The sequence below is a fragment of the Vigna radiata genome, unplaced genomic scaffold (assembly GCF_000741045.1).
Source record: "Vigna radiata var. radiata cultivar VC1973A unplaced genomic scaffold, Vradiata_ver6 scaffold_7, whole genome shotgun sequence".
Lineage (NCBI taxonomy): Eukaryota > Viridiplantae > Streptophyta > Magnoliopsida > Fabales > Fabaceae > Vigna > Vigna radiata.
In genome coordinates this window covers 3,913,578-3,985,666 of record NW_014543262.1, presented here as the reverse complement: position 1 = coordinate 3,985,666, position 72,089 = coordinate 3,913,578, and the positions used below count along the sequence as shown (strand labels likewise).

The window sequence follows — 72,089 nt, the reverse complement described above, 5'->3', positions numbered from 1 at the left end:
GTTACACAGGAGTAGAGAATATTGCAAATATTCAATGCATGATAAAGATGTAAGAGGATGGGAAAAACTTGGGCTTATTAGTGTTTATGTTATAAACTTTTGAAACAATGTAATTGGATTTATTTTATTTCATTATTTACTTTAATTAGTTTCAAAACAAGGTAATTGATAATGTTTTAGGAACGATTATGATTTTGTTTTAATTCCTCATGTTTTAAATAATGAAGTTTTTAAAAAAACTATTTTTCACGCCATAAGGATTTTAGAATATTTCGATTTTAAATTATGATTTGTGACACCCTGAATTGAAGCTTACAATTCAAAAAAATTGAAACAAAAAAAATATAAAAAAAATGGATTATAATTTAGATAACATATAAACCTCTTAAAAAAAAATTAAAACTTCACTATTATTTGTTTTTAGAAAACTCATCCAAATCCTTTCAAATCATATTAATTTGTGGAAATTTTTTATAATCTCCACAAAATAACATTTACTAAATATATTTTTTTAGTGTTTATTATGTTTTATTTTATTCATTAACTATAATAAAATTTTTGTGTTATATAATTATATGAAGTACTTTTTTTGTCAAATTATTAAAGTGTGAAGTTACTTTTCTATTGGAAATACGGTGAGGCTATGAAAATACTATTAGTATTTAATTTTTTTAATAATTTCTCAAAAAAATATAAATCACTTCAATTATAATTTTACAATTATAAAAAATAGACCATTTCTTTCTATGTGTTTGGTTCTCACTGCCTGGCTAATAAGTATGTCTATATAAGGACCAACATTTGGTGAAGGAATGCATAAGTAAGGAATCCATTGTTAAGCACACTAGCTATCTGCACGCCCACCATGGTTGTCCAACGCTTCCTCCTTGTCACATTCCCTTCACAAGGCCACATAAACCCTACTCTTCAGTTCACCAAGCATCTCATTTCCATCGGCACACATATCACTCTTGTAGTTACTCTCCACCTCTATCGTCGCATCACCAAAAAACTCAACATCCTCGGCCTCTCCATCCTACCCTTCTCCAATGGCTTTAACGATGGCTTTTTCCTCGTCAACAACACCGCCACTGATTACCACCTCTAATTGTCCGAGCTCAAGTGTCGTACCTCAAATTTCGTGTCCAGTCTTATAGTGTCCATCGTTGCGGAGGGAAACCCTTTCACGCACGTAGTTTATAAACCTAAGGTTTTTCTCTGTTAGAGATCCTTGAGCTTAAGTATTGTGTTTCATCCTAATGTATTTTCAGATTCTTATTTCATTTAATGTTAATTGGTAAACTTCGAAACATGAGAGCATTTAGATGTATAGGCGATTTTGTCTTAACAGGTGGTACTCAGTTCTAGTTAGAGTAACCGATGTTACTAGGATTGACTAGGTGATACCAGGAGTGGTGCAAATACTCAGTTGTAATCTTGTTGAAAATTATAGTAAAACATTCTCAGAGGTCTTAGAGGAGAACTGGACATAGTTCCATGGAATGAACCAGTGTAAAATAACTGTGTGTTTATTACTTTTGTATTGCTAAACATTTTTCCTACAAACCCTGCAATTGCTTATTTTATCAATTATTTATTAGAGCTCTTCTCACCAAAAGGTATTCTTATTAAGAACTATACTTTAAAACACTGCGTCAAATTTAACCAGATGATTGAAAAACATTTATTTTGGAAGTTACAGTTTGAACAAAACTTTCTAACTCGAGTGTTTAACAACTTTTATAAACCATACAATCTTTAACAAGGTTGGTAAAGTATCTTTTTGGCGAAAAGATTTCCTTCAACACTATTCAACTCCTCTTTTATTGTTTTTTAGGTATTTTACTATTTTTTTATGTGTATATAGCAAGAAATATATTGATTATTTTCTCTCTCTATGTATATATATAAGGCAACACGTACAAACTTGATACTGAAACGAAAAACATTACTTTTTATATCAATTCTAATCTTAACCGAGTAAACTTTTATACTAGTTTCTACAATAATTGGTATAAAAAGTAAGACTTTTTAAGTCTTAATTGATATAAAATAAAAATAATTAATGAATTAAGTTTTTTTATTTAATTAAAAAATATTAATTAATCAATTAAAAGTTTAAGGAATATTTATATGGTACGATATGTTTTAAATATTTTTTATAAGTATACATACAAACAAATTTTAAAATAAAAATTAAAAAAAAATAAAAAAAAGTAGCAGACCAGCCCGTGAATTATGCTATGGTTAGACGGTTTGTAATTTATGGTGTAATATTTTGCGACGTATGAGCTCAGCAAATCTAACTGAGCCATTTTTTCATCATGATAATGGACGTCGTAATGTTCTAACATAACATAGGATTAGGTTAAACAAAAAAAATAGATGTATGGTGCTGAGGATACAGTGTTATGTTTACCCTCTCTTTTACTGCCATCTCTATTTATAAGAAAAATCTACCACTTTCATCATAATGATGACATGCTTTGCAAACGGCCCTCGTTAAAAGGTGTTTTTCCTAAAAGGTAAGCGTGGTGCATTGGAGACCTGTCTTCTTACATAGCATCGTCTTTGGTTTTTTTTTTTTTTTAATTTAATTTTGAAAAGAGATTGAATCCGTGGCTGCAACATAAGCACAAGATTAGAATAATTTCGTGGAAAAACTTTACAAAGTGGTCCGGTAATGGTAATGGATAGGATAATGATATTTTAACAACTCTTTTTTAATAACTATTTAACATATTAATCTGTTTAAATTTATTCTAAAAAAATATTTAAAACGTACAATATACATTCTCAAAAGTATACATTGTCATAAGAAAAAGAAAATTGTTAAAAACACCTTTTTCTATATTTGGGTAGTTCTCACTGCCTAAGGAGGTCTATATAAGGACCAACATGTGGTGAAGGAATCCATTGTTAATTAAGCACACTAGTTATCTCCACTCCCACCATGGTTGTCCAACGCTTTCTCCTCGTCACATTTCCTTCACAAGGCCATATAAACCCTGCTCTTCAATTTGCCAAGCGTCTTATTTCCATGGGAACATATGTAACTCTAGTCATTACTCTCCACATCTATCGTCGCATCACCAAAAAAATCAACATTCCTGGCCTCTCTGTCCTCCCCTTCTCTGATGGCTTTGACGATGGCTTCTTTCTCGTCAGCAACACTGCCATTGATTACCACCTCTACCTGTCTGAGCTCAAGTGTCGTACCTCAGATTTCGTGTCCAATCTCATAGTATCTACCACTGCCGAGGGAAACCCTTTCACGCACGTAGTTTATACTCTCCTCGTTCCCTGGGTGGCTGACGTGGCAAGAAGCTTTAACATTCCCACTTCGTTGCTATGGATCGAAACGGCCACAGTCCTGAACATTCTCTACTATTATTTTCACGGCTACGCTGATTACATCAATGAAGAAACCATGACTGAAGCTTCCTGTTCAATAAAGCTTCCAGGGTTACCGTTTTCGCTTTCCCAACAAGATATACCTTCTTTTTTGTTGCTNTGGAAACCAACCATGTTGTCTTTTACTTTCACAGCNTTTCAGGAACAAATTTTGCAGCTTGACCGAGAAAAAAACCCNACGGTGCTGGTGAATACGTTTGAAGAATTGGAATCTANGGCGCTGAGGGCCGTTGATGGGATGAACATAATCCCCATAGGGCCATTGATTCCTTCTGCTTTCTTAGATGGGAGAGACCCTAGTGATGCTTGCTTCGGTGGAGATATATTCCCTATGTCAAACGATTATGTTAGGTGGCTTGATTCGAAGGAAGAGAAGTCAGTGGTTTACGTGTCCTTTGGGAGCTATCTAGTGCTAAACAAACGACAAATGGAGGAAATTGCGCGAGCGTTATTTGATTGTGGACGTCCATTCTTGTGGGTCATNCGAGAAAAGGAGAATNAGGAGGAGGTATTAGAATTGGGAATGGAATTGGAAAAGAAAGGGAAGATAGTGACGTGGTGCTCTCAAGTAGAGGTTNTGTCACATGGTTCTGTGGGTTGTTTTCTGACGCACTGTGGGTGGAATTCGACCATGGAAAGCCTTGTTTCTGGGGTTCCAATGGTGGCGTTTNCGNTGTGGACAGATCAGATGACTAATGCAAAGCTTGTAGAAGATGTGTGGAAGATTGGGGTGCGGGTAGACCATGATGTGAATGAAGATGGGATAGTGGAAGGGAAGAAGATTAAGAGATGTTTGGATGTGGTTATGGGAAGTGGAGACAAAGCATGTGAGTTGAGAAAAAACTTACATAAATGGATGGGTTTGGCTAGGGATGCTGCCATGGAAGGTGGCTCTTCAGAAAACAACCTCAAAACTTTTGTTAATCATGTCGGAGATCAATTTATGCATACTTAGATCACTCAAAACTAATTGTGTCTTGTAATACATTATGNAAGAATTAAGTTTGGAAGATCAAATTATCAATATATGAATAAAACCCTAGAAAAATATCATTTACTTTACCACCTTTTAATCATAAAATTTTGGCTCTAAGTTATACATTTATTAAATAAGTTTAATATTTATCGAGTTTCAATTTTATTAATCTAATAAGTTTAAGTTGTTTTTTTATATTAATTATCTTTAAAATAATTTAAAAGTGTTACATTTTAAAATCTTCTCATTTTTTACCGATTTTTTTTTCTTCTTTCATCTTTCATCTCTCACTATCTTTCCTTATGTTTACAAAACAAATTAAAATTCTAGATTATCAAGCGTAACTAAGAAAACAAATTTAAAATTTTAAAGTTTGTCATTTTTTTTTTAATTATGGTGAGAATCTTAGTTTTTAAATTGCATAAATAGAATTATTTTTTTATGCCCTATTTTATATTTTAGAAACTGTGCAAAATGGATATTTTTGTGAGAGGTGGAGGGAAGTGATGAGAGAGGGATAGAAAGACCAAATGAACTCTATTTACTATTAGTAAAATATAAAGACTAAAATTAATCATAAACTTAAAATTTTATATTTAATTAGTAAAAATAAATATGAAAAAAAATTGAAATAAAAGAATAATATTCTTGTGGTTAAATAGAAATATAAAAAAAGCATAAAAATCTAAAACCTTAAATGAAATAATATTTATTGAAAATTATACGTGAACTAAAAATAAAACTAATTTAGAATAAAATTATACGCAAACTTTACTAGTGATTATGTGAAATTAAATTAAAAATAAAGCATCTTACATTAGTGTGGAGGATAGAATGGAACAGAATAAAATCCAAAGTTTTAAAAAGACGTAGTTGATTTTTCAATTTATTTATTCTCTGTTCTTTCAAGAAAAATAAACATGTTTAACATACCATTCTACAAAAAGTGAACTTTGTACTGTAATGGTATAACTTTGATACAACTTGTCGTCTGTCATTGTTCTTTTCTTTTTCTTTTTCTTTTTTTAAAGCACAACACTTTTATTCAATCAAATTTGTTACCAAAAGTAAGTTTTTCTTATGCTATTTTCTTTAGTAATTTAGAAAATTTAATGATTGCATGACTCAAGAAAGTTTAAAAAGAATCATTATATATGGTCATTAGTATGTTTAGATAATTGATATAATTTGTAAGTATCTTATTAAAGTTAGAACTTTTGGTACAAAGTTGAGTTAAGATATTTATTTTGGTAAAAAAAGCTAACTTATGTTTATAACTTGCTTTTTTGGCATAATGAACTATTTTTTAGAAGAATTATGATTTCTTAAAATTTATTATATATTGATAGGATGTGATTAAATGAGTTAATGAGTTGTTGAATGTTGAGTATCAAAGTTGAACTTAAATTTGTGATGATTGTTTGATCCTGTGAACTATTGAATTTGACTTTAACATATCATTTTAATTTAGTCATTTTGTTTTATTTGAAGGCATTTTTAAACTCTGTAGTATTTTATATCATAAAAAAGAAATAGAATGACCTAAATAAACAAACTAATAATCTAATATCTTAGTTCAATTTCTAATAATTTTCTAAACTCGTTAGGCGAGCCAATCAACCACTTAGTGATAACAGGATTTTGAGATTTTATAGAACTCCAGTGACTTTTGTAATACCCTAATTTTGATATGTCACGGTATAAAAAATTTTCGACACGCATAAAACATTGATTTAAAATCTTCAAACTTTATTCGATAATAATTGCGGAAGCAAAACATAACTATAAACATCGTTTGAAAATTTTAGAATATCTCCTTTACATAAAAGTACCAAATCTAAAAACTCTTAAACAATATAAATGATCGACCCGATATAAAAATTCTCAACTCTCGTCATCTACTTTGATTCAGTCTTATCTGCAATGTCATTTACCTCCCTTAGAAATACGATCATCGTAGGTAGAAACCATAACATGCAAGGATGAGTAACCAGAAATATCATAACATATAATATTCAATAATTATTTAAACACATAATAATATATTCATAAATGTATTTCATCACAGCATTAAAATCATAGTCATACCATTCATGATCCAAACTTGTTTCCTTCTACTGTGTCGTCATAACCTGTTTCGCAAAACAATACGATTTGAGTCGTCTTTCATTGCAATTTTTGACCTATCTCCTCGACTTCTCAAGGACTAACGAGTAAAAACTTTGGATAGGCGCACCTATCGAGCACTATACTCAACACGAGCCGAAGTCTTTTGGGCGAGACACCTCCCCACGCAGAGGGAAGTGACACTCGAATCACTATCTCTAAACGAGAGTCCAACACATTCTTAACGTAGCACAGTACGAAAAGTTCATCCATGACCGACCACAGTATAAGGAATTAACATAGTTTCGTATTCACATCACTAATTCATACATATTTTCAATAACATGCATTGCTCACCCATCATAAGGCTTATAATACAATATAATTACATTCCACCTTTAATCTTAATAATAGATATTAATTCATCAATAACATGCATTGTTCACCAATCGCAAAGTTTATAGCACCATGCTCATTACTATAACACATCATCCTAAAGGTTTCCTAAGGTTTTTCTATGTTGTGGATCCTTGAGCCTAAGTCTTGTATTTCATCTTAATGTATTTTAAGATTCTTATTTCATTTAATGTTATTAGGTTAAACTAAAAAACATGAGAGCATTTAGACGTATAGGCGATTTTGTCTTAACAGGTGATATTAGGTTCTAGTTAGAGTAATGGGTATCACTAGGATTGACTAGGTGATACCAGGAGTGGTACAAATACTTAGTTGTAATCTTGTTGAAGATTATAGTGAACCTTCTCATAGGTCTTAGAAAAGAACTAGACATAATTCCATGGAGTGAACCAGTGTAAAGTAACTGTGTTTATTACTTTTGTAATACTAAACTTCCCTCCCCCCCACACACCCACACAAACACACACGCACACACGCACACACTACTTTTTATATCGGTTTTAACCTTAATCGATATAACACATTACTTTTTATATCAGTTTTAACTTTAATCGATATAGAAAGTAACTTTATGAATGTCTATTTATAAGAAAAATCTACCACTTTCATCGTAATGACGTGCTTTGCAAACGGCCCTCGTTAAAAGGTAAGCGTGGTGCATTGTAGACGTGTCTTCTCATAAAGCATGGTCTTTGGTTTTTTCTTTTTTTTTTTTAATTGAATTTTGGAAAGAGATTGAATCCGTGGCTGCAACATAAGCACAAGATTAGAATAATTTGAGTGGAGAAACTTTACAAAGTGGGCCCAGTTGGTGATAATTGATAATAGATTCACTCTTCTTCATATGGCGTTTTCCATATCTTTAAACAAATCTAACACCACATGGAAAATTGACTTGACATATATCGTGCGGTTGAAATTGGGATGGATTTTTCACGTGAATTAAGAGAGAAACATGCTTTTCATCCAAAAGTGGGATATCAATCCTTCGATCTGTGGAATTTATTCACTATGTGTGGCTCATTAATGTCTGTATAATACTTGTTTATCAACTTTTGTTTAATTTTGAGTAATATTTTTATAACCTTCACACAGAATAAATTTAAAAATACGTAGCTGGTTTTTCAATTTATTTATTCTCTGTTTCTTTCAAGAAAAATAAACATGTTTATCATACTACTCTACCAAAGGTGAACTTTGTACGACTTGTCGTATGTCATTGTTCTTCTATGTTTTTTTAATTTCTCCCTAAAACATTATATATTTTAGGAAGATGACTTATAATTTTATTTGCAAAACGTTGTTACTGGAGTGCACAACTTTAGTTTAAATAAATTTTTCAATAATTTGTTTGATAAAATAGGTGATAATATGTTGAATATGTTAAAAATTATTAAATGAATAATTTATTATTTTTTAATTCACATTATCAATAACAGAAAATTATAAAATAAATAAATTATTAATTTAAATAATTTTTTAATACATTCAATATATTATCAACTATTTCATTAAATAATTCAAATAAATTATTTAAAAATTTATTACATAATTTTACTTAATATTTTTAAAAGATCATTTAAAAAAATAGTTTAAAGAGTAAAAATATTTTTTATAAATGTCATTCCATTATTATATAATTAAAAGGTGAAACTATAAATAGAAAAGTCACTTATTCGAGTTTTATTTTATAAAATCTATCAACTCTTTAAAAAAAATTATTTTTTTTCTATATTGTTTAGATTTCTAATCCCATCTTTTGCCTCTTTTAAAATAAAAGGTTATTCTAGGTGTTATAATTGGTTTAAAGCACAACAATTTTATTCAATCAAATTTGTTACAAAAGTAAGTTTAAAAAAAATTATATGAATATGGTGTTTTAATGATTACATAACTTAAGAAAGTTTAAAAAGAATCATTATATATGGTTATCAGTATGTTGTGAGATCATTGATATGATTTGTAAGTATCCAATACTAGTTGAAGCTTTTAGAACAAAGTTGAGTTAAAATATTTATTTTGATAAAAGAAGCTAACTTATTTTTATAATTAGTTTTTTGGCATAATGAACTGAATTTTTTAGAAGAATTACGATTTCTTAAAATTTATTATATATTGATAGAATGTGATTGCACGAGTTATATGTTGAGTATCAAAGTTGTACTCAAATTTTGTGATGATTGTTTGGTTGTGTGAGTTATGGAATTTGATTTTAATATATCATTTTAATTTAGTCATTTTGTTTTATTTGAAGGAATTTTTGAACTTGGTATCATAAGAAAGAAATAGAGTGACCTAGATAAATAAAATGACAATCTAATATCTTAGCTCAATTTCTAATAATTGTTCAAATTCGTTGGGCAAACTAATCAACCACATGGTGATAACATGATTTTGAGATTTTACAGAATTCTAGTAGCTTTCGTAACACCTCAATTTTGAGATGTCACAATATAAACAAAATTTCAGCACGTAGTCATAAAACATTGATTTAAAATCTTCAAACTTTATTCGATAATAATTGTGGAAACAAAACATAACTATAAACATCGTCTAAAAATCTTAGAATATATCCTTTACATAAAAATACTAAATCTGAAAACTCTTAAACAATATAAATGATTGACCCCGATATAAAAGATTCCAACTCTCGGCATCTACTTCGATCCAGTCTTATCTGCAATGTCATCTACTCTCGTAGAAGTATGATCATCGTAGGTGGAAACCAGAACCACAACATGACAAGGGTGAACAACCAAAAATATCATAACATACGATATTCAATAATTATTTAAACACATAATAATATATTCATAAGCGTATTTCATTACAACATAACAATCATAGGTGCACCTACCAAGCACTATACTCAACACGAGCCAAAGTCTTTTGGGCGAAACATCCACCTTCCTACGCAGAGGGAAGTGGCACTCGAATCACTATCTCTAAACGATAGTCCAACACATTCTTAATGTATCGCAGTATGAAAAGTTCATCCATGACCAGCCACAGTACAAGGAAATAACATAGTTTCATATTCACATCATCAATCCATACATATTCTCAATAACATGCATTGCTCACTCATCATAAGGTTTATAACACAATCTAATTACATTCCACCTTTAATCTCAATAATAGATATTAACTCATCAATAACATGCATTGTTCACCACTCACAAAGTTTATAGCATCATTCCCATTACTATAACACATCATCCTAAAGGTTTTCCTATGATTTTTCTATGTTGGGTATCCTTGAGCCTAAGTCTTGTGTTTCATCCTAATGTATTTTCGTATTCTTATTTCATTTGATGTTATTTGGTTAAACTTCAAAACATGAGAACATTTTGATGTATAAACGATTTTGTCATAATAGGTGATACTTGTTTCTAGTTAAAGTAACGGGTGTTACTGGGATTGACTAGGTGATATCGGGAGTGGTGCAATACTTGTTTGTAATCTTGTTGAAGATTATAGTGGAACCTTCTAACAGATCTTAGAGGAGAATTGGACATAGTTCCATGGAGTGAACCAGTGTAAAATTACTGTGTGTTTATTACTTTTGTATTGCTAAACATTTTTCCTACAAACCCTGCAATTGCTTATTTTCTCAACCGTTTATCAGAGCTCTTGTCACTAAACGATATTCTTATTAAGAGCTATCCTTTTTAAAACACTGCGTCAAATTTAACTAGATGATTGAAAAAAATTTATTTCGGAAGTTGCAGTTGGAACAAAACTTTCTAACTCAAGTGTTTAACAACTTTTATAAACCATACAATCTTTAACAAGGTTGTTAAACACTACTAGAAATGCGCTAAATACCGAAGGCTCAGTACCGACGGCTTTTTTTCCTTCGGTAAATTTGATTTACCGAAGGCCTTACCGAAGGGCACATGAGATGGTCATTACCGAGGGCTTATACCCTTCGGTAAATGGAACTGACTTTACCGAAGGCCTTTAACCGTCGGTATAGGCCTTAATGAAATCAGATTTAGGATTTCCCTCTCCGTTCTGCCAAATTGTTTTCATCAAGCATTCCCCTAATTCTTCCTCTCTCACTTCAGAACCCCAATTTCTTCAATCGCATCTTCAAACACACGTTGAGAACCCTAATTTCTTCAACTGTCGACGTCAGGATAGTGTCGGTGAGGAGGTTGCTGTCGCGAGGGGGTCGTTCGAGGGTGTCTGTTGACGAGGTTGCTGTCGCGGCGTGACGACGGTGTTGTGGTGGTGCGTTGACGGTGTTGTGGCGGCGTGACCAGTGCTTCCACTATCGCAAGGTGAGGCCAGTGTACTGGGTGTGTGACAAGGTAATGTCCTTTTGTGTTCTGTGTGAATGAACTGTGTGCAAATGTATAATGAAAACCACTAATTCACTTCCATTCCAAAAAACATAAGGTTAGGTTGAGAAGGAATTGGAATTGCAGCAGCAAAGGGAGGAATAAAGTGTTGGGAGAAGACGTCACCGAGCAAGGAAGGCAAAATCCAAGGTATGTGCTTTGTCATTTTATTTTGCTGCAAAGGCTACATTGAATTTGCATGATGTGATGTGCTCTTTCGTTTTATTTTGATTCTTGTTTGTTGAATTTGACGTTGTTGTAAAATGATGTGAATGTCATTTTGAGTTTGAGGTTGCATGATGGACTTGGCCAATTTCACTAGTCTTAACATGTTTGGTCCTCTAGGTAGAGGTTTCAAGGTGGGTCATGAGTTTGTGAAACCTTGGATCATATGGTCTTTCGGTTTAGGCAGTAGGCATCATTCTTCATAGGACACAACTGTTTGGATGGGAAGGGAGAGGCAACAAAGGGAAAATAAGATCATCAAAATTCTAAATGGTACATTGGCAGTTAAGACGCTTTTTGGATAACTTTGACAAGTGCTTCTCTCCAATCAAACAAATTGGACAAGTCCCTGATTTGAACAATTTTTGAGTGATATCTTTGAGTCAAATCCCTAGTTTGCAACCTGTTTGAATTTATGAATCAAAATTTGGATGGTTGAGTTGTCGTATGCCTATGTGTTATTGTACCAAAGTGTCTTAGGAATATACCCTACTATGCACTTTTATATGCTCTGCATAATTTGTGTATTGCATATTCCCACGTAGATTAAGGAAAAGCAGCTTCAATGGAAATTACCGTTACGGGTTATCTTTTTTGAGTCTTTGCTGCGTTTCTTCAATGGAAATTTGTAGACTTGATTTTTCTGAAAATGTCACTAGATTTCCTTTTCACTTTATTATAAAGAACTATAATAAAGTGAAAAGGAAATTTTGAGTTTAACCATAAACTTTATTAGTGAAGGAAGGAGAAGACAATGATGGATTTTTATGCCACCCTCCAAATATCAGTACCATCATTAACTGTTTGCCAATACATTTTGGTTTTAGTTTTCATTTTGCTCATTACAAGTAAGATTTTTCATTTTTTTCCCTTTTCTTTGTTTCCTTTTGAAGGGAGAACATGGCCAGAGGTTAAGGAACCTTGCAATATTTTCCCTTTTCTTGGTTTATAGTGTAGCAGAATTTAGAATTTAGAATTGAGTATTGAGAATTAATTGGAAGGAAAATGCAGAATTTCTCTCGGCCAAGGCTATTTTTGGTTAGGTGCAGCCTCACAAACTCTATTCTGAACTGTTTTATGGTGTTGGCTCTCCTCTAGAAACTTTCTTTTAGGTTCAAAACACTGAATATGTCATTCACTTTGATATGGAGCTGGCCTCTCAAATTTTAGCTATAGGAGTTGCTAATTTTTCACTCTTTTTCTCACTACAGAATGGTGTTTCTAGAAGCTATTTTCTCTTGCTGTAAAGGCTCTTAGATAAAAAAAACTATACAAGTTTCCACCCCTCAAGATGCTACCACTAGCATGAGCCATCATAAAAACAGATTCAGTTTTCAACACTACACCAAAAAACTTGGCATGATTTAGTGGTTTGAAACTCAACTTTGCACAGAAGTGGCTTAAACTCAAAATGAATCACTTTAGCAACTTTAATTAGTGATTTTAAACGTGTTCAAACTCAGAAATGTGATGGTTTAAGACAGATTGGTACTCAAATTCACCTTGTCACTTCCTAATTTAACTCAAAATGTGATGGTTTAAGACACAACTCTACACTTAGGCCAAGATAATACTAATTGAAATCTGCTAGCANCTTTTAAACACAATTTAAAACTTGTTCAAGCTATGAAATAGCTCAGAAACAACAGAAATCAAAATCAGATCTTGTTATGGCCAATTTATGCAGAAAAATACCCCATCAATCCACCAAAATCAAGTTAGATTGATTCAAAAGTTATAGCAACAATGAAAATGGCTCAAGGAAGTCTTAATACACTAGATGAAGCTGGAAATTATCAACTAGAATGAATTAAATTCAGATTAGACATCCCTTCTTTTTTGTAGTAAAACAACTGCATGTGGAAGCATGCCAGGAAGGAAATCATATTAACCTAAAATCAGTAGAAATATGTCTACCCTACATTCTGAAACTGGACTGCACCAAAAAGTATGAAGAAAACCACAATTTGACACAAAAATTAGCACCAAATCAGCTGAAAACTGCACAAGAAATGGTCACTGGACAGCACTTAAATTCTTCAACTCTGCACCAAAAAATTGACCCAAGATTGGTGGTTTTAAAAGTGAATTCATGCACAAGTGATTCTGACTCTTTGATAATACTTTCAGCATCTTTAATTCACTAAATTAAACTTGTTTGAACACTTAAAAAGTTCAAAAACAGTGGCTGAAAATAGTGTTGTGCAGTAGCAAAAAAGGGACGTTAAATTGGTGGTTTGACATCCAATTTCGCATGTAACTGTTTTAAACTCTCAATTAACAATTCAAGCAACTTTAAATGATGATTTTAAGTGTGTTAAAACTTTAAAATGAAGTCTAATCTGCTGGTAACTCAAAATCATCATTCCACTTCCATTTTTAACCAAAAAATGATGGTTTAAAAGGCTAATGTGCATATAGGTTCATTTTTGACCAAATGAACAGTGCTAGCAACTTTCAAACATCAATTAAAGCTTTCTCAAGCTATGAAACAACAAAGAAACAACATATTTTCGAAAATCACCACTGCTGTAACGTTTTATGCAGAAAATTTGCACCAAATCACAACCCATTTTAGTTTTTCATGGATTCAAAAGTTGGACAGCAAGAAATTGACTTAGAGAAGTGTAAATACATGGATCTAAGCCAGAATTAAGAAGCTTAGCTTGACCAAACTCAAAATAGACCAAATCAAGGATGATAGCACAGTGAAAAGCTAGATTAAAATTTGAAACAGAGTAAAGCTAGTGTTTATGCACAACCAAGCTATGCAAATTGCATTTCCTTGCTTGTAATGGTCTGCTACACTTTCAGCCACTTCCAATAACATCAAAAAAAATTTTTCAAAGCAGTAGAATAAATTAAAATTAGCTGGAAACAAATTTAAGAAATCAAAACAGAAAAATAAATTCTGCAGCAGTATTTGGCATAATTAAGAGCAGAGTGACGGCTTTTGTGTTTTAGCTTGTATTACCAGGCTAGATCAAGTCCTCACTACCTTAATTGGTATACATACATCTTATCCAACACTTCAAGCTCAAGAAAATTGAATTAAAACAGCAGATAGGAATGGCAAAACCGAGACAAACTAAAACTGCAACAACAAAGTGCACATGACTTAAAACAATTCTGGAATTGAAGAATCAAAGGTCATATTCTGTTTTGTTGTGATTTTGTGATGTTTGGAAGTTTAAAGAAGTCTTAATTGATGTATTAAAAGTGTTAGAACCATTGATGTGAAGTTACAAAGACTTGTATGCAAATTAGTAGTTCAAACCATGATATCTGAGCTATTTTTCGAACTTCCAAAATGAATCTGAGTTATAGTTCTATTTTGTGCCTAATTAGAGTTCAAACAAGTGTATTTTGATGAATTAAAATGGTTGAAATCAAGTGCAAAGTATCAGAATGGATTAGGTACAAAATCACTTAAAAAACCATATATTTTGAGTCAATTTTGGGAAGTAGAAAGGTGAATTTGGGTAGCAGTTTGGTTTTGAGTTACATATCTATTTTAACATGTTTCAATTCACGAAACAAAGTTGTTAAAGTGGTTAATAATGATAATTAAACTTGTTTGAGTATATGTTGTATGTTGATGTATATATTGTATGATCCTGTATATTGTATGTCCATTTATTAGGCTACAACTTGATTAAGTTAAGTATTCATTTAAAGTCCTATGGTACTACACACCATCTCAATGGAATGAGAAAGGTAAAAGTACCTTAAACACTTAGAAAAATATGTGGAAGTACTCTACAAAAGAGAACTTCAGTAATAATAAGTTCTCTCCCCCAAATTTAATACACAACCCCTTAAGATGTCTACGACATTTCAATACTAAGGACTTCTCTTTGCATGCCCTTATTGTATGCCTAGACAGTAGTGTTCAAATTTCTTCCATGTTTGACTTAAGTAGTAATAGGTTTATTACTTATGTGACATGGAGTGTTGTTGATTTCGCTAAGTTTACCTTTGTTTGGCTTGTCATAGAACATGGCTCATCTTCTCAACCATCGTGCATGGATGTACAATCGTTGTCATAGTGGAAGGAGAGGTTTGAAGGAAACTTTTGTCATCGGAGTTGAAGAGTTTGTGGAGACGGCTCGACGATGTCAATATTATGCAATTGATGGAGGGATTCGATGCCCATGCATCAAGTTCGAATGTATAAGGATTTTGAAATATCAAGACGTTAAAGTTCACCTATACCAAAAAGGGTTCATGCCTAATTACACGGTTTGGACATTTCATGGTGAAGAAATTCCTTCGACCTCCAATAGAGTTGAAAATCGGTTTGCATCAGGTTCGAATATTGTTCTACATACATCTGAGATAGATCAATTTGCCTATATGCAAGAGATGGTCGACAATGCTCTTCGTCGACATGACGAACAAGAAGCAAACGATAGTCTTGATGAAGAGTCTCCAAATGAAACCACTTAGAGGTTTTACAAATTACTGACAGAGGCAAATCTACCTGTATTTGAAGGTTCATCTGAGTCAAAATTGTCAGTGTCCATTAGACTCTTGGCTGGTAAATCTAATTGGAACGTTCCCAATCAAGCAGTGGATCACTATACAAAATTGATTTTAGATTTTACACCACCAAACAATTTTATTCCAAAGAATTGTTATCAAGCCAGACGATGTGTTTCAATGTTGGGATTGGAAGCCAAGAAGATTAATTGTTGTGTTAATGGATGTATGTTATTCTATGACAATGACAGTGGCAAAAATGATGCATTGTTGGTTGAATGCAAGTTCTGTGGCTCTCCTCGATATCATACGATGCATGCAGGACAAAGGCAAAAAAAACCACTTCCCTTAAAGTCAATGTTCTACTTGCCCACTATTCCAAGATTACAAAGAATGTTTACTTCAATGCAAACATCACAACACATGACATGGCATGATGGTAACAAAACTAAAGGAGTTTTGCATCATCCTTATGATGGTGAAGCTTGGAAGCACTTTAATCGTAAACATCCGTCCTTTGCTAGTGAACCGCNTAACGTGAGACTTGGTTTATGCTCTGATGGGTTTACCCCATACATTCAGGCGTCTGCATCACCATATTCATGTTGGCCGGTGATAGTTACCCCATACAATCTACCTCCTGAGATGTGTATGACAAAGCCTTACATGTTTTTAATGTGTATAATACCAGGTCCATCTAATCCCAAATCAGCGATTGATGTTTATTTGGAGCCTCTGATTGATGATTTGAAGAAGCTATGGAATGGAGTTTGGACGTATGATGTTTCAAGAAAGCAAAATTTCCTTATGAGGGCAGCTTTGATGTGGACTATTAATGACTTTCCAGCGTATGGCATGTTATATGGTTGGAGAACGCATGGTCGATTAGCTTGTCCACATTGCATGGAACATACGAAGTCATTCCAATTGAGTTATGGTCGGAAAAGTAGTTGGTTTGACTGTCATCAACGGTTCTTGCCTATTGATCACCCCTTTAGAAGAAACAAAAAGGCATTTCGCAAAGGGCAAGTTGAAACGGATATGCCCCCGCCGAAGTTGACCGGATCACACGTTTGGAGAAGAGTTAAAGACTATCCAAAAGTCACTGAATCTGGACAGCATAGGATAGATGGGTTTGGGGAATGGCATAATTGGACTAAAAGAAGCATATTTTGGGATCTTCCCTATTGGAAAGACAACTTGCTAAGACATAACGTGGATGTCATGCACATAGAAAAAAACTTCTTTGACAACGTCTTGAACACANTTATGAATGTTGTTGGTAAGACAAAAGATAATGACAAAGCAAGAAAAGATTTACCTCTGATATGTGCACGAAAAGACTTAGAGTTGAAGGAGCAAGCTAACAGTCGATTCTTCAAACCAAAAGCAAACTACGCCATCTCGAAAGATGAGGCAAGAATAGTGTGTGGATGGCTCAAAGAGCTTAGAATGCCAGATGGATATTCTTCTAACTTGTCCATATGTGCCAATGTTCAAAAGGTATTATTCAAGGCTTGAAGAGTCATGACTGTCATGTATTCATGGAGACTTTCATCCCTCTTGCGTTTAGTTGTTTGCCACAGCACGTGTTACATCCACGGATAAAATTTAGTAACTTCTTTAAAAATTTGTGTTGCATGACACTAGAGGAAAATTGCCTAAGAAAGATGGATGAAAATATCCCAATTATTCTCTACAAATTAGAAAGAATATTCCCTCCTGCATTCTTTGATTCAATGGAGCATCTTCCAATCCATCTTGCATATGAAGCTTGGCTTGGGGGACCTGTGCAATACAGGTGGATGTATCCCTTTGAAAGGTTTATGGGAGAATCCAAACGTTCNNTTAANAATAAAGCTAGAGTAGAAGGCNCAATTTGTGCAGCTTACTTACACAGAGAGACAACATATTTTTGTTCACATTATTTCAAAAACTTCATGTTGTCCCCCACTAATGTCAGAATCGAAATGCAATGGCAAGCTGAACCTCGTCAAGGTTCAATATCAGTTTTTCGACAATCAAGCCGTCATGCGGGAAAAGAATTCACTCATTGGTTAACGGATGCTGAATTCAACTCTGCTCATGTCCATGTCTTAATCAATTGCAGTGAAGTTAAACCGTACCTTGAGTATGTAATCTTCCAACTCTTACATTTGCAATGGTTAAATTGTTATACACTAATTCATTTCATTTGTACCAGCTCATTTCTTGTGGTTGAGCAAGTCGCAGAAGGAAATGTTTCTGCTAGAATACACTCAGAGTTTCCCCAATGGTTTAGAAATCAGGTCCGTACTTTTTCCTATGTTTTGAGCAAGGTTAATTTGGTATCTTTGTAGGTTTTTAATGAGGCATTAACTCCCTTCCCCTACTCCTGTAGTACACCCTCCCCCTACTCATACAATACACCCTCCTCCTCCTACCCCTACAGTACACCCTCCTCCTCCCACTCCTGCAGTACACCCTCCCCCTACTCATACAGTACACCCTTCCCCTACTCATACAGTACACCCTCCCCCTACTCATATTGTACACCCTTCTCCTCCTACCCCTGCAGAAGAGCCTCTTCCTCCCCCTGACCCTACTTCTATACCTTCCTCATCTTCTAGACCGCCTTCTGAGACTGCCACACCATTTACTGATCCAGATTCAGATAGTGATGGTGATGATGTTGACCCGCTCCTCCATGATCGACCATGGATTGAGCCATATGGAAAAGGGTAAGACTTTAATCCCTTTTTTAAATTTGATTGATGTTTTAAACATTGTCTTATTTGAAATAACTTTTATTTCTATATATGAAGGTTTATTCCATCCAGGGTTGCTTCCCAGGCCATCACACGATCAATTAAGCAACAATATTTGACTCCATGGCCTACTTGGGGAGCAATACCTATAGACGACAGAAAGCCATTCTGGGAGCATTTTAAGGTGAACAACACTTTAAACTAATTATCATTCATATCTTACCATGTCTTAATCAATGTTTGTTTTGTTCATCAATACAGAAGAAGGCGCAGTGGAAAGCTGAACATGAAAGTCAAATACATAGAAATTTTCACATGAAAGCATCTCATCGGCTCTCAGAGATGTTTAGGGATGCCCGAATTGCAGGGGAGCGCCCTTACTGGATGGGCGAAATCATTTGGAACTCTTTGCTTGCACATTGGAATTCAGTAGAGTTTCGCAAGAAGAGTGCTACAAACCAGAGGAACAGAGCGAGTGAAAAGGGTGGTGCCTTGCATACTAGCGGGTCGATCGCAATTCACGAGCATGCCATTCGTATGGTAAACTTTCTTTAATTTTCTGTTTCTTTCATATATAACTTATGTATTTTTTATTTCATATACACTAATAAGTCTAAATTATGTTACAGGCACAAGCTCTTGGACGGGCCGTCCATGTTGACGAGGTCTTTGCACAGACCCATGTTCAGAAGGGCACTAATGAATTCGTTGATGAAAGATCTCGCAAGACTCATGTAAATAGCACTCCTAGTATTAGTAATCTACATGATTATGTTATCGTATCATTCCCTGACATTGTTTTTAATGTTTCAACAGGAAGAATTTTCTACGAGACTTTCACAGGTTAGATCCGAACATGGGTCAACTCCTACACCGGATGATGCGAGTAATGCAGATGACGACATTCGTAGGACACAGTGTTGGGTCGATGTCGTTGGTGGGAAGAAAAAGGGACGAGTCTACGGTGCAGGACAACTTGCTGCAAACTATACAGCATCGAGAGGAGGTACACTAAAGCACCAACCTTCTTCTTCTTCCACCCCTTCTGCTGACGAGGCCATCCAGTGCTTAACACAGCTACTAGAGCAACGTGACCAGGAAAACCGTGCATTGAGAGAAGAATACACTGACTTGAGAGACGAGTTTTCAAGCTTNAAGTCCCTGGTCATGAGAGCGCTGCCTCAAACTTCAGACACCTTCCACTGTCCCTCTGACTCAGCCACGACCCTCCCTGTCACCCGCCGTCCCTCATTAGCCCAGATCAGTCCAGCCCACACCAGTCCAGCCCACACCAGTCCAACAATCTACAGATGAGAAGGACGATGAAGATATGTCTGTACAATTTTAGTTTCATTTTGTTATTGATCATAGTGATGTTAGTACATTTAGATGTTAGTATATTATGATATTGGTACATTTATTTTTTCTTAGAATTGGATGATATTACTATTATGATATTGTTAGAACATATTGGATGTCAATACATTATGATGATAATGTTAGTACTTTATGATTTTTCATCCATGAACGGAAGATTTTGGAATGGACAATATATGGGCAGGTTTGTTTGTGGATTGAAACTGTTATGCAGGTCTGTGTATGTTGTGAACATTACATTGCAGGTACTTGTGGTTGAACAGGAAAAATAAATACAACTCATTTTTCTCTGCACCAAACCGAAGGCTTTACCGAAGGGCACAAGCCTTCGGTAATTACCGAAGGACGAAAGCCTTCGGTAATTACTATGGGCCAAAATATTTTTTGTGTATATAGCAAGAAATATATTGATTATTTTGTTCTCTCTCTCCCTTCCTCCCCCTCTCTCTCTCTCCCTCCCTCCCTCCCTCCTTCGATGCCCCTCGACCAAGAAGCATCGTCCTTTAAGGTATATTTCCTTCAGTGGGAGATGCTTTGGTTTCTTTCTTTTTAATTGAACATCATAAGCACAAGATTAGAATAATTTAGTGGAGAAACTTTACATAGTGGGCCCAGTTGGTGATAATTGATAATAGGAAAATGTTATTTTGACAACAGATATTTGACAACGATTTGCCAACGACAGGTGGCAATGTTGGATTGGTTTGAATTAAGTAATTTTTTTAAATCAAAACAGGTGAGAGGAAGGGCATTTGTGGAATAGGGTTTGTGGAATACAAACGGTTCGCGCCTAAGAAAGTTTCTCTGTCCAGGAAAAAATCTCTCTCTGTCGACCAAATGCAAACTCTCACTATCGCACTCTCACTCTCGCTTCGACCAAACGCAAACTCTCAGTCTCGCACTCTCACTCTCGCTCTGTCTCCAGTGTTCCGACCTCTTCCCACGCCATCGATATCGTCTATCTTCATCTCTGTCCGCCAATATTTGTACGTTCATCGACGACTTCATCGAAGGAGTGATTGATTGCATCTCCGTCCGTGAAGTGTTGGTTGGAAGTGTCGAAAAGGTCGAACATTGTCATATTTTCGCCAAAGGTAAGGTTTTTTTGCTGTCGGCGTTTTTACTTGGTGGGTTTCGTTCGGTTTTAATGTATTTTGTGATTTTTATTCCAACATGCAAACATGCCGTTGTGTGTAATGTATTATGTATGTATGTGAACGATTGTGAACTCTGTAGCCCTAGGTTGAAATTTGGTTATTTTTTTTGTTTTAGGTAGCTCTGTGACAGACAGACGATGTTTACTACTATTTTAAACTGTTGGATAAGTTGTATTTGTAGGTGTTTGAATATTTGACATATGGAATCTTCTAAAAGCAATGTAAGTAGAGTTCTGTAATGTGTTTTTTTGTTTTCACTTTTTGGAGAACTGAATTGGATTTTGGTAATTATAAATGTTTTACAGTGGCAATGTCGAGGTTGGGTGAAATCTTCCTATGTTGTGGAGATGAATTCTTTGTTACAATCCAGGCACGTGATGCGCATACAGCAAACCCCTTTTAAATGGTTTTTAGAGATTGTAGATCCAATAGAGCTTAACATGAAAATGATGAAACAGTTGGTTTGTAGATGGGTTCCGCCGCATCAATCATTTAGAGTTAGGCAAGAGATGGTTCCTTTTAATGTTTTGGATGTTGTGATGTCTTTAGGTTTAGGAGTAGGCGGGTTGGAGGTTCCGTTTGATGAAACAGTTGTAGGTAAAGTTAGAGAGTTGCTTAATTCCAAAACAATCACATTGAAAGAAATGAAAACCATTTTTAATAACATTGTTGGTAATGAAGATGTTGATGTAGATGTGGTATGTCGTTTGTATATATTAGTGTGTTTTGTGGCCTTTTTATTTCCTAGAAAGGCAAGACGTGTTTGTAACATGCCTTTTCTAGTTTTAGATGATTTGGATGCTTTATGTAATTATGATTGGAGTTCGGCCATACACACATATCTTGTAAAAAGTTTAAATAGATGTAATAAGAAAATTCTTACTGGAGCGATTGAAGATTCTCTAAGCATTAGTGGGGCTGCTGCTGTGTTGCAGGTATGGTTGTTTGTTTTTTTTTTTTTTGTTACTATTGTGATTATTAAGTTAATTAATTGATTGTCAGAAGTATGGTGATGACTTTATTTTTTGGCTTTCATTGTAGCTTTGGTAAGCGATTACAACGACAAACACTGGATACAGACCTGCAAAATAACCAAGTCCTTACCAAAAACAACACACTGGGGAGCCCTCTCTAGCAGGGGCAGGGAGCAGCGTTGGACTTTTGGTACAAATGGCATTGTAATCGCTTACACCTTGTCCGTAATCGATTACAATGACAGACACTGAATACACACCTGGGAAAAAACCAAATCCTTACAAAAAACAGCACAATGGGGAGCCCTCTCTAGCAGGGGCAGGGAGCAGCGTTAGCCTTTTGGTACAAATGGCATTGTAATCGCTTACACCATGTCCGTAAGCGATTACATTGACAAACACTGAATACAGACCTACAAAATGACCAAGTCCTTACCAAAAACAGCACAATGGGGAGCCCTCTCTAGTAGGGGCAGGGAGCAGCGTTGGCCTTTTGGTACAAATGGCATTGTAATCGCTTACACCATGTCCGTAAGCGATTACAATGACAAACACCTGTAAAATTACCAAGTCATTACCAAAAACACCACACTGGGGAGCCCTCTCTAGCAGCGGCAGGGAGCAGCGTTGGACTTTTGGTACAAAGGCCATTGTAATCGCTTACAACATGTCCGTAAGCGATTACAATGACAAACACACCTGTAAAATGACCAAGTCATTACCAAAAACACCCCACTGGGGAGCCCCCTCTAGCAGGGGCAGGGAGCAGCGTTGGACTTTTGGTACAAATGTCATTGTAATCGCTTACAACATGTCCGTAAGCGATTACAATGACAAACACACCTGTAAAATGACCAAGTCATTACCAAAAACACCCCACTAGGGAGCCCCCTCTAGCAGGGGCAGGGAGCAGCGTTGGACTTTTGGTACAAATGGCATTGTAATCGCTTACAACATGTCCGTAAGCGATTACAATGACAAACACACCTGTAANGGCAGGGAGCAGCGTTGGACTTTTGGTACAAATGGCATTGTAATCGCTTACAACATGTCCGTAAGCGATTACAATGACAAACACACCTGTAAAATGACCAAGTCATTACCAAAAACACCACACTAGGGAGCCTCCTCTAGCAGGGACAGGGAGCAGCGTTGGACTTTTGGTACATATGCCAATGTAATCGCTTACACCATGTTCGTAAGCGATTACAATGCCAAACACACCTGTAAAATGACCAAGTCATTACCAAAAACAGCACATTGGGGAGCCCTCTCTAGCAGGGGCAGGGAGCACCGTTGGACTTTTGGTACAAATGGAGTTGTAATCGATTACACCTTGTCCGTAATCGATTACAATGACAGACACTGAATACAGACCTACAAAATGACCAAGTCATTACCAAAAACAGCACACTGGGGAGCCCCCTCTAGCAGCGGCAGGGAGCAGCGTTGGACTTTTGGTACATATGCCAATGTAATCGCTTACACCATCTTCGTAAGCGATTACAATGACAAACACTGATTACAGACCTACAAAATGATCAAGTCCTTACCAAAAACAGCACAATGGGGAGCCCCCTCTAGGAGGGGCAAGGAGCAGCGTTAGACTTTTTGTACAACTTTCATTGTAATCGATTACACCTTCTCTGTAATCGATTACAGTTGCAAACACTGCATACAGGCCTGGGAACTACCTTAACTGTAATCGATTAAAATGTCTCAATTGTAATACGTTTCATTGTTAAAGTAATCGTGTACATCAATCCCTGGCCTATGCCATTGGCATATTAATAATGCTAATGGTAATAACTTATATAATGTAACAAGAATAAATAGCAAAACCAAATAAAACACGTAATGAAACTTCATAAAGAAATTCCATTAACCACTTCCTTCATTCACAATCAAATTAATATATCAATACAAACCTGTTGATACTTAAACAACTACCAAATTCTAAACAACTACCAAATACTAAACTACTAATATATAACAAATTTAATTATTTCCAAATTTGGGACTATATCTAGTGTAAGGAGTTCTACAAGCTTTGCTTTTGTATCGTATTCTACGTTGTCCTTGTCCTGTCTTCATAGCACTTCCACGACTGGAAATTCCTTCCTCACGTCCAAAATCATTGTGAAAATCATTTTCTTTACAAGGCGTGTTGTAACTACCTTCATGTTTAGTGTTATCTTCAAGCAGCTCAGCCTTCAATACAGATACCTCTTCTTCAAGTTCTTCAATAACAGCATCTTGTTCCTCTAAATGTTGGTCTAGAAGCACTAAGGCAACTACTTTTTCTTCATTATCTGACTTTTTTCCTTTCTTCAAATCTTCAGAATATAGGTCTACTGATGCTTTAACAGATGGCTCACCCATTTCTTTCCTTGATGCACCGTACTCATGAACCATCTACAAATTATTCACATTCACCTTTGATTTTAACCAAATACTCAGACAAATTCAATAAAACAATTAAGTACATACCACACCTGTTTCCATCGCAATTTTGATAAACTTGTCACCCACAGACATCCAATGCAAAATTCTTGGATATTTATGGACATAAGCATTTGATGGAATGAAACGATCACAAAACCACACCTGAAAAAGATCATAAAAGTCGTAAATACTCACTTCAATTCAGATCCTAACAAGAATACATGCCTACTAATTTACCTGAAACACGTATACGCAACCATCAACATAGAAATTACTTGCACCTTTTCCTCTTTTCCATGATAAATTCTGTTTGCAAAAACTACTAAGAAGATAATGATACACTAAAGGAGCCCAACAAAAAGTTCCCAAATCATTTATTCTATCAACAATCTCAAACAATATTGGAAATATTGTTCTCTTTCGACTAGGTAGCAATACCTCATGTATACCAATAAAAAGGTAAAGTCTGCAAACATCAATGGCAGGCAACTTTTGGTGGTTTTTCAAGACAAAATCAAATATCAAATCCAATTTATATTTTCCTTTTCCGTTATCTTTGTCAAAGTAATTCTGACAATCACTTTTTGAAAGGTTCTTTTCAGTCAGATTAATCTTCTCACCAACCAAAGACAACCCTAAGCTTAATGTTACATCCACTTCTTTGAATTCAACAAAATTTTCACCAAATAAAAAACATCCTCGTTCATCAACCCATTTACTAAGTAAATCGCTCAAAATGTTCCTGCCAATCCTAAGGTTATCCGGTAACTCCAAAAACCATTTAAAGGGAGTATTCGAAACAATACACCTGTGCTCCTCAGTCAATAATGCATTCAAACCGGCTACATACTTTGTTTTCATGGAATGACGAACATGTAACTGAAAAANNANAGAAAAAACTTTGATCAAAATTTCTTCCAATAACCAAATACGAAGCCCCAACCCCAAAGGTCAAACCGAATACCAATACCCATCAACGTCAATGTTCATACCTTGTTGTTCGAACACTCAATGTCATTTGAGCAAGCCATACCAAAACAAAAGATAAAAACTTTCTCTGAATAGCAAAGCCCCAATGTCGCACTCAACACAGAGTAATCACCACCTCAACGCCTTCACAGAAAAAACGTAGTTAATACAACTTGCAAACAAAACCATGAACGATAACTTCGAAAGAAAAACAAAACATAAAACTACCAAACAAATATTGCTCCCAGCTACGATGCAATGGAGAACGCAGAATGCGAAAACGAAGGAAAGCGAGATCGAAAAATTCTGAAGGACGCCGAGATCGACACACTCCGACAACGAACGACGACCGAGATCGAAACACTCCCAAAACGAAAGACGAATGTCACAAAGGGGGACAACTTCAACCCTAATAGAATCCGAGAATGGAGAAAAACCCAACGCTTAGATGGTTCAAAAGTTCTCTGAAAAACACCAAGGGTATTTCCGGAATCACAAGAACTTCCCTAACTCAAATAAAATTTCCAATTAAAAAATTCATAAAAGCTTGGCCAATCAAATGCTGACACGTGGCATTGTCAAAACGTTGGCAAAATAGCGTTGTCAACATATCGCGATCCTTGATAATAGATACACTCTTCTTCATATATGGCGTTTTCCCTATCTTTAAATAGAATCTAACACCACATGGAGAATTGACTTGACATTTATAGTGCGGTTCAAATTGAGATGAATTTTTCACGTGAATTAAGAGAGAAACATGCTTTTCATCCAAAACTGTGGAATTTATTCACTATGTGTGCCTCATTAATTTATGTGTAATACTTGTTTATCAAGTTTTGTTTAATTTTGAGTAATATTTTTAGTTTACTTTGAGTTCAGTGTCTTGTTAGTAACTGTTTTGTTTTTAATTCTTAATTTTCTTTCACTCTTAATAATTTTAAGTTAAATAACGTCTTAGTTTACTTGCTTGCTTTTATAATTTTCTATTAATAATTCTATGACATATTATCTAGATATTCTTTATAACCTTCACACAAAATAATCTCCACTAAACATTTTTTTATTATGTTTTATTGTATTCATTATAATAACATTTTTGTGTTATATAATTATATGAAGTATTTTTTGTCAAATTACTAAAGTGTGATGATACTATTAGTATTTTTTCTTTAATAATTTCTCAAAAAAAATATCAATCACTCCAATTATAATTTTACAATTATAAAAAAAATGAGACCATTTTCATTCTATATGTGTAGTTCTCAGTAACTAACAAGCATGTCTATATAAGGACCAACATGTGGTGAAGGAATCCATTGTTAATTAAGCACACTAGTTATCTCCACTTCCACCATGGTTTTCCAACGATTTCTCCTCGTCACATTTCCTTCACAAGGCCATATAAACCCTGCTGTTCAATTTGCCAAGCGTCTTATTTCCATGGGAACATATGTAACTCTAGTCATTACTCTCCACATCTATCGTCGCATCACCAAAAAAATCAACATTCCTGGCCTCTCCGTCCTCCCCTTCTCTGATGGCTTTGACGATGGCTTCTTTCTCGTCAGCAACACTGCCATTGATTACCACCTCTACCTGTCTGAGCTCAAGTGTCGTACCTCAGATTTCGTGTCCAATCTCATAGTATCTACCACTGNCGAGGGAAACCCTTTCACGCACGTAGTTTATACTCTCCTCGTTCCCTGGGTGGCTGACGTGGCAAGAAGCTTTAACATTCCCACTTCGTTGCTATGGATCGAAACGGCCACAGTCCTGAACATTCTCTACTATTATTTTCACGGCTACGCTGATTACATCAATGAAGAAACCATGACTGAAGCTTCCTGTTCAATAAAGCTTCCAGGGTTACCGTTTTCGCTTTCCCAACAAGATATACCTTCTTTTTTGTTGCTNTGGAAACCAACCATGTTGTCTTTTACTTTCACAGCNTTTCAGGAACAAATTTTGCAGCTTGACCGAGAAAAAAACCCNACGGTGCTGGTGAATACGTTTGAAGAATTGGAATCTANGGCGCTGAGGGCCGTTGATGGGATGAACATAATCCCCATAGGGCCATTGATTCCTTCTGCTTTCTTAGATGGGAGAGACCCTAGTGATGCTTGCTTCGGTGGAGATATATTCCCTATGTCAAACGATTATGTTAGGTGGCTTGATTCGAAGGAAGAGAAGTCAGTGGTTTACGTGTCCTTTGGGAGCTATCTAGTGCTAAACAAACGACAAATGGAGGAAATTGCGCGAGCGTTATTTGATTGTGGACGTCCATTCTTGTGGGTCATNCGAGAAAAGGAGAATNAGGAGGAGGTATTAGAATTGGGAATGGAATTGGAAAAGAAAGGGAAGATAGTGACGTGGTGCTCTCAAGTAGAGGTTNTGTCACATGGTTCTGTGGGTTGTTTTCTGACGCACTGTGGGTGGAATTCGACCATGGAAAGCCTTGTTTCTGGGGTTCCAATGGTGGCGTTTNCGNTGTGGACAGATCAGATGACTAATGCAAAGCTTGTAGAAGATGTGTGGAAGATTGGGGTGCGGGTAGACCATGATGTGAATGAAGATGGGATAGTGGAAGGGAAGAAGATTAAGAGATGTTTGGATGTGGTTATGGGAAGTGGAGACAAAGCATGTGAGTTGAGAAAAAACTTACATAAATGGATGGGTTTGGNTAGGGANGCTGCCATGGAAGGTGGCTCTTCAGAAAACAACCTCAAAACTTTTGTTAATCATGTCGGAGATCAATTTATGCATACTTAGATCACTCAAAACTAATTGTGTCTTGTAATACATTATGNAAGAATTAAGTTTGGAAGATCAAATTATCAATATATGAATAAAACCCTAGAAAAATATCATTTACTTTACCACCTTTTAATCATAAAATTTTGGCTCTAAGTTATACATTTATTAAATAAGTTTAATATTTATCGAGTTTCAATTTTATTAATCTAATAAGTTTAAGTTGTTTTTTTATATTAATTATCTTTAAAATAATTTAAAAGTGTTACATTTTAAAATCTTCTCATTTTTTACCGATTTTTTTTTCTTCTTTCATCTTTCATCTCTCACTATCTTTCCTTATGTTTACAAAACAAATTAAAATTCTAGATTATCAAGCGTAACTAAGAAAACAAATTTAAAATTTTAAAGTTTGTCATTTTTTTTTTAATTATGGTGAGAATCTTAGTTTTTAAATTGCATAAATAGAATTATTTTTTTATGCCCTATTTTATATTTTAGAAACTGTGCAAAATGGATATTTTTGTGAGAGGTGGAGGGAAGTGATGAGAGAGGGATAGAAAGACCAAATGAACTCTATTTACTATTAGTAAAATATAAAGACTAAAATTAATCATAAACTTAAAATTTTATATTTAATTAGTAAAAATAAATATGAAAAAAAATTGAAATAAAAGAATAATATTCTTGTGGTTAAATAGAAATATAAAAAAAGCATAAAAATCTAAAACCTTAAATGAAATAATATTTATTGAAAATTATACGTGAACTAAAAATAAAACTAATTTAGAATAAAATTATACGCAAACTTTACTAGTGATTATGTGAAATTAAATTAAAAATAAAGCATCTTACATTAGTGTGGAGGATAGAATGGAACAGAATAAAATCCAAAGTTTTAAAAAGACGTAGTTGATTTTTCAATTTATTTATTCTCTGTTCTTTCAAGAAAAATAAACATGTTTAACATACCATTCTACAAAAAGTGAACTTTGTACTGTAATGGTATAACTTTGATACAACTTGTCGTCTGTCATTGTTCTTTTCTTTTTCTTTTTCTTTTTTTAATTTCTCCCTAAAACATTATATATTTGCATAACCAGATTCTATAACATTAGGTGGATGTGGCTTCTTCTTTTTATTTTAACTAAATTGATGTAATTTTACTTCTAAATTCGAAAATTTACTGATTTTAAAAATTTTACCATTTTTTGATAAGTTGTATTTGGGGAAAATGATTTCACATGTAGAAGTTTTTGTGCATCATAGAAAACTTTATCTTCAATTTAAAATAGTTAAAGAAGTTGTGCACCAATAATGTAGCATTGCATTAAAAAGAACTAAAAGAAGTTGTGATTAGTAAGCACAACTTTGATTTTGGTAATTATGTTTTTATTGATTAAGTCATGAGGAAAGAAAGATGATTTACAATTTTATTTGCAAAACCAAACCTTGTTAAAGAAATAAGTTTAATATTTATCGAATTTCAATATTAATTAAATAAATTTTAGTTGACTTTTTTTATTAAATTATCATTAACATAATTTTTTCCCCTCTCTTCCTTCTTTCATCTCTCACCATCTTTTCTCATTTATTTCCTCACAGTTAAGAAAACAAATTAAAATTCTGAATTATCATCAAGTGCAACTAAGAAAACAAATTTAAAATGTTAAAGTTTTCCATTTTTTGTATTTTGGTGGGAATCTTATTTTTTAAACTGCATAAATAGGATTATTTTTTTATGCCATACTTTATATTTTATAAACTGTGCACGATGAATATTTTTTGAGAGGTGGAGGGAGGTAATGGAAGTGATAGAAAGACCAAATAAATTCTATTTAATATTACAAAATATAAATACTAAAATTAATCATAAACTTAAAATTTTATATTTAATTAGTAAAAATAAATATAAAAAATTTGAAATAAAATCATAATATTTATGTTTTTAAATAGAAATATAAAAAGTATAAAAGTCCAAAAACCCTAAATGGGTATTTGTTATATATAAACCTTGGTAAGAGGATATAGTGTGTTGAAAGTGACAAATCCATTAAAGTTGGCCGAAAAACATTTTCCCTTAAAATGATGTATAAAATAAAGCATCCTAGATTTCGTTATTCTCTTATGTTTTGGACTTTAGGTGGAGGATTTAATGGATGAGAATAAATTTAAAAACACGTAGCTGGTTTTTCAATTTATTTATTCTCTGTTTCTTTCAAGAAAAATAAACATGTTTAACATACTACTCTCCAAAAGGTGAACTTTGTACGGTAATGGTATAACTTTGGAGGGTAATGATACGACTTGTCAATAAAAATTAGGTTTAAACCCTTAAATCGTCCCTATTTTTGAGACGTTTTCCCAATTTCATCCCTCATTTATTAAAACTTCCAATTTGGTCCTCATAAGAGCCAATTTGAATGAAATTGACCCTTTCCGTTAAATAAAGTTAACAGCGTCAAGTATTTTGCCAGTACAGTAAATGAGGTGTTATCTTATGCACAGGTGTCATGCAACGTGTCATTGATCTGATCAAACATGAATTTTTTAAAAAATTAAAAATTAAAATATATTGTAAAATCAGATTAGGGATTTAGGTTTTAATTAGGGATTTCACTTTGGAGCGAATTTGGCAGTGGAGAGTGCATCGTTCATCAATCGCGAGAGAGGATACAAAGTGTATTAGGGCATTCAAGGTTTGTAATTGGAGTTTCGAAGGCAATCGCGAAGTCAGATACAAGTTTGCGTCAAGTGGTTCGAGCTCTTCGAGGGGACGATTTTAATATCAGTGGAAGGTTAGTACGATTTTAATATTGTGATGTCTATCTTGTTATGTGGGGATGCTTTGTACCTTGTGGGATTGGGGTTGTCTGAAGATATGTTGTTTTCATAATGCGTTGTGGTCCCCCATGTCCCCCATAGTTACATTTCTTTTGTTGTGTCATTATCAGTTTTATAAGCGGTGTGTTTTGTCGTTTTAGGGTTATTTGTAGGTGTAGAATATTGTTATGTGTGATGGGCGATATGGAGGTGGTTATTCACCATGGCGGTATGTTCCTCAATGAGGGGTGCCTCAAGTATGAAGGACAAAGTGATACCATGGTTTTTGATCCTGACGTGTGGTCATATTTTATTGTAGTGAGTGCAGTAAAAAGTTTAGGGTACGATGGTTTTAAGGAATTGTGGTTTTCTGTTGGATGTGGTCCTGTTTTGGATGATAGGCTAGAACCATTGTCTGATGACGTAGGTGCCATGCACATGGTCAATTTAGCTAACTTAAATGGACAAGTTAATTTATATGTTGTGCACAATGTGTCTGAAGCTGAAGTGATTCAAATGATTGAATACAACGTTGATGAAGCTGAGGTTGAGGGAAGTGATCCTAAAGGTAATGAGTTTGGTGAGGGTGCAGAAGTTGTGGTTGAGGAAGCTGAGATGATAGAAACTGAGGTTGAGGGAGGTGATGTTGAGAGGACAGAAGACTTAGAAGTGCAGGGAAAGGAACCTGAGGTTGAGGAAGGGGATGGTGAGGAAGTTGTGGTTGAGGAAGTTGTGGTTGAGGAGGCTGTGGTTGAGGAGGCTGTGGTTGAGGAAGCTGTGGTTGAGGAAGTTGTGGTTGAGGAAGCATCTGAAGTGGAAGTTGATGAAGTTGTGGTTGAGGAAGTGCAGGAAGAGGGTGATAGGTTACATGGGAAGGCTTACAGAATAGAAGTAGAAGACTTAGATGTAGAAGACTTGGACGATATAGAAGTAGAAGTCCGTGATGGTAATGATGGGCTAGTAGACATAAATGTGCAGTGTGATTTACCTGATAATGAGACTGACATGGAGGTTGAGGTTGAACCTTTATTACATGAATCTGAGTCAGATAGTGAAGAAGATGAGATTGATGATTCGAGTTGGTTTAATGATGAATGGGAATCAGAGGACTTGACTTCTCCTCTGATAAGTGATGAAGAAAGTGAAGAGGAAGAGGGTATGGTAATTATTCTACCTTTATTATGCCAAAAGTAATGGCTGATTACATGTGGGATGTGGTTACATATTTTGGGGATAAAAATGACATTCTTGATGCTATCAAATCTTATGGAGTAGAGAATGGAAAAAATTTAAAAATTGTTAAAAATGATAGAAAAAGAGTAAGGGTTAAATGTTTGGGATCAAATGGACAATGTCCGTGGGTGGCATACTTTGGTTTCATGGATGCAGTGAAATCATGGCAACTAAGAACTATGGTTGACAGCCATACATGTAGTAGGGAACACAAGTTGCGGCTATTCAATGCAAAATGGCTTAGTAGAAAATTGCAAAAAACAATAAGAGATAATCCTAATGTAAAGGGCGTTGAAATTAGAGATAAATTTAGTAGGAAATGGAACATAGCAATATCCAAGAACATGGCTTACAGGGCCAAAGGCCATGCATCAGATGAAGTGGAAGGGTCCTTCATTGAGCAATATAGGAGAATTTATGATTATGCACATGAGTTATTAGCAAGAAATCCTGGGTCCACAATAAAGGTGCAAGTTGATCCAGTTAATGGCAAACCAATCTTCAGGAGGTTTTATGCATGCTTAAAGGCATGTAAAGATAGCTCTGTCTCATGCAGGCCAATTATTGGCCTTGATGGAGCCTTTTTGAAAGGCAGACACCATGGTGAGCTACTAACTGTTGTGGGTCGAGATGCTAACGACCAAATGTTGCCACTAGCATATGCAATAGTAGAAGTTGAGAACAAGGACACTTGGACATGGTTTCTGGAGCTGTTGATTGANGACTTAGGTGGTCCANATGTGTGTTCTGGTNTTACAATCATGTNAGATCAACAGAAGGTACCTTCCAATACAGTTTTTGTCTTTGTCAATTCTGTTATATAAATGGAATACATCATCTAACTCTTTTCTCACTGATTGACAGGGTCTAAGACAAGCAGTTCAAGATGTTGTTCCTGGAGTTGCACAAAGATTCTATGTAAGGCATTTATATGCCAACTTCAGGAAGAAATTTCCTAGAAAGAATCTGAAAAAGCTCATGTGGAGGGCAGCTTTAGCTACTCACCCACAACAATGGGAGAATATCATGAGAAGTATCAAAGAGGTGAATGAAGATGCTTTTCGACACCTCATGAGCCTTCCTCCAAGGTAAATTGTTTTCATTATTCCCTTTTAACTTGTGTATTTCATGTACATTATGTAACAGGTTTTTAACTTGAGTATCTAATATTTCATGCATGTTTATTGTAGGTTTTGGTCTAGATCAAGGTTCACAAGCACAACTACATGTGATACCTTGGTGAATAATATGTCAGAAGCATTCAATAGTGTTCTGGTCAATACAAGGACAACAACCCACTTCATTGGCTAAGGATCAACCAGATAGAGAACAACCAGTTCAGAACTGAAGAATATTATTTGTTTTAGTTGTAGTCAATGCTTATCACTTTATGTTTCAGTTTGTAATAGACTAATGGATCAGTAGTTTTTGGTTTAATGGATCGGTTTGTAATAGAGTGATGTTTAGAACTTTATATTTGAGTATGTAATGGTTACAAACATGTGCAATGGATAAGCACTTTTTGGTTAATGGTTACAGACATGTGCAATGGGGAATGAAATTTGGATCAGTACTTTTTGGTTACATACATGTGCTTTATTTTATCAGTGCTTTAATATATAAATGTTTATTCAGGTCCCAAGAATGGGGAATGAAATTGTTTATTCCAGTCCAAGTGATGGACCCTTTATTTATAGTCATTGTTTCCAAATCAGGGTATGATATTCAGGTCCCACTCATGAAATCAAACAAATTTAAGTCAAGGCAAACTGATAAAGGGCAAAGTTAATACAAACTAATACAGGTCCAAATCATGTTATGGTTTTCCAAAATATCATTTCATTAAGCATACTACAAACTGATACAGGGCTGATACAAGGCAAACTTAATACATCTTATCAACTAGAACCAAAACACAACTAAAACCAAGACACAACTAATTAATCAAGCCCCACCCATCAACATTGCAATGATAACGGTGTTCATTACAAATACAACCCCAACCAAAATTTTCAACCAATTTTGAACACCCATCAAAGCTCTCTGCACAGAAGCTATCTTCTTATCCCTTTCATTTTCAAAACTCTTCACCAACCTCTCATCTTTTGCTTCCAACACCTTACAGCTAACACTTTCTTCAATTCTCCAATCAGTGCACCATCTGAAGTAGTTGCATCCACCATTTTCACTTCCAACCTTATACCTAGGGCAACCCCAAAACTTTTTGCCTCGATTCTTAACAGTTTTTGCATTCCTCAACACACAGCTTTCTCCACAATGGCATATGATCGAACCATCATTTTTGTTCCAGCTTCCATCTCCACGAGAGCTAATAAACCGCAAATGCTTTCTTCCACACTCATTGCAAGTGGATGACGAACAAGAATGACCCATGGACATTTTCTCTTCTTCAGCTATCGCACTTACCTCTTTCAAAATTTCACAAGCTTCCCAATCTTCATCAACGACGAACACAGACCAATCCGCTCACAATTTTTGCTTCTTCAGGTTTCGCCCTTTCCTTTATCGAAAACCCAGATCCTCTCAACTTAATGAAAAAGGCAATATGAATCTCATATTTGAGTTCATTTTAAACTGTCCAAAAAGTATTTTAATTTCTAATTTTTGTAAAATGTCATGTTTCATCAGCTCAATGACACGTTTCATGACACTTGTGCATAAGTAAACGCCTGATCTACTATGCTGGCAAAATATTTGACGCTGTTAACTTTATTTAACGGAAAGGGTCAATTTCATTCAAATTGGCTCTTATGAGGACCAAATTAGGAGTTTTAATAACTGAGGGATGAAATTGGGAAAGCGTCCCAAAAATAGGGACGATTTAAGGGTTTAAACCTAAAAATTATTAAATGAATAATTTATTATTTTTTAATTCACATTATCAATAACAGAACATTATAAAATAAATAAATTATTAATTTAAATAATTTTTTAATACATTCAATGTATTATCAACTATTTCATTAAATAATTCAAATAAATTATTTAAAAATTTATTACATAATTTTACTTAATGTTTTAAAAAAAAATCATTGTAAAGACTTAAAAAAATAGTTTAAAGAGTAAAAATATTTTTTATAAATGTCATTTCATTATTATATAATTAAAAGGTGAAACTATAAATACAAAAGTCACTTATTCGAATTTTATTTGATAAAATCTATCAATTTTTTAAAAATTCTTTATTTTTTTTTCTATATCTTTTAGATTTCTAATCTCATCTTTCGCCTCTTTTAAAATAAAAGGTTATTCTAGGAGTCTTAGTTTAAAGCACAACACTTTTACTCGATCATATTTGTTAAAATAAGTTCTTATGCTATTTTCTTTAGTCATTTAGAAAATTTATATTAATGTGGTGTCTTAATGATTGTAATGGTTCAAAAAATTTAAAAAGAATAACTATCTATTTGTGGTTTCTAAAGTATGTTCAGATAATTGATATGATTTATGAGCATCCTATGAGGATTGAAGTTTTGTGAGCATGCTATTTTATAACTAGTTGATAACTTTCTTATTTTCTTTATTTTGCCTTTATAAAAATCTTCTTTTAGGGTTTCGAATTTTCTAGAATTAGGTTAAAAATGAGTTTTTGTTTAAAATCTTAAGTTTCCTGGAAAAAATAAATTAAAAGGTGTTTTGAGTAGTTCTTTTCGCAATAACAAAATGTCTTTCCTTTTAAAAAAAAAATAGAATTTGAAAATGTCTTTTTGGATAAATAAGTCTTCTTTCTCTGTATTTATTGTTTAATCTCATTTAAACTTTCTCTTTTTACATGTAAGTCCCTAGTCAAAGAGGACCAATTGGTTAACATTAAGGGTTAGATTTTGCCCTAGGGTTAGAGCAACAACTTTAGTGAAAAGTTGCGTTTGGAGGAGCTATAAATTGAAAGTAGAGGCACGAGCTTAAGCAAATGAGAATTCACCCCCAAATTCAAACCTTTGAGCTAGGGTTCAAAGACATTAAGAGAGTGCATTCGCAAAGAGAGTTGTGATAACTTTCACCAAGTGAGTTTACTAATTGAGTTTTTGCATGACTGAGTGTTGTTGTTGTCGTTAGGAGAATTTTTTTTGTCCTTTATGTGACTCAAATGAAGTTTTTCGTTCCTTGCATGATTTAAGGAATTTGTGTTTCATCTTTTGTGTCTTTAAGAAAAGTCTTCTCTAAACCTTAAACTTTTTTTCTTTTAATTGTAAGTTTGATTTATTTTTAGTGTTTGAATTAATTCCTTTTTAGAGATTAATAATTAGATGTAGAGTCTTTTAATTCGAAGTAATATAAATATTTATGTACAAATTTTCTATTTCTTACTCTCTTTATTTTACTGAAGTTATTAAAATAAGAAAAAGGTTTTAATTAAACAACAAATTTTGAAAAAAGAAATTAAAGTATCATTTTTTTTTAAACAAACACGTTCATCCCCCTCCTTGGTTTGTGTCTAACGTAAATATTTCGTACTATGACTCTAATAAGATTGGTCTAGGTCGAAGGTCGAGATAGACCCATCAGGATTGAAGGTCAATCTTACCCGATTTAGCTAAAGGTCAAGATATGTCATCTTAAACCTAAAGTTTAATCATATATTTAAAAATAATAACATTTTTTCACGTTTAAAAAGAAAAACTCATTGTTTGAAGTTTTATGGATTTTTTGGTCTTATGAGCTTTTTTAGTGAAGATCTTCTTGATCCAACGAGTTTTTTTTTTTTAATCCACATTAATCATGACCAAGCCCAATGAGCTAGAGTAAATTGATGGGGGTTACTCCCTCCACCTCCCCAATTCCACCCTCCACATCCCCCAATTTTTTTAACTTTTTTTAAATACAAAAATAACATTTTCTTATTTTTTGATTTTACTGTTTTAACCCTATTTACAAGTTACTCTAACCTAACTTTTTACTCCCTTACCTACTTCAGTCAGACTTTCAGATTCTCACCCCCACGTTAACTTTCATTTTCAAAACCTTTCCAATTCTCCAAGACTTTCATTTTCAAAACCTTTCCAATTCTCCAAGACTTTCATTTTCAAAACCTTTAAACTCTCCCAAACTTTCATTTTCAAAACCTTTCAACTCTCCCAGCCTCTTCGCAGTCCTCTCTTCCTCGTGGTGTGCTTTTGGCTTTTTGTGAGTGCGGCGGAGCGGCGGGTGGCGGTGCGGCGGGTGTGCGCTGCGGTGCGGCGGTGTGTGTTGCGTTGTGGCCAGTGTGTGCGACGGGTGTGTGCGGCGGTGCAGCGCGGTGGTGCGGCACGGTGGTGCGGCGCGGTGGTGGTTGTTGCTTCGTTTGTTTCGAGAGGTTAGTTTCTTTTTGTTTCTTCCTTCGTTTTTTTTAATGTATGTAATATAATGTTTAGGATTGGGTTGATTTGTAATCTGTTGTTGATTTATGGTAGATCTGTTGCTCTGCTGAGGTTTCTGTATGGTATCTGTTGCGTGCTCTGTGTTGGATGTGCTGAGGAAGAAGACGTCCAGGCCTCCAAACGGATGTCGACATTCCTCAACGAATACCCATATCCGTTTAAGAAAGTTTAGAAAAAGTGGTTACGTACCTCGGCCTCTAACGCTTCTTAACACTGCTTCCCTTAAAGGTCTGATAGAGCATCATCACTAAAGGAGAGATATAATAATTGAACTTTGACAAGAAATTGTTTCAGGAAATCTCGATGTTTCAATCATCACTTCACACCACAACACAAAAATAGGAGGAAGAATTTCTAGAAAAAAAGAATAAAGATGAAAGGATTAAGATAAAAAGAGAATAAACAGGTTATACGAGGGTGGGGTGGGTGAATGAAATCGTAAAATTTTAATCTTAGATATAAAATTTTACTAAAAGAATAAAATAGGAATAGAAAAAATAGAACAAAGGGTAAAAATGGAAAGAGGAGATATAAGGAGCAGGTGGAGAAATGTAGGGAGTAACGCCTTAAATTGATAGTTCTAATAAACACATGGCAATGCATTTGGTGACCCAAATGTTCTAATTCAACCATCAATAATAATTTATTGGTGTTTAGTATAAGTGAATAGATGTTAGTAGTATCATTTGAATAATTCAATAATATCATATCATTTAGGAGTTTAGTTAAAATCAATTTAAATATTTTTTTCTATTTTAATTTTTTAATATGTACTTTATGATAAAATTAGAATTTCAAATTTTAAAATAGATAACATCTCAAAATATAGGGTGACAAAAGGGAACAAAATGTTGTTGGCTTGTCAAAAACAAATCAGAACGAAAAAAAATGAACTGAAAATTCTATTCTAGCCTGTACTTTGATCCATTGATTGGCAGGTTTTGTTTGCCAATTTTTTTTCATTTTTTAATTCATTTTAATTTTTAATTATATATATTAAAATGTACTGTGAATATTTTTTAAATTTTAATTAATTAATTAATATCTCAAATCAAATAGATAATAATTATTATTATGTGTTAAATTATTATATTATAATTAATAACTAAAATTTAATTTAATTTATAATTATTAATAATTTAAATTATAACATTATCAGTCAAATAATAAAATATATAAAAATTATTTTTTTTTCATTTCTCTTTGTTTTTATTTTAGAAAGAAAAAAGATTAGTCTCTGTACTTCTTCTCGTCTTTAACCTACAAATTTATTTGAGGAGGAGGGGTGATAACAAATTTGAGTAGCGGGCCGACCCATGCCCGTTTTATCATCCCTTATTAAGTACAGTGATCTTATCGTACTATTTCAACGGAATTAAAAATAAAACGATATTCTGGTTTTTTAAAGAACCCAAAACTAGGAATAATAATTTTTCCAAGAGTTTTGTTTTGATAATTTTTTCTTTTGAGAAAAGAAAGGATGAGCTAGTTTGCTGGACCATCTTTGCGTTATGAATACTAAATTAAAAGGAAAAAGTTAACTTTAATCACACTATTTTAATAATTTTTTATAACAATAATAGTTTGTGATTAATTGATTTTAAATATTTTTTAAATAAAAATTAAAATAAATTAATAAAATAATAACATGTGTTTTATTATTAAAAAAAATTGTCAATATTATGTGAAATTAAAAAACGATGTGTCAATGACAAACCTGTTTTGTCAGAACTTATCTATTTCAAGCAACTTGCTTGCAAAACTATATTATATCAGACTTTTCTTCCCTCCATTAACGTCACTCCTCATCGTTCCATACAAAATTTGTCTTTTTAGGGAATAAAGTTATGAATTATGTCATTCATGTGCGATTACTTAAATCCTTGGTGTTGTCGAAATTTACCCTTTAATCTTGGTTGCTTTTGAAACCTACAATATATTAATTATATTTTTATCTCTTATTTCTCAATTAAAATTAAAATTAATCTCTCTTCCTTTCTTTAAATTATAATCAAATTTATTTCTTCAACTTTAAAAATATATTAATTAATTTTTTTAATTAAATTTTGTTAAATTTATTTAACATTTTAAATATGTCTATGAATTAATATCTAAGTATAAATGTATTAAATATAAGGACCTGAAAATAAGCTAAGGGCTTATGGGTTTTATGTTTAGACAATTCAGCCCATAAAGTTTAAGGACACATGACTTAGAAGAGGCCTCTATAAAAATCAGATTCTTCATTTAGTCATTTTCCTTCTCTCTCTGGAAATCCTTTCACATAATTGCTTTGTCTTCTCTCTAGAATCCTAGCTCATTGAACAGTTTAATTTTTAGTTTGAAGGTGCCTAAACATTCACAACGGCAAAGGCTTCACATTGAACCAAATAGTTTCTCCGTATCATTCCAGTAAGGTTCTCCTATTTTTCTCCACTGATACTTAGGGTTTGGGGCTTCTACTGATTTTATGCAGTTAGAATTGCCCTTTTTCTAATTCCTCTTAAATCATAGCTCTAGGAGTCACTTTCTACTGCCGATATGGGAGTTTATAGGTACTATGTGTCCAGTCTTGGTGAGACTCTGTTAGGGCGTCTTCAAATTAGCTGCTCTTTGAGAAGCCCAGGTAAGGGGAGCTAATTATTTTGCTTGAAATTATTTTATAAAATATATGCATGTTGAATTCTGAATTTGATGCTTTGAATTGAACTTGTTTTAGTGTTTTATGTATGATTGAATTAAAAATGTGATGTACTATTGAGACTGTAATGTTACTGTTTTAAGTAATTGGTTTTGGTATGTATTATACTACTTAAATGATTTATCTGGGATTGATTTTATGTGTCATGTTTTGATGATTATGAATTGTTTCTGAATGGGTTATTGACTATGATTGGTGACGTTTTGGAAAAGATCTTAAGTGAGATTTAATTAGCTTTGTTGGGTAGCAATTGGATACACAGGTACTGCTTTATATTACTACGAGAGGAAAATATATAAAAAAAAAAAAAAGAATTGACATTGGAGGTTTAGAGCACAACAGTCTAGTTTAGGTAACTTAAATAAATTAGTTAGAACTTGTTGATAGCCTTTCTTTGTTGGTAGGATAGAGGAACCTTAAAAACCTGAGTTGGCACATCCCTGATCATAGAGCAGCCCTGGCCTGGTCTAATCAGTTGTGACTAGTCATATGTGCTGGCGTCGAAGGTGAGTCTGATGCGTTCAGACATCTGGGTCCTCTCCGGTGACCAATTGGGAGAAAGTAAGATCTCTACTGTGATAGTAATTAGACAAGTAGTTTACCAAATAAGAACCATTTTGGGGTGTAAGAAGGATTGGAAAAAGGTAAGATCTCCACTGTAATAACGTTCAGTATAATATGAAATATTAAATATGTAACCAAATAAATATATATATATATATATATATATATATATATATTATTTTTATAAACCTATCAAAAGCATAAGGTGCAAGTTGTTTTCTTTTTTATTTATTTATTATTCCATTCATTATATTAAATTTGCAATGATAAATTTGTTTTAGCTTTCAAAGATTATGCTATTATTATTTTCACATATAATCCATGATTTTTATCAATTACTATATGGTATATATTATTGTTTGGTGATAACATGACAGTATTGTCTATTTGAGATGATTGGAAGTGGTTGTGGAGCATTTTCTGTTATATATGACTTGATCTTTAAGGCTTAAATATGTGGTTTGATTATAATTCAAAGGTGTGTGAATTGGGAAAGACTGAAACATGATTTCATGGTTGCTTATGGTAGCTTCAAATGTAGAATCTCTTGGTGAGATTCTTAGTGTTTTAGAATGAAAGTAGGAGTTCAGTCTTGGGGGTCTTCTTGACGCTTCAATGACCTTTCTTCTCACATAGAGAGGATTGGACCATGTGGTGAGGAGTAGCAGGAGNTCTTAGTCTTGGAGGCTTCCATCATACTCCAAGGCGCGGAATAGACTAACCTCGTGAGTGTGGCAGGGCGGGGGAGCCCAGGACGGGGGAGCCCAAGGCGGTAGAGCCTAAGTATCACAAGCCNCCACGGGTGCATGACCCGCCATAGCTCGACTATCATTCTAAAGTCCGGACGAGTCAAGTCTAGTATCTAACATGATAGGATGAATGTTTTATCTTGTTTGCTTTAAATTAATATCTTGTATGTACATGTTCTTAATTGTATGCTTTTTATATAATTAGCTCACCCTTGCAATTGCTTGTGTTTGTGCCATGTTTGCGTTTATTTTCCTTGCGATGATCATCCACTTGGATGGGAGCAGATGGCGAGGAGATACTTTGGAAACAACTCTTGATGGGAAGGAAATGTTGCTACCTAGTTCTCTAGGCTTTAATTATCTCATCCTAGGATATTTTGAAGAAACTTTGACATGTTCTAAGTTTTACATTCTTTGTAATTTAAGGGAGAAACTCTAGTACTCCAAGTTTCCAAATTGTACAGCTTAAGGATGATTGTAATCCTATTAGTCTTAACTGTTTTCTAGTATTATTCATGGTGACGCCTTTATTATATTATATATCTTTATAATATAATTGGGATGTCACATTAAATGGTATAAATAATTTAAATATCATCGTAAAATAAATAAATTTAAAAATTAATTTAGTTAAAAAAATTAAAAACATTGAACTAAAATTTTGAAAATAAACTAATTTTAATTTTTATTTAAAGTTTAAAGATAAAAAATATATTTAATTGTATGATAGATTAGGTTCTTTCTTTTGGTATTTATGGTCATATTCTAAATCAACTTAGCATGAATTGAGTTATTTTTTTTTAATTCGTTTAATCCAAAATCTAAATGGATTTAGACTAAATTTGCATACAAATTTAATTTGTTAAAAAAATACATGTATTGTAAGAAAAATATTCAAAACATATTAAAAAAAACGCATGTTCTATTTTAATTATCTATTTTAAAACCATATTAAAATGGCCATTAACCCGTTTTACAACTCTTTTACTCCCATGTTTGTTGAGTTTGAATCATTCGCAGCACTTTTAGAGAGATATGATAAAAAAATGAAAGAAAAACAAAACTAGTTAAAATAAAGTAGCATGAAGATTGGTCTGAAATGGATACGTTGAATATGGTCTTACATCATATCATATCATTATCTTCTTTCTTTATGTGAGAGCCAAGTCGATCACGTTTTTGGATTTTTACCTTTGAAAAATAATTACTTTTTTTCTTAAAAGAGGATGAATGAATCTTTTGATTTATTTTATCATAAACAAGTTATGTTAATCTAGAAAGTTATTAATACGATTAGGATGCATAATAATATGAGAATCTAAGATATTATTAATTATAAACTAAGGGATTGAGTTAGTTGAATAATTACATTCAATTTATTTTAAGTAATGGATGTGCTATTAGATGTGAATAATGACATAATAATTATATTTCTTTATGATTAATAATATATTGGAGATAATAAAAACTAATTAAGTAGTTGTACTTTATTTGAGTCATATTTTTATTATATTATATGTATACAAGTGTTCCAAAATTTGAATCCTAATAATACGTAGTTAAGTAGGTAATTTTATTGTTGAATTTATGCATCTACTTTTACTTTTATGACAAGGAAAGGATTTTAATATGTTTTAAAATACTCAAATATAAAACAATTAACAAATGAAGTTGAATTCTGAAAATAGAATTAAATAAGTTTTTAGCTTTTAAATTTAGAACTTAAATTAGAATTGATTTTCGATTTAAATTATAATATATTTTAGTTTTTAAACTTTACAAATAAATTATTTTAATCTAAATAATGTTAATTATTTTCATGTGTTAAATTATGTTTTAGATTAATATTTATATTATATAAACAACTCAATTTAAAATAATAATAAATTTTAATTTTATATTTAAATTTAGAAATTAAAAATATATTTAATCTTTTAAAATATATTAGTGTTTAATTATGGTTAAAATAAATTTGGATTTATTTTCATATTTATCTTTATCTGTGTCCAATAATCAATAATACTCACAAAATGATGATTTTCTTTTGGTGCATGATGTAATTGTGATATTCAAATTAATTATGTTGTTTATTACTGTAAAATGAGAAGTCAATCACATAAATGTAGTACAAAGTTTATAGGTTTAAACCTCATTTTGTTTCTTAAGTTATAAACAATGTTCAGTTTAGTACCCGTTTTTAAAAATGTAAATCTTTGGTCCTAAGTTATAAAAAATGTATCAAATGAGTACTTTTTTAACTTGAAATACTGTTTTTGGTTGTTTCTTAACAACTGGTACATCTTTAGATTGCTCTGATTTGTTTCTTAACAATAACAGCACTTTAGATTGCTCTTTGTACTTTGACTATGAACATCAAAAAAGGACTCATTTGATACATTTTTTATAACTTTACATTTTTAAAAGCGGAGATTAAACTGAACATCCGCTCATAACTTAAGGACAAAAAAGAGGTTTAAATCAAGTTTATAAATTAACTAATTAGTGCATATATTTAAAAAATTATTTTCTCAAATTATTATTTATTTTAATTTCAACTTGAAAAGATGTGGACTAACAAAATAATGTGTGAAATCTCTGGTCCGTCAATCTGACGGGATGGAATAGATTAAAAGAATCTAACTTAGCCTATCAAATCAATTTTCGACTGAGAGATGAACCCGTTGACTCAAATCCATTTGTAAAATTAAACCTAAATTTAATTTTTTCACTGTCATTTTGAATAGAGAGAAAACAATTCATTTTAGTTTAATAAAAGCTTAAATTTATATAATTTTTCATTTAAGAAAAAGGTGAAATTATGTAGAGACATTGTTATTTTATGGAAAACAATTAGAGCAATATTATTGTTGAAGAAATGGAAAAAGAGATAAGCAAGAAGTATGAAAGGACAATAGTGTAATTTAATAGGAAGGTTCCTATCCTAATAGCTTCTTGGACTTAAATACTAAGATTCAGAGGATATTCTGAGTGAGTTGATCATGGTTTTCCTGTAAGTTTAAGAAGAGGTTGTGCCTTTGAAATTGAAAATTGAAAAGAAGATAGTTTCAATTCATATCTTGAGGTAATTCTTGATACCCTTCCTTTTGTTCTTATAGAAAAATTGTAGAAAGGAAGAAAAATGGAGTTTTGATGTTTGAACTGTGCAGGTTGGGAAAGAGAAGATGAAGATCCTTCGTTCTTTCTGGAATAGTCCCACAGGCCTCAAAACAACGCATTTTTGGGGTCCTACCTTCAACTGGGCCCTTCCTCTTGCGGTACTTTTACTTTTCCCCTGTCACCCAACCGAAAATATTTTTAGGTTTACACTAATATCAACCTATTTATCAGGCAGCAATGGACACAAAAAAACCACCGGAAACCATTTCTGTCAATATGACTGCAGGTTAATTACTACTAAATATTAACTTAAATCTATTGCTTTCAATTCCAATTTCTAAAATAAATGATTGGTAGTAGTGCAGTTATGTGTGTTTATTCAGCATCGTTCATGAGGTTTGCTTGGGTGGTGCGACCGCGCAACCTTCATCTTCTCGTATGTCATATGACCAATGAGACTATGCAATTATATCAACTCTCTCGGTGGATCAGAGCTCAAAGGTACTATGCAATTAACTCATTCATCAAAATTATCATGCATACAGAGTAACGTTATTTGCTTGTTTGATATACAGGGTGGAACAGAGCATAGAGGAAGCAAATGCAGAGTGAAATATATTTGTTTAAACTCTCAAGGTGAAAGAAAATGTGTTCTAGCTTTAAAAAACAAGTCCTTCTATCAGTCATCATATACTCTTTTTTCTGTTTTAATATGCTTGTAATATTGTCATAATGTAACTTCTTTTATAATAAAATTGTACTTTAAATTTGATATATATTACTTAAAATAATTATGCCAATAAACCCTTACGAAGAAATAACTCACGATTTATGTTACAATATAATGAAGCGATAAAAGATAGATATTTGACGTATAAACTCCAGATATAGAAGATTCAAATCAGTACTTTAATTTTAAAGGTGACACTTATGCTCTGTTCTTATTAATGGATTTCAGGGAGATGATTTGAGTGGATTTGAGGGTAATTTTGTTGTTGTTTTTTTGAGTAGATTTGTGGGTAATTGAGAGTGGATTTGAGCGTAAAGTTTGTGAGAATTAGTGTAGGATTTGATTGATGTGATAGAATCAAAAAATTTGTTTAATTGGTAGAAATGAAAGATTATCAAAATACCCGTAGTTATTTTAGTAATATAAAATGTTATTTTATAATGTTATATTTAAATGTATAAATGTTAATAAAGAAAGGAAACTAATTAATAATAAGTCAAATTAATTTTTAAAATATTAAAAAAATTATAATAAAGTAAAATAAATATTTTTAAAAATGTAGTATTTGTTTGTAATATAATTTCTTACCAAATACTATCAATTTANTTGTNTACGAAAGTCAAATTCATTAATTTTAAACAAACATATAATTAAAAGGAGTTATTATATTACATGATCTAAAAAGAAGTCCCAACATAATAACATACAATTATATTATTAATAGTTCATGATGACCTTGCTTCATTGAGGTAGCGTTGCAATGCATTGAAACGATATTGTTGCGGCATCCTTATTAGACGTCTTGTATAGGATGGATGCGAAGATAAAAACTCGAAGCGTTGTCTGAATAAATTTTGATCTTCAATGTTCATAGTCTGTAATAAGTTTTGAATTTCTTCTGTTGTTGGATTAGGTCGTTCAATAGTAACATTTGATAGGGAATTTTGACGCTTCACGACCTTTGTTAGTCGTTCAATAGCAGCAGATAGTCTTCTTCCTTCATTAATTAATTCTTGCACTTCATCTATGATTTCATCTATCATTCGAGAATCCATCTGTTTTGCAGTTAATTTCATTGAGCAATAAATAAAAGTATTAAAATTCATGTCAAAGATAATAACATTCAAAAATAAGTAATGCATAAGTCTTCAAACAAATAAGTGAAATTAACACACTTAAGTCATGTAATGCATTCTGAGTATAGTAATGGACTTAATCATCTAAATTGTGAAGAATTAAATTAACATTTTGATTAAGGTGAGCAAATTGGCGATTCATGTCAAGGGATATGTTTGCCAAGTTATCTTCAATACGTCCAACCCGCACTTGCATTTGTTCCATACCCTGCATTCTCTGTTGCAAGTCTTGTACCCCCTCCTATATTTGAGTCATCATATTAGGATTTGAAAATTTTGGAGGAGGTTGCACAAGGTTGTGATGATGCTGTGGTTGGTCTTCTTCTTCATCATCGCCATCATCGTGTTGTCAAACACCATTCACATTAACAATGTTCAATCTCTTCAAAGAATTAATTGAGAAATGATGTCTTGGCCCAATATGACTTGTGGCATCAACATCAACATGTACTCCACAATATTGCATTATCTGTGTGATGAGGACACCATATGGTAGGGGTGTGTCACTGGCCTTGCATTTAAGCATATGTTGCATGATGTGATGAGGCCAATTGAGAGCTGCATTATTTTTAATCAGCCATATCATGAAGATATCCTCTTGCAATAACTTTGCAAAATTTGCAGGTCGTGGAGTCAGCATGTGCACAATAACATAATGCAGAAGTTTATCATTAATATTCAAACACCCAATTGTTTTAACACGTTGACCCTGCATTTCTGGTCTAACCATAGTATCTACTGCCATCTCCCGATCATAGTGAAAGTCATCTGGGATATTTGAAAAAGACAACTTTTGACCCTCATATTTCATATTAGCAACATTCAACCAATCAACAGGTTTCAATCTAATTCTTCTTTTGTTCACATCACTGATCAAATATCCATTTCCAGAAATCTTCAGATTTGAGTAAAAAACTTTGATTAAGTCTGGATAAAAGGGTCCCTGCAATGTAAGAAATTCCACCACCCCTTGAAATAGAAGATTATGTTGGGAAAGTAATCCTGAACCGGCAAATGATTCGAAATTCATTATCTTTGGAAGAACAATATTCCTAGTGTAGAAATCAGTTGCATAGTTTTCCATTTGAAGGCTGTGAGTGAAAAACGACGTTGATCTAATTGTTCTTCAACAAATGGTCTGATATTAGCTGCATCTTCTGCCTCATTTTGAGTTTCTTTTCCCTTGCGACTTTTTCTAGGCCTTTTGGTTGATGAAGAGACCATTTAAGAATTTCTTCAACAAAACAATATTGTGTAGAATAACAAGGTTAGTGATAACAAAGTATTCAAAATTAAAAATACTTACAACCAAAGTGAAACCATTACATAATAATCATAACAATAATGTCCAATAGTCATACATCCAAATTAACAAGTCATAATTACATCCAAATACTACATGGCATAATAAAGATGTAATAGAAGTTGTTACATAATACAGCCTAAGAATCACCGCTGCAGAACATTTGACATAATTTATTCCACCTTTTGTGTGGTGGAAGTCCCATCAACTTCTTAACACATTTGGGCTTGTCACATAAGAAGTCATAGCATTGGTCCAATTGGGATTCATCAGATATGCAGCATATTATAAATGTCAGATTCTGTATAAGTGTAGCTTGTGGAGCGACGTAGTATTTCATTCCTTTCTTTCATGGTTGTGACCTGTTCAACGACTGCATTAGAAATAACACCAAAATGAACATTTGATGAACTAAGGACATTGGTGAAACCGTCCAGGCTGGTAGTGAACTTCTCAAATTGGGATTCAACAACATCCATCGTAGCTACCTTCCTTTTCGAACCTCTTGAGGATGAAGTCCCATCAGATGGGACTGAAGGCACAGATTGAGTCCTACCTGGATTATATTCATCAACTGAGGGAGGAGGTGATGGCGGAGTTGGGTCTCTATACCCGATCCAGTCAGGCTGCTCAGGAGTGTACTCAATATTCTGATTTAGATTAACATTAACACGAGGCGCATCCCGCCCTCGACGTATTTGACGAGTGGTTCGAACACCGCTCCCTGTAGCTCGATCCGCAGCCCACAACTCCACCATTAAATCGTAATGGAAGATACTGTTCACTCTCCACTTTGCGACAGTTGGCCGCGACTGCACAAGAAACATTACAAATATATTTGTTCATATTATGTGATATAAAATATTGCCAAATTCTTTGTATTTATTTTAATATACCTGAATGAGGTCCATCCAAACTTCATCCTCCGCATCAAATCGCATAGTGATGGGGTTCCAAGCAAAACCGCTTAATCCAGAAAAGAGGTCATGAACCTCACGCCATTTATCTTTCAATACTTTCTGACGGTTTTTAACATTATTTTTTGTAATGGCAACATACCCAGAGACATGTAGATTATCAACAATGTTAGTATACGCTTGGGATGTCCAGCTTCCGTCAACCCTATTACCGATTCTTGATTCCTCAATCATAGAGTGTAACAGACGTGCGTCCATGTCCTCTGTCCACTTCATGAACTCTCTCGTAGGAGCAGAGGACTCAATGACGGTTGCCTTACCTCGGTTCATTATATACCTACTTGATAAACAAAATAGTAAAAAGTTAAGACAAAACATCCATTCAATAATGTTCTTGTAATACTGATAACATCAATTAGTCATACAACACAATCAAATACAGTAACTAAGACTTCTGATAATCTCGCCACATTTGATCTGCTATGGCATCCCTAATATTACTACCCATCCTATGATCCTTTTCCCTAAGTTGAGACGATGACACATTATGCTCTTGTCTTTCATTCAACTCATTATCAACTTCATCAAGTAATGAGTCCTCATTATCCACGGTATGAAGGAAGTTGTGCAAGATACAACATGCTAAGATAATCTTTGTCATCGTCTCCAAATCATAGTGTGGTTCAGTGCCACTTCCAATGATAGGGAATCATTTTTTCAACACACCAAAACTTCTTTTAATGACATTTCTCAACGATGAATGTCGATGATTAAACAACTCGCGCACATTTTGTGGTCCTCTACGTGTATATTCCTTAAGGTGATATCTGACGCCTCTATATGGAGTCAAAACTGTGATTTTCAACATAAATCCAGCATCACCCAGGTAGTATTTTCCTACAATTTTACACATGTAAGGCTATTTATTCACTACTAACATATAAAGGTATTTAGTCAACAACAGAACAATTTAGACACTGACCTTGGGGGATAACCAACGGATCATCTCAATCTAAAGCATTTTTCAAAATTCTTGAATTTGATGCAGTCCCTTCCTACCCAGCAAGAACGTATGTGAATTTCATGTCAAATTCACAGGCGGCGGACACATTTTGAGTTGGCCAATCTTTTCTTCCTCGAAATCTCGGAGCATAAGATCTTGACACCTTTACACGAACATGAGTACCATCTATGGCCCCTAAACAATCCTAAACATACAAACATGATAAAAGTCTAAATTTGTTATCATCCTTTCATCAAAGAACATGTACGGTAGTTTTTAAATCAATACCTTAAAGTACAGGTAAAATCGATTGTTGTTCAAGAGATATGGTTGAACCTCATTTCCTGAGGGTTAAATTAGAAATTCAGATTCCAAATTTATAACTGCATCCAACACATTATGAAAGTGTCTGCTAACCGTCGAACTCGAGCGATGAAAGAAAAATGCGACACTTCGATTCTTAACATTATGGCCAATTATATGAAGAAATTGAGCCACTTGTTGCTCCACTGTCGACCAAATGGCGTCCTTAACTAACCCAGTTGATCTTACTCTTTCACAAAGATTAATAAATGCCTCTGGACCCATCCTAATAATGTCGTGACACCGATTAGTGTGCACAAGATATGACATTAATTTCTCCCTACGACGATCTCTTTCTGGTAGGGAAATGCCTACACTACTGGAATCACTCCAGTTCATTTCCAAGATACTCAACGCGTGTGCAACAATGCATAACATTGTTACAACAGCCATTGCAGTGGTTATTTCTAAGTGTCTTCGAATAACTGAGATAAAATTGAAGTTTATGCCAACCACATCATCATCTATATCTTCACACTCCAAATACGAAAAATCTAATTCTTCTTCCATCTATAATTACTTAACCAAATATACATACTATAAATAACATCGTACATTCATATATTCATTAAACAAACCTCATTCGTACGATCATACATGATATCTTCATATAATAAATAATTATTATACATTAATACATTAAATAAATATTATACATTAAATAAACATAATACATTATTACATTAAATAAACATAATACATTATATATTCATATAATCACTTATAAAAAAGAAAAAAACATAATACATTATATATTCATAAATCTAATTCTTCTTCCATCTATATTTACTTAATCAAATATATACAATTTAACAACTTAATAAACACAACTCAAATGAACGGTATCAATAAATTCAAATATTCATATAATCATATCCTAATTAAAATAATTCATGCATTCATCTAATAATTATACAAAATACATTAAATATATTCAGTACAACAACCACACATTCATTCCTATTAATTAAATATAGCAATGTCATACATACCTCTTGAAGACAACGATGATCCTTTCAAGCAAGCAAGATTTCGAACAATACTCAATAGGCTTTCAAACAAGATTCCAAGCAAAAATTCGACCAATATTCAGTACGCAGTGACAGTAAGATCCCAATAAGATAATAATCCAAAACCAACCTGTAAAAAAAATGACATAAATATGTTATATGATATAACGCTTAAAAAAAATTATTCAAAATTTTGTACAATACCTACCTCCAGAGAGGGACTCCTTTGTCAATTACTATGGCTTTTTTGGCTTCAATGTGAACCAGACAAACAATATAGATTGTAGGCAGTTTGCTCCAAATCTTGATAATTACAATATTTTTGTGGACAAGGCAATTGCATGATAAAGTGGTTTAGATGGTGAAGAACATCTTCATTTGCATCAATGCTTACACCAAATTATAATGTAATGGCAGTGAGGTCAGTCACAGATTCTTCTCCTTTTTTTGAAGAAGATATATTCAAATCTCAATTTTCCTTCAAGCCTAAACCAAACGTATGAACATATTTCTAATTATTATCAAATAAAATGATTGAACAATGCACAGTAACCATAAATAATGTTTCCAACTTACATAAAAATGGATCAGCTTGCCACTTAACTCAACGTTGCAACTCTATCCACCAAATTCACAACCCACCCTCACCATATCTTGTTTTCAAAAACTGGAAATGGAATGAGAACATGTTAACAAGAGTTTCTTACACTGCCAACCACACAACAACTTCTTTGACTATCAACAAAAAAAGGTTACACATAATACCAATTAAACAGAGTAATGATCTTTATGAGTGTCCACCACCTTCCCTAGCCTACAGACCACAAAAATATGGTCCACCACCTTGCGATGCTCTTTTCTTAGGAACAATGAAAGCAATGAGGTTAGGACCGTGATGACATCTCCCCTGCCCTATGAGCAAACCATTCAAAGAAAGTGAACAAGAGAATCAACCCAAAAGAACATAATACCGTCATTTTTAAGAACTTTTTTACATGTTTCTTACCTAGCTCGAGGGTGCTTCACCAAAGTCCTTCACAACGAACGCCAGGAACTGGACAAAGCTTCACCTGCAAAACGGAGCTCACGTACAACTCTTTCACCTGCAACACACAAAAAAAAAAAGGGTTAGGGTGCTGCAACAACTCCTGCTGGTTGCGTCCACTGTGGTCATTCTTCTTCTTCGTCAGTGTCGTCCATGGATATCGTCATGTCGACCTCCTGCAAGGAGTGCTCCGACCTCCTCATGTCCTCAACGATGTTGACGCCCACCACGCGCAACATCAACCATGTTCACAACAACACATGGAATGGAGGCTGCATGGATTCGAACATGATAACACACATCTTCAATCTTCAATGTTGTGACGGAGCAATGAACGAAAGCATCGCCAACCGGTGACTGCAACCGGAAACAACCCCTCGCTGCCATCCAAAAACGAAAGGTGGAACCGGATACACGAACTTGTATCCGGATAACCTCCCTTAGCAGAACGTTAAAAACCCTGGATCCGGATATAGGAAGTTGTATCCGGATAAGGGTCCCTTGCCATTCATGTTCAAAATGTGGATCCGGATATGTTAACACTGTATCCGAATCTTCCTTCACGACAAATTTCTTCCCCCCCATTTCTGCATCAGTTCTTCTTCTTCCTCATCATCAAGCTTCTTCTTCGTCATCCACTATCTATAACCACACGTCTTCCACCTTCAAAAACCACAAGACAGAAACATTACCTCTCCAAAGCTCCCACTCTGTGTTGCTCTTCACCACACACACAGAAACTCTTCGCGCAAAGCACCACACACTCTCCAAGTTCTTACACTTGATCTAAACACACAACCATCAGTTTTAATACACACACCAAACTTATACGTTAACACACTCTTTTATTAATGGTCTCAGACCTTGTTTTTCAAATTCAAATAAGGGTTCTCTCCTTTGCAGTGAATGGTTGCGTCAACCAGGGAATCTCCCAACGAATCTCCCTAGCTACGCACCAGCTATGGACTGAAAAGAGACCTGGAAAGGCCGAATAACCATGGCCAGGACACTGCATACTGAAAAATCACATGGGCAATGGCAAACGAACAGTGCTATGGTGAAAGTTCTCGTGAAACAACAATGCTTGTGTTTTTATATTTCAGCTGATACAATGCATTTTTGTTTTTTAATATTTACTTTAATATTAGGGTTTTTTATTATTATAAGGGGGTTGGAATTGTGAAGATTGGCACAGGGCATTTAGGTCTTTTAAGTATAAATCAGCTCAAATATTTGCATATTGGAGAGATGGTGGAAACAGTGCAAAGTATCCAAAATCCACTCAAATCAGCGCTTTTTCGTTCTCTCAAATTGGCAGAAGCGAACACGATTTTAAATTTAATTTGTGCTCGCAAATTCGCTTGAACAGTGTTATCTGTTCAAGCGAACACAGTGTTATAGTATGTGCGATGCAAGCACGGTTCCTGCAATGTTTATCATAAGTTATCTTCCAAACACAATAACTAGTACGTACATGGAAGAACTCTTTTGAAGAGCTGTAGCGAGAAGCATGTCAATGGTCAAATAACTCACGATTGGGTCATCCAGCTTGGCGAGGTTGAGCAGACCTCAAAGATGTTTTTATGATCCTAGCTTGGACTTAAAAGGGTCTGCTAGATAAAAGTCATGTTTTCTAGGTTTATTTATGCTGGTGAACTTGCCTAGCACGTCGGTCCTGTCATTTTCCTCTTTTGGGATATGGTTGATTTCGAACTTATCTAAATATTTTGTGAGGTTTTTCATCATGAGAAAGTATTTCTACAAAGAGAGCTTTCTAGCTTAATAACTTCCCTTGATGTTGGAAGTCCCATATCGACTAGAGATAAGGCCAAATTATAATATATAAGTGAAGTGTAAACCTCACCTTACAAGCCGGTTTTGTGAGGTTGAGTTAGACTTACAAACCCACTTTCTAATACTTGAAATGGCCTGTGACTAACTGGGAGTCACTGTAGTAGCGAAGCTTTCTTACTCCTAGCTCATGAGCTAGTCGCAATTTGGCGTTCAAGACATCGTATTTACCCTGATTGTTAAAGGCGTTGAAATTAAACCGGATTGTCTCTTCTAAGATAAGGTTGTCATGTCCTTCTAAGATGATGCATGTGCCATTGTTTTTTTTATTAGAGGACTCATCGACGCAAAAGGACCATTATGCGAGCTATTCCCCTTTGGTCGGGAGCTCGTAAGGAAATCAGTGAGAAACTATGATTTTATTGGTCCCCTGTTTTGGTAGGTTAGCCCAAATTCGAATGACCATGCCATCATGCGCCCTACTGACTCGGGTTTCTGCAGGCTTTGCTTGATGGGATAGTCTACACAGACACAAATGTTGAAACTGTGAAAACATTGTCATAGCGGACGAGCAAAAAAGATCAAAGCCAAGAAGCGTTTTTCTATGGTTTAATATCGCTCTTTTATGGGTTGAAGAGTCTATCTTGTGAAATATACTGGGTATTGCTTTTTATCTCCCTCCATGACAAGGATTGGGCTTATCGCTGAGTGTGATATCGACTGGTACAATGACAAGGGTTGGTTAGGTTGAGGATCGTTGAAGACAGAAGGTGTTATAGCGTCCCTCTTTAAGTTTTGAAACAAAGTTTCACATTCCTTGGTCTAAACGTAGTCTTGAGCCCTTTCAAGATTTCGAAGAGGGTTTTCACCTTTTATGTTAGGCATGGTAAGATGCGGATTAGAGAGACCAACCTATCATTCAAACTTTGGATCTCTTTCAGGTTGGTTGGGATTCTGATGTTGCACATTTTTTTGGGTTGACCTCTATCCCTCACGAGGTTATCATGAAGCCCAAAACCTTTCTACCACCTACACCAAAGAAACATTTTTCCAACTTTAATCTTATGTTATGACTGTCTACAGGTGTGTTGGATGGTCGGTTGCAATGACGAATTTGACAATCATATCATTCACATAAACCTTCATTATTTTTCCATGGTATCGACAAACACCTTGTCTAGCATACATTGATACATTGTACCAATGTTCTTCAAACCGAAAGACATGACCTTGTAGTAGAAGTTGGTCTCTCCTATAATGTAGGTTGTTTTCTCTTCCCGTTATAGGTACATTCAAATTTGATTGTACCTTGAGTATGCATCCAGGAAACTCAGTAAATTGTATCCCGTAGTGCTATCTGCAAGCCAATCAATATTGGGTAGTGGATATGTGTCTTTTAGGCATGTATATTGTTGAGGTGAATGTAATCAACACACATGTGAAATTTGTTGTTGGCTTTCTTTACCATAACGACGTTGGCAAGCCATGTAATACAAGTGACTCTTTGATAAATTCCACTTTGAGTAGTGTTGTTACCTCTTTGTTAATGAAGGTGTTCAATGTTCTTCTTTGAGCTTTCTCTTTTTTTGGGCCACAAGTTTGACCTTTGGAAGGATGTAGGTGGTGGCATAGGAATGTGGGATTGATGCTTGGCATGTTAGCCAAACACCAAGTGAATAGATTATAATTTTGTTTGAGGACTTATATTATCTGATTGTAAACCAACTCATCCATGTTGTCACTGAATTTGGTGACTTGGGATGATAAGTTTCCCAAGGTGCATTTTTGCATAGGCTCATCAAAACAAGGTTGGCTATCATTTGGAAACTTGGTCCTAGGGTCGAGATCATGGGCATTGTCGTTTGGGTAAGCTTTAGTGATATGGAAACATTGATTGACATGATTACATCGGTTCCCAGGTTTGACTTTATCTACAACGAGGTAAGTTGTTATATTATTTTTGGTTGGGGTGACACGTTGGTGCATACCGAATTGTTTAGGGGTACATATGGTACTACCTTCATGTTGAGGGTGTAATAGGTCCTTGCCTTTTTTAAATCCGTCTTGCGGTGATAATGGTCGAATAATCCTTGGCCAGGAACTTCATGGCCATATATGAGAGGAGGACACATCGACTTCAAGCTTGTTCAGTGTTTTTCATCCAATCAAGATGTTGTAAGACATGTCTTACTCCACTGTAAGGTATCACACCATTACAATGTGATAGGTTTTAGGTATTTCGAAGGTCGCCAACAAATTAATGTACCTTTTGGTTTAGACCCATTCTCTAGCCAAACCGAGCAAAGGTTTTCAAGTTGACAGGGGTGTCCAAAGCAAACTCGAAGTAGATGAAGAAGAGGCAATGATTACGAACTCTGAACAAGTGTAAAGATTACTTGAAAAAAAGTGAGAATGCAAAGAATGCTTAAAATGGAACGAGAACAAAGAAATAAATCAAGTATAAAAGCAAGGAGTTTGAAACGAAACAACTTTCAGTCATGCAACATTTCCTTCTCGCATGTAACTCTTGATGTTTCATTCCCTGAATCCAACTTAAATTGTTCAGATGTAGTCACATTAGCCTCGTTCAAAATCATTTAATGTGAAACGACATTTTACATTGTAGGGAAATTATTGTGATGTTTCAAAAAAAGTCCCTCATTAATGCATCATTGTCCTTGATAAAGTGATCACCAAGTCAGCAACACGAAACAAAGTTTGCCCAAGTTGGTAGCACTGAGCTTGTCTAAGTCAACAACACAAAACAAAGTTTGCCAACGCACGAAACAAAGTTTGCCTACGCACGAAACAAAGTATGGCCAAGCCGGCAACACAAAACAAAGTTCGTCCAAGCTGACAACACTAAGCTTGCCTAAGTCCGCTACACAAAGCAATGACTACCTTAAGTTGACAACACTCATACAACCAGACCAAATAGTCATTCCACCTATAAATCTTAAAAGTCAAGCACAACCCAACCAAGAGGTCATTGACAACCATGACAAGCACCTCTCATATATTAATCAAATTTGCAAGACTGAGGGAGCTTATGTACATATTCAGTCCAATAAATGTGCTAAAGAATTTGGTCTAGTAAGGCCTAATATGTCTCATTGTCTTGGAACAACCCAAAATAGGGGGAAATATTCACATTTTAATGGTAATCATGACTAATCTCACCATTTTTATATTATTATTGTTATTTATGGTAAGGTACCAAGTTATTATTTTTATTATATTATTAACGATAAGTCTTTATTTTACTCATATTATTTGATAGCACATTACCATTTTTAATAAATGGATCTAAGATCCAAAAAACTCTATAAATACATTTAGTATTCCTTAAGGAATGCACTCTCTCACAATCGTATTTATTCTCTTTTACTCATAAAAATTCAAACTCTCTTACTAATTTGAGCGTCAAATAATCTTTTGCAAGTGAATCTCTCTTGTATTCCAACCCTCAAAGAACACATTATATTCTTCATTTCGCTCAGGTCCTGCCACTTATCATAAAAAGCACACTGAAATCCCGATAAAAGCAATATCATTTATATTAAAAGACAAATAATTTTTTTAAAAATGATTAAAACATAAAATAAAACAATTAAACACAGGGAAAAAGAAAATAAAACTACACAAAATTAACATACACACAATTAACAAGAGATGTCACAAATGATAAATATAAATTATTATGTGATATTAAAATAGTGTGACGGTTTTTGTCCTCAGTTCTAAAAAATATCATGAATTACAGAAAAATCTAATAACATTAACCGATATTTGGATTAGATTTCACATATCTCCTTTTTCTTTCTTTATATATATATATATATATATACATTAATAATTAGTTGTTAATTTGTTTTTTGAATTTGCTATTGTTAGATTAAAGGTTCAAGCGAATACAAAATCATATAAAAATTAATAAAATTATAATCATAGAAAATATAAAATAATGTCATATATTCACAATAAGGAAACAAAATTAAATTGATCTTATTTGAGTCTAACAAAAAGAAATTGAGTGAAATACCTTGCAATTGACTGTATTTTTTTATATAATCGAGTTTACATTATTCATACCAAAGGATGGGACTAAACCTAATAAGCCATTCAAAAGTCCTTAACACGCATTGCTTTTTAACACTGTACTCTTTTTGTGATTTCCTTGCTGCGTAGAGACAAAAAGAGGAGCATTAAAAGCAATGCTGAAAAGGATATCTCTGGTTTAAATTCTAACATTTTCCTACAGAGAATGCAGAAAGTGACAGCAAGGTATCTTAGTTGTAAAGTTGGTGCCATTAGGCAAATTGATCAAAGAGACATCTTTTGCATTTGGGGCACTTGAGATCATTCTCATTCACCATTACATACATCCTAGTATCAACAAGGAACTGATTTCATGATTGTTGGAGTTTCCAAGATTGTTGTTTTCTTGGTTGAGTTCAACAGTCACACATGACTTTGGTGAATCTGGTGCCGACTCAATTCTATCACCCATGATTATGTCTCTTCGTTTTTTCACTTTAGAAAATAGAAGCAAAATGAATATACGTGTACCTTATAGTCTTGAAATATCAATCTAAAGGTAATTCAAGTTGTGGAGGAAAAAACATAACTAAGCTAATTATTTAGATGAGAATGGTATAGAAAGCTCCAACACCAACCTCGAGTGATATGCTTTGAAGAGTGCTACATTATGTCCTTTTTATAGGAAAAAAAAAAGGAAGGAGTTATATTGTTAAGTTATTATTTTTCTAGAGATGGAATTAAGAGTTCAAAAACTAAAATATAATTAAAAATTCATGTAACTTATTATCTTATTCTTTTTATAAGAATTTAATTCATTTATATTATTATTTATGACTCGTATTGATTAGTGAGAGAAAAAATCAATAAATATTTAAGATAATTCGACTTTCATAAATAATCATTTATTAAGCGTAACCTTCGGATAAAAAGATGGCTTCATTAATTTCTTTTAATTATTCGTTAAGACATGTGAGGAGGTTGTATCGCATAGTGTGAAAAGTAGGAAAAACAAAAGAAAAAAGAATCAGACAATTCATTTGTGAAGATAATCTGATCTGACAAATATTTTTGTAATTTGAGTATTGAAGATTTTTCCTTCTTTAACTTAATTTGAAAAATATATATGTAATTTTTGTGATAATCGGAGGTACTTATCTTTTTAGGTTGTATAATTTATTTTTACTTCAAAATGTAATAAAAACACATATTCAGAATAAATATTCATATAAGAGTTGACAACATATTTGTATTAAGATATTTGGTGGATATTTAAGCTTTAGTTTGAATCCGTATTTGAATGAAAGTTATACTTGAGGCATATTCTCTTATGATAAACATTGAAAATAAGTTTAAATCTTTGTATCGTACGTAGTGTTTGTAGGAAAATTTCAAGTGTGTTCTCTTATTTTAAATTGTCTTAGTTGAGTTCATTTTTTTTAAAAATTAAGTCAATTAAGTGCTTGCCGTTAAGTTTTTATAGACGACGTTAATAGATGTTGACGTGGTGCACACATAATATGTTGATGTATATGTCTTATATTACATGAAATTTGTTATTAAGTCTTGTATAAGTGTTATATGACATGTTATTTTATATTATTTAATTGTTCAGATTAGGAGATTTTTAATGAAATAGGCTTAGAGAAAGGAAATTAGGGATTTGATCAATGTGAGAAGACGAACTGAAATCCTAGAGAGCATTCTCTTCAACTCCGATGAACCACTCATTTGCACCGAACACGACCCAAGCAGAGGATGGTTCATTGGATGACTAGGTTGAAAAGCTCAAGGCTGGAAGTTATGACGAGTCGTGAGGACCCCTCGGCCAACGGTGACGGTGATGGTTGTTGATGGTGGTGAGTGACAATGATCGGTTTGTGGATGATGGTTACTTCCCAAAAGATGAATGTTGATGGTGGAAGATGGCGATTTGGGATTGTCTACGATTAGAGTTCGCGTTCTGCCATGGTTGCAATGGATTGAGGTTGGTTTGATTTTTCTATTTTGCAGGTTTCTCCTCTATTACAGACTTTTGCTCTTCTTCTTATAAATCCTTTCATTTCTTTCTTTTTGCTTCACTTCCACCTCTCATGTTTCTCCTTTTGACTCCTTTCTTTCAGTCTAGTTTCTTTTCTTTTCTTTCTTTTTCCATATTTCTTTTCTACATTAGCCTCTCCCTTTCAATTCTAGATTCTTTCTTCCTTTCATTGCTAAAGCACCGAAAAGGAACAAGAAAAGATAAAAGAACTATAGTAACAAAATTTTTTATTATATATATATATATATATATATATATATATATATATATATAAGAAACATTATTGAGTCTCGCCTCAACCTGCTCCAACGTAACCTTTTCCTCTTCCGCGCCATCATACCCCTGCTTGTTCGTCACTCCCCCGACACCACTATTCTCNTCCTTTCATTGCTAAAGCACCGAAAAGGAACAAGATCAGATAGGAAGACTAAAGTAACAAAATTTTTTTATATATATATATATATATATATATATATATATATATATATATATATTATGTTTCGTTGAGTCTCGCCTCAACCTGCTCCAACGTAACCTTTTCCTCTTCCGCGCCATCATACCCCTGCTTGTTCGTCACTCCCCCGACACCACTATTCTCACTAAAAGCCTTTGAAGAAAACAAAATCCCTAAATTTTAACATCAGAAAAGGATTATTTTTCAATTTGATATTCTAGAGTGTAGGAAATGGTGGGATGGAAAATTTGAATCGAGGTGTTTATCTCCTGTGCTCGTCTTCTCTCCTATGTTCGTCTCCTGTATTCACTGATCAAATCCCTAATTCCCTTTCTCTAACCTTATTTACTTAAAAAATTTCTAATCCTAAGAAATTCCTAACATTACTAATTCAATTTTGTGCCACGTCAAAAAATGTTAGTTTAAAGAAAAAATTTCACGTAAGTTTTACATCAGCACATTAAGTGTGCACAACGTCAGCATCTGTTGACGTCGTCTGTTAAAACTTAATGGAGATGGCTTAATTGAATCAATTTTTCAAAAAATTTGGACCCAATTGAGACCGTTTGAAACAAGAGGACCCTCTTGAGATTCCCCTACAAATACGAGAATCGTCTGAGGGTTTAAACCTTGAAAGTATGTCCCACATCATAAAATTAAGCTTAATGAATAGTATAACTTTCTTACAGTCCTTGGCTCCCCAAAATAATTTCACATGCTCGTTAATATATGTTTTTACTAGAATCCTGAACATGGACGTTCTAACAGGTGGTGAGATCTCAATGAATTGAAGAATCCTGACGAGTACTCCTTGAGGGTTGGAAGAAGATCCACCTGCAAAAAACTATTTGATGCTTAAATTAGTAAAAGAGTTAAGTTTTTTTGAGTAAGAAAGAATGAGTATGAGTGAGTGAGTATTTCCTAGGAAATACCATATATATTTACAAGGCTTTTGGGCCTTAGGATCCATGTGATAAAAATGATAATATGATATCAAATAAAATCAATAAAATAACAACTTACCTCAAATATATAATAATAATAACAATGTAACACCTTACCATAAATAATAATATGATAACAATATTATTGTATAATCAAATTGATGAGATTTGCCATAAATACCATTAAATATCTACTCAATAAACATGCTTCTAATTGTTATAATAAGATAAGGCTTAAAGGGCCTTATTGGGCCTCATTCCTTAGCAAATTTATTGGGTTGAGTAGGTACATAAGCACCTCTAGCCTCAAGAGTTTGATTAGAATACGAGAGGTGCTCATTTTGGCTATGATTGACCTTTTGGCTAAGTTGTGGCCGACTTTTAGGGTTTGCAAGTGGACTGACCGTTTAGCCCAACTATATGAGTACTACTCACTTGGACAATCTTCGCTTTGTGCTACCGACTTAGGAAGTTTTAGGTGCTTAGTGTTGTCGACTTGGACAGGCTCTAGTGCTTGTCTTATCGAGTTAATGATAAACTTATTGGTGATTATGGAGCATTAATGAGGGTTTCTTCTAAAACGTCACATTGATTGTAATGTGGTGCAAAACGTCGCTTCGCGTCAAATGGTTTTGATCGAGGTTGGCGTGCCTTTCATCGAGGAGTCTGTTGAGAAGAGTGTGTCTACGAAGGTGATGGACAAGACTATTAACGAGGCATCTGAGGAGGTGGTAAGGGTTTACAAGGATGTCGAGCTTAAGCAAGCCTTCATGTTGAAGAGGCTCTTGAGGAGTTGGCGATAGAGGCTCCCTCAGGTGGTGCATCTTCTGGTGGCATTCCCTTGTTGTCGCCTTTGAATCTTGGTGTATATTTTTTATGTGTTTTGGGCTTTATTTTAGGGTTTATAGGTTTTCTTAAACTTATGTGCTTATATATAGAGGTACTAAAAGCTAATGTAAACACTTTTGAGCCATATTGTATGCATTACGTTCTTTGAGAGAGGATTCTCTTGGTTCTTGGATTAGAACTTTTATTTTTATCAAAGATTAACATCTTTTTGGTGAATCTTGACTTGACTTATCAATCTACTAGATTGTAGCGTTCTCATTTCAATCTTACTCTACATTCTTCTCTGATTTATTTTTGTTGTGCCTCTTAAGGATTGAATTTCAAAAACGATTGTACTATTTCCTAGACAAGATCATATTAATTAATTTTTTTATAGTTAAAACTTAAATAATTATTGAATTTTCAACCATGAAAAAAGATGTTAATATTTATCATAACTTTTTTACATGCTCACTTGCTATTGATTAATGATTTTGTTACTAAGTTTCCAACAATATCATATTGAAAAGAAAACTAGTTTATTTCAACCTTCCTATTTTATTTTGGATGCTCTTAAATATCCAAATTTTAAAATTTTTTCAACCATATTTGAAGTACATTTTACTTGAACAAAAATAATTTTTTTATTTTATGATTGATCAAAACAAGATTATAAAATAAAATGGGAAATAAATTTCTTACACAAAATATGATTATTTACATTAAAAAAGAAATAGCTGAAAATTTTAGTTTTGATTTAATTATTGATAAATTCAATAATTTAAAAGAACAAAAAACAATCGATTAGATACATGTAATTTTTTTTATAGTTAAAATCATATAATTATATTAAATTTTGTATTATTTTTATTGTATTAGTAACAACAATAAAATAAATAGTTTTTTTAGTATATTATTTTGGTTCTTGAAAATTAACAGTCAAGATATGTCACTAAACTTAATGAACATTTGTTAAGTTCATGTCAACTTAAGGTTTAGTTTGTACTTGACGTATGATCGTCATTCATCATTTATCAAACTAACGGAATGTTCTGTCGTCTCGGACAAAGCACATGCACTCATGATGTTTACAATATCTATGAAATACAAATTCTTCATACTTTAAGCCTTGTTATATTAAGTGCTTAATCAAAATAATAAGGTATTGTTTTTTTTTCTAACACAAGTACGTTAAACAAAATTTTTTAATTAACTAGTGATAAAGATTAGCTTGGATATAATCATAACAAGCATTTAAATTTAATCTTATACTTTTAGAAAAAATTATATTTTTTTATATGGGTCAGATTTTAATTTGGTTCATTTAAACTCAGTTCATACGGGTTGAACTAGTGTGAGTCTAATTGACTCATCAATACACTTACCTAATTTTGTTTTATTAAAATTTAATTGAATTTTATAAAAAGATATTCATTTATTTTTGCTTGAAAAAATTATTTAAGTTTCTTATTTTCAAAATTAATTAAATATCCGGAGTAAAATTAATTTAAATTTGAATTATAAAAGGTTTATAATTTTTTTATTTTAAAAAAATTGTAATTAAATAAGTTTATATATCAACCTGTTTACTCACCAATCCATAATAAATTAAGTGGAATTTAAATTTTTCTAACTTACTGATAAATAAGTCGATTTAGAATTAAATTGACTAATCAACATGTGATAGACCAAATAGGTTCGTACTGAATTAAATGTTATTACAACTCTAAATAAAGGGATAAAACAAGTCCTATTTTTTTTCATTTAGTTTAAGCCCAGTCCTTCTAATGTAAAAAAGAAAGGATTATTGTCATCATTAATAAAAAATTTTATTTGAAGAATATCAAAGGGTGTAATCTAATCATGTCTTTATGAAAAAGAAAAAAAAGCTAATAAAAAGTGAGACCTTTTAGATAATGAATTAATGTAATGATTATGAAAAGACACCAGGCAATATATCTTTCCCCATACTAAGGCTTGTCGAATCAAATTCACTCATTGCACCGACAGTGCGTAAATACTATAAGACAAACATTGCCAGGATTTTATATATTTTTATATTAATAAATAATTCTAAAATAATTATTATGAAATTGAAACTTTATAATACACGACACCTTGTGGTTAAATAAAAATGTAAAACTGTTATATATTGTTATTGCATAAACAATTAACTTTAACCGGATTTAATTTTTATTTCCGAACTTTTAATTTATAAATTTAAAGATTTTACATATATTTTATTATATCAAGTTATCATTTATTGATATATAAATTAAATTTATTAACTCAATGATATTTGATAAGATATAATAAACAAGGCAGGAACTACAAAGATGGCTATAGTAGTGAAAGAACTAATGGAATGACTAATTTCACTGTAAAACTAAAATTTCCTCAATACATTCTTACATATGAAACAATTAAAGTTTATAAACATCTTATCCTAAAAAAAATTGAAAAAAAAACTATGTAGAATTAAATAGTGAATGTATGAATAAATTTGTTACCTTTTATAGGATGATTTGTGATTTATTTACCATTTACCATTACAGTATTTGGATATTTTAGGAAAAGACAAAGGTATGAAAATTGAGCAAGGAGGACTTTATTCAAAATAGAGCAATGACTTCTCCATTTTCAACTTGATTTTCCAAATTGCGAAGTTCAGAAGAAACCCGAAAGTTTAGTTTGGTGGAAAACGCATGCTTGCGTTGTGACCCACCTTCACCTAAGAGTCGTTTCATCTTCGTTATTGGTGTTGCGGTTACAGCACTGTGAAGTGTGACTGTGAATTTGGGTTGTGGAATTAGAAACCCTTTGTTTAGTTTCCTCCTCTCTGCACCAAACTTTTTGATATACCGAATAAAAACGATTCCTTTACGCCCTTGCTGCTCCAAGTTTTGATTTTGTAAGGAGTGGTGCTGAAGCTACCAAGAGGATTGGCAGAAGCCAAAATGGCACATTTGCATGAAGTGGATCGAAGCAAGGGTGATTTCATCCGTTTAGAGCGGGAATCTGTCATTCCAATTCTAAAGCCTAAGCTCATAATGACACTGGCCAATCTTATTGGTATTCCTTTTGTTTGAACATTCTTTTGCTCAGTTTTTCCATCTGAAATTGGTCTCTCTGTTGTTGATGATGTTGGTAGTTATAAAGTCATTTTTGGGGAGTGTCTGGACTTTGTTGTGCTCTGATTGTGTTGTGGTTGTCCTTGGAATTGAGACTATTGTTGAGGGTGCTCTGATTGATTGTGTTATGGTTGTCCTTGGTATTTCCGACCCTTTACATGATTTAGTTTTTGAGTGCTAATTTGTAGTTCAGATTTTTTATATCTTTCACTTTAGAAGATATTTGGCTCGTTTTCTCCTTTTCTTTAATTCATTGTCATTAAATTCTGTGACTTGAATTTTTTTTGGGTATTATATGCAGAGCACAGTTCAGACCGGACTGAGTTTTTGAAGCTCTCCAAGAGAATAGAGTACACAATTCGAGCTTGGTACCTTCTACAGTTTGAAGACTTGATGGTATTATTCGTTCCTTGATCTTTCTGATATATATTTAGATGTCTGGTGATTGGGGAGCTTTGATTCCTTTGTATCTCCAGCAACTTTATTCCCTCTTTGACCCTGTACACGGAGCACAAAAGTTGGAACAGCAGAATTTATCCGCCGAAGAAATTGATGTGCTTGAACAAAATTTCTTAACATACCTTTTTCAGGTAGTCTCTCTACTTCGCATTCAAGTGTAATCTCTTCGGGATATCTCTAATATAATATAAACTTGAAAACCTATCATGGATTATGGTGTTACTATAAAATGTAAATGCAGCAGTCCCCCAGTGGTTATGGGGCTTCTAGATTTTTCCTCTTCAGTTTTTTTGTCACCAAATTAGTTCCTCGAAAAAGAGCAACATCTTACACTAATCTTCAAAGATTATGTTACCAAATTAGTTTCTCTATGATCTAAAATGTCTCCACATGCGTTTTTATGCTACTCAAGTTGTGACGCTGAATGGATGAATTTGGTAGTGGTTATCCCTTTGAGGGATTAGTTTGGTGCAAAAAAAAAAAAATCTTTGTAAGACCTATGTTGGTGGCGCTCTAGTCTTTGGAGAACCTAGTAGGTTTGCTTCAATATATAGTAACTAACCTACGTCATTGAGGAGGGATGAGGCAATGTTGTTGCTACAGTCTTGATTTCACCTGTGTTATTAGGATGGAACAGTGAAAAGTCAAATGGCTGCTTTTTAACATAGAGTAACTGATAGGTTTCTGGATATGAAACCTATCTGACTTGCACTCACACACAAACAAGAACTCAAATTGTAAAAAGAATGGGTTTCTGTATTATTAGAGAACAATGTACAAGTAACGTGGTTTATACGATAGCCTAATCCCCCTCTTCTAGTCAAAGTCCAGACTTTACAAAAGAATACTCAAAAGCTGGTCTCTCTACCAGACCCCCCTTGCCTTCTTATAGAGGCAATCCACTTCTAACTACCCAACAACAATTAATTCCTAAACTGTTAATACCGTTCGGCTTCTAACTCACTTTCCCCCCTGCTTTTATACTGTTCGGCTTCTAACTCAGTCCCCCTGTCTTTATACCGTTCGACTTCTAACTCACTTTCCTCCTGCCTTTATACCGTTCGGTTTCTAACTCACTTTCTTCCCAGCCTTTATACCGTTCGACTTCTAACTCATTTCCCCCTGTCTTTATACCGTTCGGCTTCTATCCTAAACCCATTATATCCTATTATGTTATATCCTATCAGGAAGTGTTAGGTTTCTTGGTGACAAGAAACCCTGTTAGTTTTGGTTTGGTCCAGAAAAATACCTGAGACCTAAAACTGGAAAACAACTTTATTCGAATACAGCCAAGGGACAATGCTTCCCTTCTCACAGGATGTCACAGATCCTGTCTATTCCTCTCAAATACAAAAACAACGTCCCCTCTACAAGACACCCCCTTACCTATATATAGTCTCCCCCCTAGGAAAACTATAAGCCTAACAACCCCAAACCACCTAGCAACCTATGTTCTGTTTTTAACTCCCTTTCTCCTAACATAGACCCTCATAATCCTATCAGTAACAATGTTAAAAGTTTGTTGTACAACACACACTTGAAGAACTTGAATGTAGTAAAACAGTTTATTTTCTTATTACACGGTTACAATTTTACTTCTGTATATATAGAGTACAAAGGAGCATTATACAAAAGGTCAAGGCACTTCCTTAAACCCTAACCTAATAGTTGGGTTCCCATACATAAATACTACTACTACTACTACTACTACTACTACTACTACTACTACTACTACTAATAATAATAATAATAATAATAATAATAATAAAGAAACATTACATTTCAACACAAACAGTAGGGTCCTTAATGATTAAGGCTAAAGACATGGGTTTTATCTTAAGGTAATCATAACAAATCTCATTTTCAAAACCTAAACAACGAAGAGATTTTTGTAAATAAAATTTATACCCCTTAGTGGTTGAGTGAAGACTCTTTGATTCTTTATGTAGGTCATGGAAAAGAGCAACTTCAAGATAGTGACTGATGATGAGATTGACGTTGCACATTCAGGCCAATATCTTCTAAATCTTCCCATTACTGTTGATGAGTCTAAGGTTTGTGCATAATTCACATTCCTTTAATGGTATATTTAGATGTCTGTTTTTGATGTTAGTAGTTGCTCATATCTGTATTTTTGCTGATGAAGCTTGACAAGACACTTCTGAAGAAATATTTTGCAGAGCATCCTCATGATGACCTTCCTGATTTTTCTGATAAGGTATGGCTCTTAATCTAGTGTAGGAGGTACTTATCCCAGAGAATTTCATGGTTCCGTGGGGTTTGTTATTTTATTATCTGGCTGGGAATCTGTATATGTATGTGTCAGTTGTTCCCTGCCCCATTTTTAAGTTATTGTAACATCCTTAAAATCATTTCAGGGGAATGACCTTTCATTTTCAAGTTTATTTATTTTTGTTACAAATGATAGACATTCTACAAGCTGTTTAAAGTTCAAAACCCTAACAACTGGCTTAGACAATGTTATATTTAAAGTTCAAAACCCTATCATCCTTGTTCGAGAAACAGAATCTTAAATTTTTTTATGAAGTTGTGAGTTTTGGACCAAATCATGAATCACATTGATTGATGCCACTGACTTTTGGTAGTGGTCCAATATCGGATGTTGTGATGTTAAGTTTTTAAATGAAGACCAGAACTTTGTAGACATCAGATACTATTTAGTTTTTGTTACTTGCTTTGTTTGATGCTGATTTATTGTTGATCTTTCCATCTCTCTCTCTCACACACACACCATTGTATACTTGCAGTAGAGGCTGGTTCACAATTATTATTATAATTATTTTAGTTGTTTGCAGTAGATTGGAAAAAATTATAGTTCCTCAAAATAAGTGAGCTGAACCAGCACATACAAATTCCAGTCTAGAGATTGTTGTTGTCCCTTGAGTTTAGTCTGATTGTGAAATGGCAAGCTAACAAAGCATATTATTTTAGTATGTTATCTTTCGTCGTGGCATCGGAATTGATCGAACAAGTGACTACTTTGTCATGGAGAAAGTGGACATGCTTATTGGACGGTTTTGGGCATATCTGTTGAGGCTAACTAGGTAAGCAGACTCAGTTTGGAATATTTAGTAGTTGACGCTATGAATATCCACTATTGATTATTATATTAGCTTGTCTCAGCAGGACATGTAAAAGGCCAATATGAAATAATTTATTGTTTCCATGGGTTATAGTCAATATGAGCTTCGTTGGTGTAGTGAAAGGCCATAAATTTTAATCTATTCATGTATGTACCATAATATAAACAGCATGCTTCTTTAGGTGCTTTTTTCCCATCCATCTTTAGAGAGCTGTACTGCTTGCAGGTTGGAAAAGCTCTTATCCAGAAGGTCAAAAAGGAGAAATAAGAAAAATCCAAAGGACAATGAAATTAACTCTGAAGTAGATGAACAGGACCTTTATGTTGAGCGAATACGTCTTGAAAATATGCAACTAAGGTTGTAAAATGCTTCTCTCTCGCTCTGCGTCATTGTTCTTGCTACTGCTATATTTCTTGTTTTCTTATTTTCTTTCTGGATGCGGATCAGTGCCTTTATATAATTTATTAATTGTAATAGAAGCTTATTGAATGAGATGAATTTTGGCATGTAAGATTGACCATCATCTGCAAGTTGAATGTTAATTCTGAAAATTGATTGTTGGAATCTTTCATTCAACTTACTATTTAAATTCTCAGTCTATGCTCTGTACCACATAAAATTTTGGTACCGAATGTTCATTACTCTGGAAATACAACCATCTTAGTAGTGTAACCTCAATATTAGGTGAAGGTCATGAAGCAACTGTCTTTAAAGCTTTAAATTAGTAGGTAAAGATGCATGAATGGTTTTATTTTATATTTGTAACATGTTCCTTCACTTAAGAGCCCTTTGGCTTTGTAGTATCAATAATTCACTGGTCACCTCACCTACCTTTTACAGAATTTGTCGTTTTATTAGAAGAACAAGGACAGCGAACTTTATACTCTAGATCGTGTGAACCCAGAAAGTCTGATACATTGTCCTGAACTAATTATCCTAGAAACTTGTTTGGTGACTGAACTATCTCTAACAATAAACAATGACAATTTCTGAGATGATTGTCAACTTGGATTGAGGTTTTTGGTCTTCATTAAGCTTGAGTACATGAACATGGAGAATTTTTGTGTTGAAAATCTCAAACTCTAATACTTTGTACTGAATAAACTATTCTAAAATCTTGTTAAGTGACTAAACTATGTCAAAAACTGAAGTTGTTATATGAACTCATATGAATGGTTTTATATTACACTTCTAGCAATAAACATTGGTCGTTTCTGAGATAATGGTCAACCTGGATTGATGTTGTTGGTTAGGTTCAGGGAACATGGGGAATTCTGTTGTGGTGAAAATATAAAACTCAGAAAAGTGAATTTGAGTACAATCTTAAAAAGTGAGTTTATGCCTTATTCAACACTACATACTCTTCGAAGATGGAGTTTATGCCTCATCCATTTATATGCTAAATTTTGACCATATATTTAATCAATATGAGATTGCCAATACATCTTCTAGTTCAATATTAGCCTGCTAGTGGATGACATAATAGCCCTAACAAACCTTGCTAGAGTAGATTTTGATACCATCTCAGAAAGTGAATTTAGGTCTAACTTATGCCTACAAAGCTAGCCTGCAGGGTAAGACTTTTACACACTTACATACCTTAATTTGGTCGTATCTTTGGTCATTATGTAATCTCTGATATATGGGATTGGAAATTTTTCAACTGTCTTAAAGTTCCACATATATTTAGTATATCTACTGATTTGTCTTTGAAGTATATTATGTTTCTTTCTCACCAAAATGCAGTGCTTATGCATTTTGTTTTTCATAAGTTTTTAATGTGTTGATCCTGTCACTCATGTGATTATTTGCTGTAATTGCTAGTTGTCGTAATTTGCTGGGCAAGACCTTAATCCAAGAACCGACATTTGATAGGATGATTGTTGTTTACAGGTAGATCTTCCTTATACATCAAACCTCTGTTGAAAATTTAAATCTAAGAAGCAAATTATTTTTCAGGAGAGCCAGAACCAAATCAAAAGATGAACGAGGAATATTTGTGAAGCATTTTAAAAACATTCCGATGGCTGATATGGAAATAGTTCTTGTGAGTTACCTCATTGTGAAGACTTGATATACTGAATATTAAGGTTAAAAGTTTGAATGTCTTCTGCTACATACTCAGCTGAAATATATATATATATATATATATTGAAAACGAGTACAGAGTGTTCAACCTATGGTAGCTGGCTACAATAAAACAAAGTCTGGAAACATCTTTTACTCAAACTAGAAAAGACATATGCCATTAAACAGAAATCTAACATGAATCTCTTATAATTTTTATTAATAACTTTTCCCGAGTACTAGTAATGACCTTTGTCAAGAACTTCTTACTTGACAGCCAGAAAAGAAAAACCCTGGATTAACACCAATGGATTGGGTCAAGTTTCTTGGATCAGCTATAGTTGGGCTGGTTAGTCTTTTAACCTTGATTTATTGTTTGTTTAAGTGTTCTTGATTTCCATCATCCTGAACTATTGAATCTAATGTTCTTAACAGGTTGCTGTAGTTAGTTCACTTGAAATGCCTTCAGCTGATTGGTGGGTCATCATTGCTGTTCTATCCACTGTAATTGGTTATATTGCCAAGACATACTTCACGTAAGTATGTTGTTGCTTGTTCCCTGTCATTGGTGATATATGCTGTTAAGATTTTCCTTTCAGCAAGCATACTGAGTAGATGTAATACTTTTAACAAGTGTTGTATCTACAAGGACTTAATTAAAATTTATAGTAACCATAATTTGTATTTGACTGGAAGTGAAATCTATAGAAAATAGTGTTTCAACACGATTTTAGTTCCAATTTCAAAAGTAAAATCTGCTAGATTTGGAAT

At 33.6% G+C, this 72,089-nt stretch overlaps 5 protein-coding genes across 5 annotated transcripts in view; all 5 read left to right on the top strand.

Annotated features, from left to right (window-relative positions):
- Window positions 1–2,895: 2,895 nt before the first annotated feature.
- Window positions 2,896–4,404, top strand: LOC106753870 (crocetin glucosyltransferase, chloroplastic). Its single transcript, XM_014635737.2, has one exon. It carries the CDS (start codon window positions 2,954–2,956, stop codon window positions 4,367–4,369), a length of 1,416 nt encoding a protein of 471 aa, XP_014491223.1. The 5' UTR covers window positions 2,896–2,953; the 3' UTR covers window positions 4,370–4,404.
- Window positions 4,405–26,991: 22,587 nt separating this feature from the next.
- On the top strand, window positions 26,992–28,407 carry LOC106753749 (crocetin glucosyltransferase, chloroplastic-like). The gene has a single exon (XM_014635599.1). It carries the CDS (start codon window positions 26,992–26,994, stop codon window positions 28,405–28,407), a length of 1,416 nt encoding a protein of 471 aa, XP_014491085.1.
- Window positions 28,408–32,405: 3,998 nt separating this feature from the next.
- LOC106753748 lies at window positions 32,406–33,756 on the top strand. Its single transcript, XM_014635598.1, has 3 exons — window positions 32,406–33,224; window positions 33,310–33,533; window positions 33,636–33,756. The coding sequence occupies exons 1-3, from the start codon at window positions 32,406–32,408 to the stop codon at window positions 33,754–33,756; spliced, it is 1,164 nt and encodes a 387-aa protein (XP_014491084.1).
- Window positions 33,757–44,784: 11,028 nt separating this feature from the next.
- On the top strand, window positions 44,785–45,728 carry LOC106753855 (mitochondrial pyruvate carrier 1). Its single transcript, XM_014635722.2, has 5 exons — window positions 44,785–44,919; window positions 45,005–45,112; window positions 45,186–45,240; window positions 45,320–45,455; window positions 45,530–45,728. The coding sequence occupies exons 2-5, from the start codon at window positions 45,020–45,022 to the stop codon at window positions 45,564–45,566; spliced, it is 321 nt and encodes a 106-aa protein (XP_014491208.1). The 5' UTR covers window positions 44,785–44,919; window positions 45,005–45,019; the 3' UTR covers window positions 45,567–45,728.
- Window positions 45,729–65,176: 19,448 nt separating this feature from the next.
- Window positions 65,177–72,089, top strand: part of LOC106753939 — an 11,657-nt gene continuing 4,744 nt past the window's right edge. The window contains exons 1-11 of the mRNA XM_014635828.2: window positions 65,177–65,629; window positions 65,990–66,084; window positions 66,165–66,278; window positions 68,097–68,201; window positions 68,294–68,365; window positions 69,100–69,212; window positions 69,477–69,608; window positions 71,076–71,144; window positions 71,211–71,298; window positions 71,596–71,667; window positions 71,754–71,854. Coding sequence (XP_014491314.1) covers window positions 65,515–65,629; window positions 65,990–66,084; window positions 66,165–66,278; window positions 68,097–68,201; window positions 68,294–68,365; window positions 69,100–69,212; window positions 69,477–69,608; window positions 71,076–71,144; window positions 71,211–71,298; window positions 71,596–71,667; window positions 71,754–71,854 — 1,076 coding nt within the window. The 5' untranslated portion in view covers window positions 65,177–65,514. The remainder of the gene's footprint in view (window positions 65,630–65,989; window positions 66,085–66,164; window positions 66,279–68,096; window positions 68,202–68,293; window positions 68,366–69,099; window positions 69,213–69,476; window positions 69,609–71,075; window positions 71,145–71,210; window positions 71,299–71,595; window positions 71,668–71,753; window positions 71,855–72,089) is intronic.

Bases quoted from the DNA above. Each gene is read 5' to 3' on its own strand.
- LOC106753855 (XM_014635722.2), top strand. From the start codon at position 45,020: ATGAAGATCCTTCGTTCTTTCTGGAATAGTCCCACAGGCCTCAAAACA. The intron at 45,113-45,185 runs GTACTTTTACTT...CCTATTTATCAG, and splicing joins ACTGGGCCCTTCCTCTTGCG to GCAGCAATGGACACAAAAAA. The intron at 45,456-45,529 runs GTACTATGCAAT...TTTGATATACAG, and splicing joins CGGTGGATCAGAGCTCAAAG to GGTGGAACAGAGCATAGAGG.